The sequence below is a fragment of the Fistularia commersonii genome, chromosome 26 (assembly GCF_037954325.1).
Source record: "Fistularia commersonii isolate RoL2024-O1a breed Wild chromosome 26, RoL_Fcom_v1.0, whole genome shotgun sequence".
Lineage (NCBI taxonomy): Eukaryota > Metazoa > Chordata > Actinopteri > Syngnathiformes > Fistulariidae > Fistularia > Fistularia commersonii.
In genome coordinates, this window is record NC_141309.1 from 7,450,759 (window position 1) to 7,504,742 (window position 53,984).

The window sequence follows — 53,984 nt, forward strand, 5'->3', positions numbered from 1 at the left end:
AGTGGGTCCCCCACCCACTCCGAAGTGTACCGTCATAGTGGGCGGCGTTTGGTTGATTCTCTATTGATTTGGCGGAGGGGCGGCAGGGGGAGGAGGAGGAGGAGAAGGAGAAAGTGAAAGGGGAGGAGTGGAGGAGAAAACCCCGGCCGGGGGGAGAGAAAGAGAGAGAGAGAAAGAGAAGGAGAGACAGAAATGAGACCGAGCGTGTTTTGCGTGAGGAGAGGAGAGAGCGATCTACCCCGCACCGGAGTCCCACGCAGGAAAGGAAGAAGCGCGCCGTCCGCGTCACGTGGATTCGCACCGGCGAGAGAAAACAAGTGAAAGTGTCCCCCCCCCCCCCCTCCCTCCCTCTCGGTGTTTTTTTTTTTTCTTTTTTTTTTTTTTTTTGTTTTGTTTTCCTCCACCCACTCAACCACCCGACCCTCCTCCATCCCCATCCCCACACCCACTTCTTTCCCCGGCGCGTTCCCGCGGAGCGGCTGCGCCTTGACGCCCCGGCGCGCCCGCGGGAGGAGCGGACGGAGCGAGGCGGGAGAAGGAGCGCAGAGGCCGGGGCGCCGCCACCCCTCCGCGCCCTCCTCTCTCTCTCTCTCTCTCTATCTCCCTCTCACACTCCCACTCTCTCTCCTTCCTTCCCTCCCTCTCTTCCTTGGTCCTGCCTGCATGGACGGGGATGGGGAGAGCCGGATGCAGTTGCCGCGGGGCTGAGCGCCTCGCCTCCCCGTCTCCGGTGCGCCTCTCCCGGCCGCCGCCGCTGCTTCTGCTGGCCGTCGCTCTGATCCTCGGTGCCCGCACAGGTGAGTCCCCTTCCCCGCACCGCACCGCATTCACCCGATCGCAACTACCTCCCCACTTCACGCACATCTGTACCAAGTATATCAGCCAAAAAGTAGGAAGTCCCCCCCCCCGCACCCCCCTTCCCGATCAGTTATTTATCCCCCGGTTGCGGTGGGCCCGCCTGACAATGGCTCTCTTTTCCGCGGCAGTGCAGCAGTCTGAGCACGGATCGAGTTTCTCCTCCTCCTCCTCCTCCTCTTCCTCCTCCTCCTCCTCTTCTCTTGGACCGTCATTCTCCCGTCTGCCCCTTAATGGCTCACGGTGGAGGAAGAGGAGAAGGAGGAGGAGGAGGGAGAGGATAAATGTGAGGCTGATAGCGCTCTTCTTCCTCCCAGACGACAGATTTCAGCTTTTATTATCTTTCATGACTTGTAAAAAAAGTTGGAATATCCTGCCATAAAATAATAATAATAATAATAATTAATAATAATAATAAAATCAATCTCCTCTTGAAGATCCATTGAATCACAGTCATCCTCTGCAGGAAAGTCTACCATCTAGGTTGACTTTTAGAGAGTTTAATTAAAAAGAAAGCCTGTATAGGAGACACATGATTTAAAAAAAAAAAGTACAATTGTGATAAAACTATGGCATTCTAGTGCAGAGAGCACCGGACCCCCCATCCTGACCCCTTCTCTGCCCGTGGGTGTCACTGTGCACGGAGAGGAGGGGTCAGTGGCTGTCACACCTCGGGTAAATTAGTTTAACAACGGCTGCAGGGTCAGCCGGACCCCCCGCCTTCCCGGCAACTCTCTGCCAAATGTGTTCCCTGTGGGTCTTTTTTTTTTTTTTTTAACCAAACACAACATGGATTTTTTTAACATTCACCTCAGACATCCATAAGTCAGCAATGTCTATTGACACTTCCGGGTGTCCAGCTCCCTTTAATCGTGTTTATGCTTGTAGGTGTGTGTCTGTGTGTGTGTGTGTGTGTGTGTGTGACTGTAGCTCGGCATAAGAGTGCATGATGGCGTGATCGATTAGCACTTCACGAGCCCGTTCCCCGCTCTCTGCAGAGAGACGATCCCTGAAGATCTGTTTTCTGATCTCGGGAGATCAAGAGACGATGCGTGGGCTCGCCTGGACACGGAGACAAAAGAGCTCTCGAAAAGCTCAGCCCGGGAGAAATCCCACGGTTGATCTCTTGACCTCTCGCCTAAGATGAAAGTTAAATGATAAAAAAAGACCGATGAAGCAGAAAGGGGAAAAGAAATGATGTGGCGATTCGTCGATGGTACATGCTCAGCGGCTCGGGATGGGTTGAACAACCTTCACTCCTCGGTTCCTCTTCACCGTCTCCTTGCCCGATTGCTTATTTACATGCAAAGTTTACTTAAGAAAGAATGCCAGCGTATTATTATTAGCGAGCACTTCATGGGAAGCCTTAAAAATAATTCAAATTGGGGTTTTTCCACAGACGGGAGGAATTTGCCCTGCTTTTGTTTTCCAAGGTGGTCGAGGAACAGCCTTCTTACTGGACTTGTTTTGGATCTAAAAGTCTTGCCGGGTGAATCTTCAGGTGTCCCGGCCTTAGCGGTTTAGAGCCCCCTGCATTATTTCGGAGGGGGAGGGGGTGCCGAACCCCTCCCCCCACTTGTCTAGGAATAGACGGTGAATGGGCGCTTTTGTGCTTTTTTTTTTTTTTTTAAGAGCGGCTCATGATTCTGATGCCCTCTCGTAAGAGAATAAACCCACTTTGATTAGATTGGGAGTGGTATTTAGGTATGGCCTGCAGATAGAGGAAGAAGACTGGTGCACCGCTCAGAGAGACAATGTGTCCTCAGTGCTCCGACTGTCTGGACACTGGTGGCCGGCCAACGTGTATGGATGTGTGTGTGTGAGTGTGTGTGATGGTGTCGGTATTTGACGTGCAGGGGAGAAATTCTAAAGCACAGCGAAAGTGTCGGGGGCTCGTACCTGTGCCCCGATCTTTGAAACTCAGAGCGCTACTGCCCCCAAATGGCGACGCCCACCTCTCTTGCCCCATCCCAAAATCAAATGCCAGTGCGTGCACAAAGGGGAAATTTAGTCTCTACTTTTGTGTGTGTGTGTGTGTGTGTGTCACCCGCGTCTAATGTCTTTTAATGATGGTGTGACATCGAAGGCATCTGTTGATGTCAGTTAAAACCATTTCTGATTTCGTTCCGGACCATTAGGAGAACACACCGCCGTTTGAGGATCGCTCCGCGCACGGAGGGAAGAATATGCAACCAGTGTTCTTTCCACAATAGCTATTTATGTTTATTTGTGTGCAGCTGAGCCGCTCTCCGGCCTAATCTAATAGGGGAACGCTTTGACTGATGCATTACCCCCTTCCCCCCAGTCCTCTCCTCTACACACACTCATACACACTCACACACACACCCGTCTCTGTGATGATCTATGGTATAACATGTTGATGTGACCGATATTACATCCAGGAAGAAAAAATGAAAAATGCATAAAACGCTGGGTCACATTGCAGTCAGAAGATTGTAGAACACAAGATTTCTGCCTTTGAATGCATCCCCTCATTTCGGACTGTTGCAAAGTTGTCGTTGCCCATTGACGAACATTCACATAAGCCCAACCGCTTGTGTGTGAGTGTGTGTATGTGTGCGTGAGTGTGTGTCTACATACATACACATGTTATACACTCATATCTGAATAATACATTGTCTTGCTCCCTCTGTCTTTTATGCCGTTTTAAAGATTTGCAGACGAGATCTTTCCCCATCCCCTCCAGCTGTAAGAGCAGAAATGTCTGCTCTCCATGAGGAAAGAAATCTTTTTTATCTTGTTCCTCCGCTCCCCTCTGCTCTTCGGTTTATTACACCCGCGGTTTATTAAAACTCGCAGAGCGGCTCTGCTGATTGATCGAAATGTACAAACGGCAGCGGCCTCCTCCCCCAACAGCTTATTAGATCGCTCCAGCAGTTTGGCGGTTTTGTTTGTTTAACATCAAAATGTACTTCAAACTGTCCTCTCATTTCCCCCCTCCCCCAAAAAGGAAATTAACTTTACATTTCTGCTCCTATCCGGCTCTAAGTGGAGTACAATTACATTATCGTACTTTTTTAACAGTTCTCAAGTGCCTATGTTACTGTTCCCGCTGTAATTAGTTTATAATCTGTCTCTGCATCATCTTTAGGCCGTTGCCAGGTGGCTACCTCTCAGTGTCGCATCCATAAGTGCACCACCGACTTCGTGTCCCTCACCACCCACCGCACGCTGGATGGCTCGCAGGTTGAGTTCTGCAAGGCCCTGCGAGCGTACTCAGCCTGCACGCAGAGGACGGCCAAGTCCTGCAGGGGGAACCTGGCCTTCCACTCAGCTATGCTCGGCATCTCGGACCTCATGAGCCAGAGGAACTGCTCCAGCGACGGCCCCACCTCCTCCACGCACCCGGAGGTCCACCACGAACCCTGCGACTACCGCAGCCGCACCCAGCATGCGCACACCCACGCGCACGCCCACTCCCACTCCCACTCCCACCCCCACCCGCACCCCCACGGTCACCTGCAGCACGGCTACCTGTTCTGCGGCCTGTTCGGGGACCCCCACTTGAGGACGTTTAGGGACAGCTTCCAGACCTGCAAGGTGGAGGGCGCGTGGCCCCTCATCGACAACGAGTATCTGTCGGTGCAGGTCACCAACGTGCCGGTCGTGACGGGATCCAGTGCTACCGCAACCAATAAGGTGAGGCACCAGTTGCATTCCACATGCATTAGCGTGCTATTCAACGCAACCGCTGTTCGGGCATGTGTGTGTGTTCGACAACGAACCGGGTCCTGTCTTATTGTTTCGATCCTGTCAAGAACTTCCCGTCTCTTGTCCCGTTGGACCCGCAGGTGCGGGGCGAAGCCGCCCGATCTTGTGACCGTCTCTTGTGACTGCAGCAGTGTTGGGAATCAACTTGGTTAATGGCCGCGCAAAAGCCTGACGCTTAATGACATGGAATGAGACGTGTGAAAGGACCCACTGTTGACTTATGTGTGTGTTTGTATTCGTGCGCTCATAAGTGCACTCAGCAGTTACCAGCTTAAAGTACTGCGGAGCGTAGGTCCTTATCCTCGCACGACAAAAAAAAAAAAAAAAGAGACACGCATACACAAAACACCTCCAAATGGATCATGAGCAGCACAGGGTGATCTTTGTGGTGTTAAAGAAGCTATGTTGATGTTTCCCTTGATGATGTACCTTCTCTGGTTTAGTCGATCGCTTTAATTATTTAAAAGGCGTACGCAACTGAACACACACTTAGTCATCAACACGCGGGCAGACACACACACATTAAGCAAATAGTATGGTTGTTTCAATGTACAGCTGGAGGTTTGACCTTGTGTCAGAGGTGGGGCAAGTTATTAGTCACGATTATTAGGGACTCACACACACACACACCCACACACACACACACACATTAACAGCCCACCGGGCTTAATGGCCTGCCAGGCCTCATTCCTCATGGTTGTCATGTGAACAAAGCAGCCTTTCACCGGAACTGTGATGCTAGCGCTAAGCGTAATGCTCACGCCGCACCCTACATCCAGCGCGGCTTCCGCTCGCCATTGGAGTCATGTGTACATTTGCATGTGTGTGTGTGTGTGTGTGTGTGCGCGCGTGCATGCATGTTTGCATAGCTGTGTCAAATTACAACTTGTTAAAAACTCATTTGGTAATTTCTCACATTTTCTTCAGTGAAAGTCAATCAGTGGCGTCATCGGTGAGCTGATGTTTTCGCGAAGAACGAGAGCAAGAGGGAGCGATTTTTAGTTTATCTTTACAATTAAAATGTCACAGAAATAGCGAGGGGGCATCGGCAAATTGAGCTAGATCGTTTCCTTTGTCTGTTGTTAAACTGACTGTGATACAAAACAGAGAAAGTCAGCACATTTTCATACCAGAGAAGCCAAAGACAGAAGAAAAAAAAGCTCCCATGGTGCAGCAAATGGACACTGACAAGACAGGTCCGGATATTTACTTTAGGAGATGATAAAACTGTTTTTTTTTTTCTTACAGTAAAGGTCAAGTCTTCTTTATTGTTCCCCTTTGTAGATTACCATTATCTTCAAGCCCTACGAGGGTTGTACGGACCAGAGGGTCTACCAGGCTGTTACCGATAACCTCCCTGCCGCCTTCGATGACGGCACGGTCGGCAGCGGGGACCCCATCCACGCCTCCGCCGGCGCCGACGGGGAACCCGCGAAGGTCCGAGCCCTGTGGATCTCAGAGCCCAGCCCCGGCCACCACGTGGAGCTTCACGCCAGCTACATCGGTGTCACGGTCATCGTCCGGCAGCTGGGTCGCTACCTGACCCTTGCGCTGCAGATCCCCGAAGACCTGGCGCAGGCCTACGACGCCACCCAGGATTTGCAGCTCTGTCTGAACGGTTGCCCTAGAGGGGAGCGCATCGACCAGGGGGGCCACCTTCCCATGCCCGTCGCCCCGCCTGTGCTCGGCCTACAGCTTCAGCACATGCGTCGGCACAGCTTCCCCTCACAGACGCAATCGTCCCTTAACCTGGCCGCGCAGGTTTTCAGCATCGAGGGGGCGAGGGAACGCTGTCGGGAGCAGCTAGAGGTGCTGGACATTTACTTTCACTCCTGCGTGTTCGACCTCCTGACCACCGGGGACGCTAACTTCACGATAGCCGCGTACAGCGCCCAGAAGGACATGGAGACCCTTCATCCGGACAGCGGCAAGTGGAGGATCTACCCTCACGGCTCGGCCACCTCCGCCTTACGCCAAGCCCACGTCGCGCTCCTCCCCCTGCTCCTGGTGTATGCGCTAAGCATGGAGTTCATGTAAGAGCGGGAGTCTTGTTCGCCCTTCACGTCTGCGGGCTTTTATGTGCGTGCACTAGAAAGAGATTTTTTTTTTTTTGTTGAGCACTGAAATCGAGCGCCGGATCCTCCCTCATATATCGAGGAGACCGCGACTTGGACTTTTTTTTTTTTTTTTTTTTTTCGTTTCCAGGAGGAGCAGCACACCTCCTATAGTGGCAACACTGATAGCACCTACCCTGCAAGGGCCACCACACCAGAATCAGCTTACGCAAGCGATCTTTGTCTTCGGATAGGATGACGATGACAGTGACATTGGCATTCCTACGCGGCTGATATGAGTGTGTATCACACAAAATGGATGTACTTTCCAGACTGTAAATACTTTCTTTCTATCATTAAGTCATAGTTTTTTTTTTTTCTGATTTGTGTCATTTGATAAGGTTTTTCCTTTTTAATACCTCAAACAGAGGATGGTTGTCTCAAAAGAAGCACTTTATTATTATTTTTTTTTTTTTATGTTCAAAATCCGCATCAGTGTTTCTTTCCTTCTCAACAAAACTGTCCTCCACCTAAATTTCCATCGGCTCAAAATTTTTCAAAGACCATAAATATCAGATTCGGATCCTGACTGCGTCTGCCGAATACCTGGAACTGCCTTTTTTTTTTCTATTTTATTAAGCGCATCATTTTTCCAGTAGGTGATTTGACTGTTAATGTGAGTTGTCCTCGTTTGAATGTATTACAAAACCATTGCTACTTTTGTGCCGTATGAATCGGTTGTTTTCCTTTATTTTGTGTGCGTGTATACGTCAAGTGTTCTTCAAACTTGTTTGAATGTGTTTAATTCCACTTAGAGACTTTTTTCCTCTTTTTTTAATGCTGTGAGTGTGTGGCCTCATGTTTTGTCGCTCACTGTAATCGTTGTCTTCAGGTTAATTTGAGCCAAAGCCAGATTCAGAGGGGAACCCAACGCCAGGATCGTTTTTTTTTTTTTCCATGTAGGAAAAGGAATCACCGTTTTGACTCAATATGACTCTGCTGGCCTCTCACTACCGCAGTTGATACACTCCCCTTGACTGGAATGCATTTAAAATACCAGAGATTAGACGAGGCCTGCAAATTACAGAGAAAAGAAAAACATGTTCCACTGTGATACGTTACGTCAATTGTACGCCTTTTGATACCCGATGAAAACATGTCAATGCCCTCGAGACTATGAACCGGTTACATCATGTAATATTATGTATGATTATGCCGTTCGGTCGGTTGGTTGGTCATAAGCTTAATCTAAATTATGGTATTGTGATCTTTTACATTACGTGTGAATGTCATTTTTGGTGAAGAGTGCCTGGTTAATGTAGAAACACTTAACTTATTTATGAGCAGTAGTGTCCAGTAGAGAAAGTCGAGCTCCATATTCTTGCTGTTGGATAATAATTTAAATAGGTCAGCTGTGATTGTACTGCCACTTAGTGGTCCTCTGTTGCAAAGTCAGTGTGTTACTCAAGGCTTGTAAAGAAAAGAAAAGAAAAGAAAAGAAAAAAAGAATGGAGGAAAAAAAGACGTGCAAGTGTTTTTATTTATTTTTTATTTTTAACAAACAATAAAGCCAAAAAATGGTCTAAACATCATTTCAGGTTTTCAAATATACCATAAAGAGCATGACGGTTTAAACAGGTTTTGAAATCATTTTTTGTCTTTTTTTTTTTTATTGTTATTGTAATAGTATGTCGAGTACCCACTACTAGCCATCGGCGGCAATGCGACCAGGGATGGATTAAAACCAAACTTGATCTCGCCAGTGGATTATTTTCCATTTCGTCTGCAAGATTCCGCAGCGGCTCTTCATCCACCCATCCGTCTGGCCACCCTCAGACAGAGCAATTATCGTGCCTCGCATTTCAAGAGCTCAGAGAGGGAAGATTTGATCGCATCTTTTTGTTTTTCTCTCCAGTTATGTATTAAATGTCCAAAAATCTGAAAAGCAATGCGTGTTGGTTGTAAATTATCAACATGAGAAAAAGATTAATTCTTTTGTGAATGGTGAGAAGGCAGTACAAAAAAAGGATGTTTGCTTTTTTTTCCGACTGAAATCCCTGAAGGACATGGAGACGTACCACGTTACTACGGCGTAGATGGTCATCAGAGTGTCGAAGACAAGGATCTTGAAGAAGAGCTGCCTGATGGCCAGGATGACGGTCGCGTTCGTCCAGACAGCAACATCTACAAATGGCATGACGATGAGGCAATGTTTTAAAAAGAAATTTCAATTTTTACGTTTATTGTTTGACAATTTCTACCTCCTGTCCTGACATCTTCATGGCACGTTTTACCTCGATGATCTGAAATCACAAAGACCATGTTGGTGGAAAAGTTCATGCGAATCAGACCCGGCATCGTGATGTGGCTTCGCATAACCTGCCGAGGCGGCACGGGATTTCTCGAGAACGCGTCGCCGGTGAGTCACCGAACAGCTGTACGATGGCCAGTCGCTGGTCGCCACGGTGATCACGCTGATGGCGCCGTGTTCCCGGTGCTCCTTGTTCACGGTGAATGTGTGCAACAAGCCCTCTGACGGTGACCTCCAGCTGACCAGCAGGTGCCCCCTTCTGAAGTCGGCCACCACGCAGACCAGCAGAGTCCAGCCCACCGTGTCCCCTGACAGGTGGACCGGGGGCGCCAGCGATGCCAGCAAATCACCTTTTAAGCCTCCTAATCCAGGAGAGCACAGGAGGGGGTTTAACATTCTTTGCAGGAGGAGGTGTAGAATCTCCCTAAACTGCTGGTTGGTACTCAATAATGAATTGAAACACGAGTGCAAAAATGATGGATACCGACGTCTCAATGTCTCATCATCAATATTCAGAAATATTTTAGCGAAAGACATGAAACGTTTACACAGATGTTCTTTTATTGCAGGTGCATGAAAAAAATTGGAAAGGTTTGAAAAAAAAAAAAAAAAAATTGAAAAGCTATCACACATTTTCCATCTTTAATGTTATTTGTCTATAAGTGCGAAAAAAAAAAAACTGCCCTTACTTGGAGTGGAAAAATGGAAAGGCTTGAAAAAGGCAAAAAAAATTAGCAAAGCTATCATACGTTTTCCATCTTTAATATTATTAGTCTATAAGTGCGAAAAAAAACTGCCCTTACTTGGAGTGGAAAAATGGAAAGGCTTGAAAAAGGCAAAAATAATTAGCAAAGCTATCACACGTTTTCCATCTTTAATATTATTTTGTCTATAAGTGCAAAAAAAAAAATGCCCTTACCCGTCCATATGCAGATGATAGGAAGGTAAAATAGACCTTTAGACGACTCTTTCATGGCTCTGATCGCGCAATTGTTTCAGTAATTACTGTGGTAGCAATGTGTGTGTGTTTGTGTGTGTGTGTGTGTTTCTGTCTGTCTTCAGCCTAAGTGTGTGCTTGTGTAAAAGTGGGGTATGCGGTTTCATTTGGAGCTGAATACTGCATTCTGGGTAATGTTTTTGTCATGACCCTCGATACTGTCCCCCTCCCATCCACACATGCATGTACACACACACCGGGCACACACACACACGCAAGCACACACAGTGGTAGTGGTCGTAAAAAGGGTAAGATGTGGACCCCAGACACATCTGCCTTTGACTGTTAGATCTGAGGTGAGAAACTGATTATATCAACAAGACCAGACAACAGACCTTTGTGTGGCACCTGCGCACACACCACACACACACACACACACACACACACACACATACACATACACATACACATACACATACACATACATGCTCACACTAGACAGAGAGAAAGCTTTATACCAGAAGGGGTTTGGTGTTATCCACCGTGATCATACTTCTGCAACAGAAATAAATCAGCAGGAATGAAACAAACAAAGAATGACAAAATGAACATCGGCAGCCTTTTATTTCTAGTTTTTTTAATCATAGCACTGGCTAACAAATCGGTTATTGTCACGGCAACAGTTTTTGTTTATCTATTCGCATTAGGACTACAACCCATGATGTGTGTTGTTTTCTCTGCTTTTTTCTCACCCGACTGTGTCTCAGTGAAGGTGAAGAGTATTTTGGCGCCTCAGTTCATCTGATTTAACTCCGCCTTTTTAAAAAAAAAAAAAAACACCAAAAACAATAATTCATGTGAACAACTGACAGTTTGCTCCAGGTGTGCCCTGCCTGTCACCCTGTGTCAGCTGGTGCTCCATGATTCTGCAAGCGGGAAAAGCTGTAAAGAGAATATATATATAATGTATATATATAATAAGTGCACAAGTCTCCCTTTGCTTTTCACATTCAGAGCAAATGTGTTACATCAGCTACAGTGATACATCACTGAGGATGCGTCCCAGTGCGTCCTTGAGGTGTTTCTTGTATATCTAATGTCTGTCGCAGCCAGTGACCCCTTGGAACAGACTAGGTGACAACCAACAATAGTTTGGCCGACTATTGGAGGGACAGTAGACAGCACGGACAGACGGCAACCAGGATACCCCCAGGAGATCTCCCATCGGACAGACTAAAGGTTGACGACCCATGCAAACGGACAGACGACAAACGTGAAATGTATTTGCGAAAAGCTGTGCAAGAACCATCAAGGCCTGAAAATCCATCAGACCAGAATGGAATGTTTGGAATGGAAGAATGAGGTACGATGCACAGGTCCTGGACCCGGTGAGATGCAGGAGGCGTCCGGCCAGGAGGCAACCAACAGAGCCCAGTACCTCCACGTACCTGAGCCTCCCAATTTTAGCAGAGAAATTCTGCAGCAGTGGATTAAATGGCCCCGAAACAGACACCGGCTACATGAAACATGGGCAACCTAGCTGTCTTGTGGTTGGACCTGGCCAACACCTATGGTTCCATACCGCACAAACTGGTCTAACTAGCTTTGCATCTCCATCATGTTCCCAGTAAGATCAAGGACCTCATCCTGGATTACTACAAGAACTTCAGGATGAGGGTCACTTCATTGAAAAAGGAATGATAACACGCTGTACCATCTCGGTCATCCTTTTTGCGCTAGCCAGGAACATGGTGGTCAAGTCAGCTGAGGTGGAATGCAAAAGGCACCTGACCAAGTGAGGTATATGACAGCCCACAATAAGACCCTATATGGATGACCTCACCATTATTTTCACTGTTGAACCTGCAACTCAGTGGTAGAGTGCATGCATGACGTCCTAGGTTCAATCCCTGTCATCTGCATTGTAAGTTGCTTTGGATAAAGGCATCTGTCAGATTTCTGCATTCTCACTGTTACATCAGTCCCAGGGTGCAGGTGGATCCTACAAGGGCTTGAGAGACTCATGACCTGGGCAAGGATGAGTTTTGAGCCCTCCAGGTCAAGATCCATGTTGCTAAAGAAGGGTAAAGTGGAAATTTGCTTTTTGTTAAACAAATCACTTCCATTTACAATCATTATTCCAGAATGCATTTAATATTGAATGAGAGGATTGAGTTTTTTGTTACATTTACATTTACAATCTGTGAGTTAATACTTTCTCTATATGTTTATATACAATTAAACAAGTTGGCTTAATTGTCCAACTTGAGGTAAATGGATCTCTTATATATTTGTGTCCCTGTTAAATAAATGCCATCTCCATCTCAATGGAAATCATATCTGACGGACGGGGGGTGCTGGAGCTTCCTTTCAGGATGGTCAAATGATGATGATCCAGAGTGCAACTCGGGAGCAGGAGGGTTAATAAGTGAAATGATTTGTGTTTGTTCATTTGTGTGTTTTGATCCAGATGTATGATACATCCTACACATGCTTCTGAGACCCCGGCAGAAATGATATCCCGGGGTTATGGGCCCATGATGGGGGTCAGGGGTCAGGGGTCATCTCTGGTGTACCTGATAGTCTGAACCAGGCGCAAAAAGCAAATCAGTTCTAACGCCAACCAGCGGCAGAGACAAATCATCGAAGTAGATAGTTACTCCTGCCATTATTTCTCAAAGATAATGCTGCCACCATGTGGTAAATCAGTCTTTACAGTAAATTTGTTACTACACTGAGTGGTGGATCTTAGTCAGAAGAATCAAGGCCTTGTGATGAGACGGCTACGTTACACGTGTTTGTTATGCAGACTTATTGAGGTAGTTGCTACAAAGATAGGACATTTGATATGGTCCCATGTGTAGTCTATCTTTGTTTGTAAAATATTCCACCTGTCAGTGTCTCTATACATTTAAAAATAGCAGAGTGATCTTCAGAAACAAAACAAAACAAAACAAAACAAAACAAAACAAAACAAAACAAAACAATATAGATGGATGAATAACAAACAAACAAACAAACAAACAAACAAACAAACAAACAAATAAATAAATTTAAATAAATAGATAAATAAATAAATAAAACATCAACCTCTGACCAAAATAACTGTCAAGTTTTAAAATATATCAAATGTCAATTCATATTGACCTCATATCATTGGTATTGTGCAATTTTTTTTTTATTTTCAAATTCAATTTCTTATAAAGGGTGTATGGGGAAACACATTTTGCTGAAGCAGCTTGTTGAGAGTTGAAAGCGGAAAGTGGGGTTGTCACCTGGGTTTAACTGCATTTTTTTTTTTGGAGCTTCTAATGCATTCCAAAACAAGTGGAGCAGGTTTTCTTCATTTGGCAATAGTAAAGGCTTCCCGCTGCAGATATAATTGAGCTTTTTCTCAGCATTATCTGTGTTGCATCAGTTCTTCAGGTTCCAGTAAGGCTGGAAACCCCATTAACAGCTCCACTCCTGCATCTTTGAAATGACTGGAGTAAAGCAGCAAAAATCTCTCAATTCAAATGGCTCCAGCACTACTAAATCAATTACTGTTTGTAGGAGTTTTAATCTCTCTCTCGTGCATGTGAGCATCTTATCCGTCCCGAGTCTAATAGGCAAAACTCCACTGAGAAAATCTACTGTGTTACCTTGAAAGTGTTGTAAAAGGAAATATGTCAATATGTCTCCCACTCAAACATTACCTAAAACAAATAATCTTCTTGTGTGTAGCATTGTTTCTTTGGTCCAAAAATAACATTTATTATGAACAGAGAATGACCCCTTGAGTATTGTTGCAGATGAAAAATGGTGGCCAGCAATATTAATTACTGTAAATTGGAGCAGGGCAGACAGTTAAATCTGGATCGGAAATACACTCCGATAAGGCTGGGCTGAAAGTGTGTATACGGCACAAAAATTTTGAAGTATGGTAGAATATTCCGAATTGACCGAGATAAGGAGAAGTTCACATCTAACCTTGAGCAGTTAGATTGCTCAAGGGTGGTTTCAAATGACTGAATTGGCATCTATCCTTAATTTTCAAGCCTTAGGCTCAAGCAGTTATGATTCGTGGAGAACTAACCCTACTTTGCATCAGACCAGTTACGCTAAAGATGAAAATTTGGGGGACAACCACCCGATGCTGTGACATGTATCCAGAATTCACAGGCCATTTGCAGTGGAGAGCTTAGCCATTTATTCTGTTACGAATTAAAACTAAATCAGCTTGATTTAGCCATTAAGGGAGTCCCTTTAGTGCGAGTTCTATATACAGTACCTGTGTTTGGCTTATGTAAATAGCTCTGCAGGAGGAAATTTGTGGTTGAGTCTGACACGCTTATGCGCAAGGCTGTTTATTAATTTTTAAATAAATAAGGTGTATCTTTTCATACCTTTTAAATTCCCTCTATTCATTAGAACACAGGAAAAAACAGTGTATGTACATTCAGTGACCTCAGATAGCCTGTTTATATCACCATTACTGTTATTATCTATGTGAGGATTCAATTTTCAACTGAGAAAGGGAATCTTTTTCGCCAGATAATGAAAGTAAAAAATATATAGTGCCCATTAATTTGAAAGCCCATGTCATAAAAACTTGAGTTTAGGTTGACCTTGTTTATTTTCTTCAAATAAAAAAAGAATATCTTAGTAATATTTTGCAATGTAATGTCTATTATTTCTCCGTGCCACATGGAAGACTGATCATTTTCATATAGATTCTTTTCTTTTTTCACATATCTTACCTTGTCATTGTATTGTATTTTTATTTTGAAAACAAAGGAGTAATTTTTTTAGTGGCAAAAGAGCAAAAATATACTAAAGTAAAAGCAACCTGAAAAACATGCTAGTCAGTTATTGTTCACAGAAACAGCTAATTTTTCCATTGCTATGTATGACAATGAATTTGGAAAAAAATAGTTACATATTTTCATTGCAAATTTATTTTTATTTTTGTAAATTATCTTGTGAAATATCCCTTTTTTAGATGTATGAAAAATTGTTCTGTCTTGTATACTCTCTCTGACATTGACCTGTTTAAGCGCCGCCCCCTAAACTGTTGTCCAATCAAATGCCATTACACTAATTTGATGGGCGGGTTGTCAACAACTGGACGGAGAAGGAAAGTGTCATTACTGTTCGATACTCTGCCTAATAAAATGTTTATCGGGATAACAGAATGAAAACATGCTATATTGCTTCTGTCTCTGCTTTACCGCGAGGAATTTGTTAATGTCAGCAAATGGAATCTCGTTTTGGCTGTTGGATACAATTGTGAGAAGTTGGCTTGTCCTAAGCTAGCTTTTGCGTAGCTAACGGCAGTGTGTGCGGACGGACTGCGAGTCCCATCGTCTAGTATCCTGCGGTCTGTCTAACCAGCTCCAGAGCATCGGCGGCTGCTGTGTCGCTGCAAGCTGGTTGAGGGTCTCCTGTTTCGGATGTGAGGAGCTCGTCGGCATCAGCTTAAGATGGACCCTTTTGACAGCAACAGCGCAGGTAAGGGAGACGGCGGATAAGCTTTTCAACCGTGACGTTAACCGTGAGCTAACAGAAGCAGGCCAGCTAATTACTGACGTTAGCTCCCCAGGAGTGACATTCAGCCGAGGACACAAGTGGAAAGGGATATTTTTCTAACTTTTCAAAAGCCAAACACAAGTTACTTGCTCGTCTTCTGAAAGAATCACTCATTTAGAAGAAGAAATCTCAGACACTTACGCTAACCGAGCTGCTAGTGTCACTCTTTTCTGTGATGTTTATGTTCGATAATGACGGTCTTTCACGTTGAAGTTCAGAAGTATTTGAATTTGTTATCAAAAATTGTGTACTGTTTTCGGTAAACTCTATTAAACGTGAGAGTAAACAGATTCAACATGCTTTTAATGACATGAATCCCAAGTTAAACGAAGAAGAATAAATCAATGACCGACCAATTTGTTGTAACACAGCGGTATTGTTTTCCCAGTTTGCGGCCAGTCTTAAGCTAAACGTCTCCTCAGCCGTTCAGGGGCCTGCTGTTCAGGGTTTTTTTCTCAAAACAAACAAACAAACAAAAGTATAGCACAAAGATGGGTTTACTTATGAGGATGATCTTGTTTTCTTATCTTTGAAATTGCCATTCTCTAATCAGAGCAGATTCTGTTTTCTTTTGCAATATATATATATATATTATAAACCGCTGAGCCCACGTCCTTATTGCTGTCACAGCTGCAGTGGATACTTCCCCTTTCTATGTCACAATTGTTGCAGAAAGGCGGTATCAAAATGTTAAAAACCCCTTGACCAATACTATTTAACCCAACGATTGACCCTAAAAAATTATAACAAATTCTGATGGACTTACAATGCAAATATCAATACCACATTTATTGAAATAGGTATGTCGCTCTAAGTAAGGACTGATTTAAGTGAACCACAGGAGCACCGTCTTGGACTACTGTGCTTGGACACAGTATTTCCCAACAACCCGACTAAAAGGACCCATTTTACATGTGCCTTTCACGTCAGTGGCCTCAGATGACCCTGTGATCTGGCCTACTAAAATAGGCTCACGATGATGAGACATCACAGTATTGGAGGGTTAATTTTCATTAGTCCCATGTATTCATGAGGGCTGACTTGTGCTGTTAACTCCTCTGGACACGTAACACTGATTACAACTTACTCAACTTCATCAACAGCCGAATAAGGAAATGTGTCGCATATGTCTTAATGCAGATGTGAAACTTAATATTGTAAATAGGAGTTTGGCCCAATTGAATTAGGAATTTTACTATGCCCCCGATTGTCTTGAGAATGCCCAGAAAGAACACAAATCTGTCTGAAAGGAGAATTTCATGGATTCTTTAAGACAATGCATAGCTCTCGTCCCGGTGCTGAAGATGCATGTTGGTCAGTGACAGAGTACATTGTTATAACCCGTCTGTGCATGTGATGAGGCCTAATATCACTCTTCCTCTGGATTTTCTTTTTCAGATCTTTTAATTATATTACTGTAGTTAATTTGATTTAAAAAGGGAAGGAGGTTCTGAGATTTGGGTTTTAACAGATTTCAGCTGCCTACTGAGGAGTGCAAACCTGTTCTGTTTAGTATGTTTGATCAGGAAGTGCAGCAGGAGGTTAAGAAACAGGAAACTGAAGAGACTCAAGTCAGTGCTTTTTTTATTTTTAAGCAAGGCCTTCATTTCCCTGCCATCATTGTCTGCTAAATAACATCAACGTTCCATAGCACTTCATATATAATAATCCGCTCCATCAGTTAATTATCTTTAAGCTTCACTTATCTCAGGTTCACCTTTTTTACCTCTTCTGTTTTGTTTTCTTTTTTTTTTTTTTCTTTTTACAGAGCGTGCCAATCTACCAAGGAACATGATTGAAAATAGCATGTTTGAAGAAGAACCTGATGTTGTGGATTTGGCCAAAGACTCTACAGCTTTTCCAGTATGTTAATGCAATCTTATGCTCCATGTATTTAACATGATTGTGACTTTTGTTCTTTGCAATCACTATTGCCTATAACTATCTTTGAAGCACTGCATTTCCCCAGACACAGCAATATAATATTCTAGTATTGAAGGTTTCCAAAACAGCTGCCTGTGCCCGACAATATTATTGATGTACAATATTGTAGATGCATACAGTTATTACCCCCTCCTACTTATAAAAGAGGTGTTCGCAATAAATGATAATATTTTTAAATAACTCCATCTGTACTTTCAAAATGATATCACATTTAAAATATCAACACCAGTATTTTTTAAACATTCTTTCACCACTCACTGTTTGTAGTCTTAGCAATAAACTGATGCAAAAGGTTGCCTTACGATGGATAAATAAATATAGGCCACTCACTCCCCACACCCTTTTTAATTATCATCAGGCTTCCTCTGTTGTCCCCAAACAGAGTCTCTTCTTCTTTTTCACTTATGACGCATTGTAAAAATCCATCCTCACACCCATAGCTGCTGCTTTTAAAAATTTGTAAATCGATAGTGCAGTGTTGTTATTATCCAAGTTATTGCAGCATCTCAAAGAACAAGACTGCTAGGCATACAGTACATACGTTCTACCAACAGCTTACCTACAAGCAGTGTCCTGTGTATGCAGACATTTCCAGCCCTGGACCCAGACGAGGTCATGTACGAGCCCCGAAGCTCACGGCTGCTGGTGCGTGGTCTTGGGGAGAACGACATGGACGAGGATGAAGAGGACTACGAGTCATCTGCCCGTTTGCTGGGGATGTCTTTCATGAATCGCAGCTCGGCTCAGAGGTCCAGTGCTTCTCCCTACACCAGGCAGCCTCCACCCAGGTAGTGCAGTGAGCAGGTCATTCTCTTGTCTTTTTAAGATTCAGCTTGTGTTGTATTGTCTGATTATGTATTTGCCAAATAATCTCCCAATACCTAGATCATGCTGAAACCAAGTATTGATTTCCAATGCTATTTATTATTTGCAGAATTTAGGGTAATCCATTTTCATTCCTTGATGATAATGACATTAAAAGTTATATTAAATTTGTAAGAGTATAATCATTAATATTCACATGGTTATTATATGAAGGTCAGGGTTGCTTTCCATTAAAGTTGTGACTTGTTGGAATTTCCTTATTGCTATAGAATATCTGGAACATTTCTATACATTCATATTATTTTCACGAAGCACACGGATATACATGATTAATTAAACATGAAAAGGGGAAAACCTCTGAAAGCTCAGCTTTGCACTAAGAAAACCATCTTGATGAGTTCAAAGCTCAGCAAAGGAAAAGTGTGTTTTCTTTTTATTTTAAGGTTGTTTTAATTTTTCTTGCTCTCAGATCATGCTCACGACCCTCAGCCCGAACCACGATTGTGTGTGTGTTATTCCTGGTGATAGTGGCCTCAATGACTATGGTACTGTACTTCTTACCAGGCTGCACTTTCACCAAGGTAAGAGCCAAAATCCTGTCAATTTCATTTCTTTGAATGTGACCATATGCTGACTGATTAGAAATGTTTTTAGACCACTTCTCATAGATTTTAGAGAGGGAAAAAAAAAAAAAAAGATTAATTTTGGTATCACTTTGACAGTGACTTCCACTGCAGCGGCAGAAAAACGTTACAGTACAGTGATATATGCTTCCTCTGGATTACCCATGGGCATGATAGACAAATGATGTTTAAGCGGGAGGGGTGATTTATTTGAGCTGTACCCAAAATGGAAACCACTGAACACCGTGGTTGTATTTCACTAACTTGTCAGAAATGTACAGCACCATGTGCCGCAGGCAGTGCTGAAAGTGTATATATGGGCTCTGAGCACACTCTGCTGGTCAAACTTGGAGATGGAACCATTTCCAAATGCACCTAAGGATTTTTAACCATTTCTATGCTTTCTAAGCAGGTAGTTAAGTTTTCAAATTCGCAAGTATTCGCTCTTGGTGATCCGTGTTAAACTGACAATATCCAGTCTCTTTCTATACTCTGTCAGATTGTTTCTCAGACTCAAACGCTACATTCCTTTGCAGATGGGTTGCCGTAAGCCAAACAACACCATGCCTATAGAAACAATCAGCCCCGTGTCGACCAATGGCGAGCTCTTTCCCTGGGCGCAGTACCGGCTTCCTCGTAGTATACGCCCTCTCAGCTATGACCTCGCCTTAAAACCTGACTTCAATGACATGACCTTCACTGGCCACATTGTTATCAACATGTTTGTGCAGCATAGCACTAAAAACATCGTTCTGCACAGTGCTAATCTCAACATTACCAAAGCTAGCTTCAAGGTAAGGAGAAACACGAATTCAACGTTGACTATGCATGACAGAAAAGATGCACAGTAACAGAGATTTGACTTAATCTGCAGATTTATTCAATCTTATACAATCACGTTTCTAACTGTTAAGCCTTTCCCTATTCCAGCTTGGTGATGGGGAGGTCATTGGTATAACTGTACTGGAGTATAAGCCCAGAGAGCAGATAGCTGTCACGTTCCCCAAAGTGCTGAATGCAGGCCAGCACTGTGTATTGACCCTGGATTACTCCGCCAATCTGTCACACTCCTACCGTGGTTTCTACAACAGTTCCTACTCTGATAAACAAGGGAACAAAAGGTACACTCTATGAATAGTGTGGGGGGTTGGGGTGACATCTACTACAGCTGAGAGAAGCGTTGCGAAGCAAGGGGTTCAGATTGATGATGCTTAATGCCTCTCACCCCCTTGTCATTGCCAGGGTCCTAGCTGCAACTCAGTTTGAGCCGCTGTCAGCTCGAGAGGCCTTCCCCTGCTTCGACGAGCCAGCGTTCAAAGCTACTTTTTCAATCAAAATCACCAGAGAACCGGAGTACATGACTCTGTCCAACATGCCTAAGGTACTGCAAGATTAAGGATGCACTTTTCAGTTTTTTTGTATTATGGACTGAAAGAACTTGGTTTTGTTGATGTTGAGGAGACATTTGATTTAAGATAAATGTGTTATCAATCATGAATTAGATACGGTTTTAATGGCGTGACAGATTAAAGGTTCTTCAACATTGCAGACAGTGTGAATATAAAATTTTTTTATTCATTAGGTTTTCCCCATTAGTTAGTACATGGGCTTGTAATGCTCCATTTCAGTGTCAGGGGATCAATGAATAGCGTTTTTGTGAGTAAATATGAATGACCTCATTATGAATTCCATGAAATCTGTGGCAATAGTCATAATGGGATATAGGAGAAAACACATTTTGAAAGGAGCAAAACATGTTATGTTACATCAGACATGTTAAACTCCAACACGACAGATTCAATAAACTAGATTGTTTCCGCAGTGCACTGTTTTAGAGTTTATGGTTTACCTCTTCTTGGTGTGCTTGTGTCAGGCTTCCACCACATCCCTTCCCGAGGGCCTCCTGGAAGATGTATTTGAAAGGACCAGTGTCAACATGAGCACCTACCTGGTGGCCTTCATTGTTGGAAACTTCACCCCCGTCACCAATACTGTTTCGGACACTCTGGTAGATTTTGGCAGATCCGTTCTCTTTTGTTGATGTTTGCTTTTGTATGCTCTCGTGTCGGGATGAATTTAATGAACTTAGCCCGTATCTTTGTATCAGGTGTCCGTGTACTCTGTGCCAGAGAAGAAGGAGCACACCACATACGCTTTGGAAACCGTCTCCAAACTGCTGGAGTTTTACAATGATTTCTTTGAGATTACGTACCCGCTCAAAAAATTGGGTGAGCTTGCATACTCGTGCGCATTTCGCACAAGGTACAAACAAACACATGCTGTTTGTGCCTGACACAAAACCCTCCTTCCATCCTCTTTTGTTAGACCTGATAGCCATTCCGGACTTCCTGGCAGGAGCCATGGAAAACTGGGGTCTGATAACCTTCAGAGAGACCAGCCTGCTGGTGGGAAAGGAGTCCTCTTCTTTGGAGAAACAAACAGTTGCTTCCGTCATAGCGCATGAGCTTGCCCATCAGGTCGTTGCAATCGCCCGTGTGCGACAAATGGCGAGATGCCTAGAAGCCGAAAATCCTAACACTTGTGTGTTTTGCAGTGGTTCGGAAATTTAGTCACCATGAGCTGGTGGAACGACCTTTGGCTCAACGAGGGCTTTGCCACGTACATGCAGTACATGTCACTGCAGAGGGTTCTGCCCCAAATGGACATCGTAAGTTCAGAAATTAGTCCCGTACACATCACCTGCAGACATTCTTGAGCAGATAAAACTGTGCGCCTCCGCGTCTCGCCCCACCAACACATCTAGTGTTTTTGCAGGGTAATCTGTTCTTGGCAGTGCGTTTCAGAGCCCTCGACAAGGATGCCCTTAACTCCTCCCATGCTGTGTCGACAGAGGTCGACGCACCAGAGCAGGTGGAGGAGATGTTTGACTCCGTGTCATATGAAAAGGTGCAGTTCTACACATTATAGTAAACCGCTCCCACTTGGCAGCTGTAAAATAAACCTCTCTGGGTCTGACCTCATCTGATTTGTTTTGTCTTGAAGGGCGCATCAATTCTTCTCATGTTGAATGCCTCCCTGCCTGGGAACCAGCAGTTCAGAAAGGGTATCATTCATTACCTAAAACAATACAGCGAATTAAACACAGAAACGGAAGATCTCTGGAACTGCCTCACACAGGTAAGCGTTTTATTTTTTGTAGTTTTTTTATTTCAACTTGTTTTTTTTTTTTTTTTTTTTTTGGACTGTTTAGGGATTGGGATAAAAAATGGGTTTTTAGAGCCAGAATTCTTTTTACGCAAAATTAGAATTGATTATCTTTTTGGCTTGGTTCCATTGAGGGGAAAAAATGCCAAAATGCCAACATTCTGTTAATGTTATATTATTATTAACTTGAATGTTTTGACCAATTGTAATCAGTGCAATAACAGTCTCTACTCTATGCAGCCCCTGAGTTTTTAGTTAAAGTCCCAGTTTAAAACTTTTTATCAGAAATACAAAATGACAAAATGTCGGTGTTTGGTATATAAATAGTGAACAGGGCCATGTAGATTTAAAAAAAAAAAAAAAAAACAGTCCAAACTGCGATGGTCTTCCTTACCCCAGGTGGAGGTTTCAAGTCCTCGCATAAATGTGTCGGAGATGATGAACACGTGGACGTCACAGAAAGGCTTCCCCTTGGTTACTGTGAGCAGGACAGGAGATCAAGTGACTTTTACACAGGAGCCTTTCCTGCTCACATCAGACGGTGGCATGAAAACTAAAAGGTAAGCCACATTTAAAAACACACAACACTGCAAGTTCATACAAATGTGCTTAATATATGTTTTTTTTTTTTTTTAAGCCTGTGGAATATTCCCATTACGTACATCAATGACAGCTGCAGCACTGCCCCCGAGTGCCAGCAGGTGTTCACGCTGAAGACCAAATCAGGTAAAACACATAGAGAGAACCTTCAAAGCTGCGTTGTCAAAACATTAAGGGTTTTAAGAGTTTGTGTTTTGTGTCTTGTGTTTCAGCGACTATCAAGGTACCGGAAAGTGTGAAGTGGCTTAAAGTGAACTACAGAAACACAGGCTTCTACATTGTGCACTACAGCAACGACGGCTGGGCCGCTCTAACAGAGGCCTTGACCAACGATGTCCAGGCTCTGACACACGAGGACCGTGCTTCGCTCATTCACAACATCTTTGCTCTCTCCAGGCAGGTTAAAACGGTCTTTCACGGCAGCAACCTACACGCTTGATTTAGTTTTTCTCACCCAGTCAAATGACTTAGTGGTTATGAGTGTGGCCCCCATAGTTAGAACAGGGAGGATGTTGAACCTAAAGGAGGAAGTGCAGCAAGCACAGGCAGCCCTTAGTCATAGGGATATTATAGGCTAGGTGCAGCGTGGGCATGGAAGCTTGGGGTTCGGTGTAAAAAAACCAGTGTGGAGCATGGCATCAGACGCAGAAAAGAGGAAGTTGATAGTTGATGAAATACATAAGCAAGAGGAGGTAGAAAGGCAAGAAAGTGGGAAGGAGAACAGTGAAGTGGAAAGAGTTGTGGAGCATGGAAGCCAACAGAATTAGGTTTATCATAGAATCAGGCTACCATCTCCCCGGAACTTAAAGCATTGGTGGGGCGAGGATACTGCCTGCCCTTTGTGTTCTGGGGTTGGCACACTTAAACATATATTATCAGAGTGTATAGTTAGGACTGACTCGACAAAACACTGATGAAAGAAGGTGGCCACTTGAAAACCCCAATGATATACTTTAGGCTGCTGGTTGCTAATGTATGTAAGTGGTGTCTGTTTTGCAGGGTGTTAGCCTGTTGGTAGCTCGCTTGTTGTTGGTTTGTAGATAGGGCTTGTAGATGTGTTTCACTGAGGATCTTGGTACGAGGGACAGTAACACTTTTTCCTTTGTATTAAAAAAATCATCAATTTCAGATCTACATAATAACAGAAAGCCCCCCGACGGTGTGGAGAAATTTCTGCTTATTTTCCCCGTCCTGTGTTGTCAATAGACTGGGGCGGGTGCCATTTCGTCAAGTCCTCAACCTCCTGCACTACACGTCCAAAGAAACTGAGACCGCTCCTTTGACCGAGGCCTTGTTACAACTCAGAAGTATCTTCCGGCTCCTCAACAAAAGACATGAGCAAAGTCTTGTGGCTCGCATGAAGGTACGCCATGTGACAAACTATTTTTTCCTCCTGATTTAAAACGGTCTAACATTTTAAAATTGGATTAAGCACAACCTGTGCTTACGAATGCCCCCGAATCACGAACAAATCAACCAACAGACATTTTCGATTCAAATTTTGAATCGACCTGCGTTCAGGCCTCTGTGCACGAACACAAAACAGACAAACTTGTGGGCTTCCTGTATTGTGGTGTTGTAGCGTGGCGGCAGTCTAACATCATTTACATCAGTTACATTATTCATCGTTGTGTTCTGTTGTAATTTTGTTGTTATAAGTCAAATTCAACTTTATTGTCAATACTGCCATAAATTCACACATAAGGAGCATTGAAATAGCCTTACTCTACTCTAATGCTTTTTTTCAGTAAGTTAGCCCTGACTATGACTCCCACAAAGGTTGAATGTACTACTGTTAGTGGTGTTGGTCTTAGAAGAAGTAGAAAAGTTAATGTTAGTTTGGATTAATGAAGGACAGCATGCTGGAATTAGTGTTAGCGAGGGTCTCATGGGAGAAAGCTTTAGTTTAGCTTATTTAGTGAAATGCCAAGTGGGATTGCTGGCAAGAAGAGTGAGAACAGCAGAAGAAAGACAGCGATAATTTAGGTCATCTCTAATTCCTTTCTGTATTTTTGCCATAAATAAACCCATAATATTTCAAAAGAATACAGTCGGTTTTTTTGGGCAGCGGAACAGATCAATGGGATTTACATTGCTTTCGTCGGGAAAAATTGATTTGGTTTGCGAATGGAATCAAAAAACAATCTAAATGTGTAAGCTAAGATTCTACTCTACTAAAGTGTGTTTGAAATATATGATAGCCATCAGCCTGCTTAACTTTTTCTCCCTCTATTTGACAGCAATATATTCTACACCAGTTTGGTTCTCTCATGGACAACCAAACATGGGACAAAGAAGAGAGTGTGTCTAAACAGGAGCTGCGCTCAGCTCTGCTGGAGATGGCCTGCGAGCTGAACAGGGACAATTGCACGCACCAAGCCAAAGCCATGTTCCAGCAGTACATCAAAAGCAACGGGACCTTCCGGTATGTCACGAACACAAGAGACGTTTCATCGCGGAATTGTGGCTGCAGGCCAAACGTCCAATCCCCAAGTGGCAGAGATGAAAACCGCCTCTCGAGCGAGCGCGTAGCTCGGCCTGAATTAGGCCGCGCTTGTAACCTCAGACGTTGTCGTGTGTTTCGACAGCATCCCGGGCGATCTGCAGCGCGTTGTGTTTGCTGTGGCTGCTCAGTCCACTGAAGACTGGGTGACTCTGCTCAGCGCGTACGCCGGCGCTGCCTATGATTCTGAAAAACGGAAAATGCTACAAGGCCTTGCATCCACTCAGGACACACAGAGTATAGTGATGTAAGTGTGTGTGTGTGTGTGAATCCTTAATCAACCAAGTTTCTTTCTTGTGATTTCTTTAACCACTTAATAGTACAGATGCAATACCTTTTATAATTTTAATGAAAATTTTGTAATTTAAAACATCAAGTATTCTTAAATTAACTTAATGAAACCCAATTTTCCTATTACATTTTTAATTCATAAGTAATCATGATTTATTTATATAATCCTAAATCTGTCAAATAATGACCCATAATTGTTGTTTACCTTTGAGAAAATGTACAATCTAGTACGATCCATATTTAACATATGGCAGATTATATTTTATATATAAATATAAAAAGTATATATAATATATTTTATATGTGTATATATAAAAATACATAAAAAATTTTATATATATATATATATAGTGCAGACATGGAAAATTAAATAGGAATTAGTCAATTAGTGGATTTAAAACAGTATCACAAGGTAACAATTAACCTTTAATTGCATCTGAAATGTTAATATCATACAGTCATGCATGCAAAGGTGAAACTGAAATCTGTTCCTAGCAGTTTTTTTTTTTTTTTAACACCTTCATTTTTCTAATGTTAATTTAAGTCGGATGCCATTCAGTCATGCTTTTGACTACCTTGGAACGCTCCATCCCCTGTGCACTAAACTTCTCCTGGTCCTCGTAGGATCCTGAAGAAAGGACTGGAGGGGAACCTTATCCAGACGCAAGAGTTGCCCTTGGTCATCAAAACCATCTGCAATGGTTTTGCGGGGTATTTGTTTGCCTGGGACTTCATACAGGAGAACTGGGACAAGCTCATAGAGAAGTAAGTTTTCCCTGTAATTTTCATGTTATTTACCTTTTAAAGATATAACAGATCTCATAGACTTAACAAAATTATGGAAATGGTTAGCGGTATTTTGTTTACAAGAGCCTATTTACTACTGATTTCTCAGGTCACACATCTCACGTTATTGTCACTTTTATTCATTTCTTATTAATATATTGTGTAGAATATTATTGCATTTTTCCTTCTCTTTTTGTTTGTGTCCACCTCAATTTTGTTGTGCAATAATAAAAGCTATTCTAAGTTATGTTTAATGTTTTTTTTTTGTTGTGTTTTTTTTTTGCGCAGGTTCCCCGTCGGCTCCTTTGCCATCCAAAGCATCATCAAGTCAGCCACCTCCCAGTTCTCTACCCAGGCACACCTAAATCAAGTAAAGCTATAATAATATTATATATCATGATAATAATTTTTGTGAATTTCATTTGTTAAACCCGTGTCTCGGACAGGTGCAGAGTTTCTTCTCGGGTCTTGGGGAGCGAGGTTCTCAGATGAGGAGCGTGCAGGAAGCTTTGGAAACCATCCGGCTGAACTTGCGCTGGATGGAGATGAACCTCCCGTCACTTCAAATATGGCTCTAATTCAGGCAAACCGTCCAGTCCACACCCCACCCAAGTTGGTGTGGCATTTGGGGTGTGTCATCGAGACAGCAGCGAAGTTTGCACTATCGTAGGACCGCGTCGCCCGACTCCCTTCACCCAGGTCGAAGTACGAAGAGAAGACGAAGGCGCTGGGCGGGCCGGGTGTCTTCATTTTTTTTTTTTTTTTTTCCTCTTCGAGATCGCTCCCGCGAGATGTAGCTGTGTTAGCTCAGGGTGGATCCGCTCATACGTCTGGTGAGATGACGTTGAACTTAAAGACACAGCGCACTCTACGCTTTCGACCAAACCGTTGTCCATCCAGAAGTTCTGCCGTGGAGGACGATCACGTTTCTGAAGGAGCAGGCTTCACTCATTTGGCCATCCCTCAGGCACTTTGCTGTGCGTGCTTTTTAAATGCCACTTCTCAAAGAACAAGTATGGAAAACGCTAACAGTACAGCGTGTACTGTCAGTAATGCACTCTTTTATTTTTATTTTTATTTTTTTTTGTTTGAATCCCTGGGATATTGATGTCAGGGATCCCTCAGCTACGATATGTGATAAATGGTACTTGAGAGATATACTTGCTTCTAGAATTAACCTAGCCTTGCGTTGCCGTGTTCCCGCATCAGCTGCAGAAACATATTAGCCTCCCGTTATTAGCCTACACGAACAAATCTGGGGCATTTACTGTGTTGGACTTGGTGGCTTTAATACCAAACTCAAGTTGAATGTACCGGTTTTATTTTTTCGAGAGCGCGCATCGGCGCCAGTTGCTGGTTGAATTCTTTGGTTATTTTAACTGGCCAAGTTCACAGGTATAATTTCTTATCACTCCTTCACCTGACGAACCTCTGTTGTGCTTATTGACTCTGTAGAAATTCCAGTGCTTTGAAAACCCTTAAATACATTCAGCCCTGCTTTCTACTTGACAAGTTTTGGAACGTGCTATTTTTTATTTAATTTTTTTTAAAGCTTTATGTTAAAAATGTTAAGTTTTTTTTTTTATGTGTTTCGTGCGCGCGTGTGTGTGTGATTGTGTGTGTGTGTGTGTAAACATACAGTGTAAAGAAGAATTCTATACACAGAGCTGGTCAAAATTCTTGGGCAGATACTTTTTACTGTATTTCTTTATTGACCCCACTGCAGGGAGTTCATCAGCCGATGAATGTTTGTTAAAAGGGCTACTGTGCATTTTGAAGAGACACCGCTATCAAAAAAAAGAGATTTTTATTGAGTTGACTGATCTGTTGATGAAGCTGTTCCTTATCAGTCAAGTACAATTCTAGAAGGTTTTAGTTCCCCCAATGTTAACCTGTTTGCATTGCTCCTGAGAATGAAGTCGCTCTCTTTAAGATTGTCACTCTGTGTTTCTGCTAATTTTGAGGTCAGAAAGTATTACTTTAAGCCGGATCCCCGTGAGCTGTTGACTGTCAATGAACAGAGTAATGAATCACAGCACAGATTTCATTATTTACACATGCAACCGGAACCTTTAGTTTTTGGTTACTCCTACATCGTTGGGAAGCATCCAGCCTTCAGAGAAGTACTGCCAAAATCAGCTCAAAAAAAGAAAATCTAATTATCCACCGTGTTGCATTGAGTTGTGAAAAACAATCGATTTTCCTTGCATCGCAATTCTTGATTGAATCTCTTTAATGAATCATTACCCCCCAAAAAAGTTTAAAAGATCTAAATCATTGTGAATGGATTTTTTTTTTAATTTCGAGAAATGCTTTTAAAAACGGGATAAAATGTGTTTCATATGAATATAAATATAAGTTTGAAGAGCTTGAGATGATTGTGAGGTTACTTTTATATGTTACGCTCTGCGTTGCTCTTATGTTTTTGCTTGAAGACGACTCTTGACTTGCAGCAGATGATAATTGTTTTTGAACCTGAGTGTAGAACCCATCCAATTGTCCCCCCAAAAAAACAAAATAAAATAAAATAAAATGCTCAGTAAGAAGCATGTGCAAATCAGTGACGTGCTCTTGCTGAGGAGTCTATTCCAGTCGGACATTGGGGCCTTGTAGAGCTACCCCGTGATTTGCTTTTCAAGTGGACATTATCTCCACGGTAACTTTCCTCTGCTGTTTTTTTGAAATTGGTGAGGTAAAAACGTGAACTGCAATTCCATGTTATTTCATTCTCTCTTCAATTTAGATGCCTTGAATTTTGCTGTAGTTATGGGTTTCATGGACATCACCTTTTTCATAGACAATTTTATTCCTAAAATTAGTACTCAATGTGTTTTTCCTTTATTTCTGAGTAATCACAAATACCATTTTAAATTAGGGTTCCTGCTGTATATCCAATAAGTGTTTTTTTTTTTTTTTGTTTTTGCACTGGGATTAAATGCTGCCGAAAATTCTATTTTTTTTTTGCTTGTTTTGTTTTCGACAATGTTGCCCTTAGCGTGAGGAAATCCTGAATAAAAGTCATTTTCTTTTTATTAGCTTCAGTTTCGGATTATTTTTTTGCACACATTTTGCGTAATTTCAACAAATATTTAACACCAGGTGACACAAATATTGTTTTGTGTTGCCTGTAGAAAAATGTTCAATCGTTACAAATCTTCCAATGCTTAATGCTAAACAGACTAAAAGAAAAGTAGATAATTGAAGTTTAAACTTGGTTATATTAAGAGACTGCTCAAAACAAAGAAATCCATAAAAAGGCTTTTACTAAAATCTCCAAAAAAGTTTATTTCAAACAGAAAAGATAATCTGGTTTTATTTAACATCCGGATAATTAAATAAATAAAAGGTTTTTTCCTTTTACTAGTGACATTCTTCACTTGCACCACCAGAGGTCTTTCTAGCTCTTCTGAAAATGTCCCCGGTTTGATTCATTCTCTTATTAAAAGATGTAGATTTTAATGAAAATCATCATCGTTCTACCGAAGACATGTTGGTTTGTGATCCCTCCGGATCAGGCAAAATGGATCCGAAGCTTCTCTGCGTCATGAAGAGGGTTTCAGGCCACTGCGGATATTTGTGTTTTCACTGGCTGTGGTGAGAGATGCCTCCCGTGGGGTTGCATCAGAACATTTTCACGGAATGGTGATTTTTTCCCCAGAAAAAAACATCACCGTGCTTCATATACAGAATTTACCTTTTACACTGGTTATCGATTGGGGTGTTGTGGTGGTTGCAAGCCATGTATTGTAATTAAACTGAAATACAATTATGACCGTATGGTGTAAAGGGAAGGTTTTTTTCTATAGTTTCTGGTAGATTCTTCTTTACTCCAGCAGTGTTTTGGATGCAACAATAGAGATTAAAGAATAGATTAATACATTATGCGATGAAATATTTACCGTGCAGTGTGCACAGGAGCAGACCTGCAAATAAAAGAGATGCAAATGAGCGCCCCCTTAGCCTTTTTCGCTGCCGGAAGGAAGAAGCGGCTGAAAAAAAACATAATTTTACTTCATCGCCAGGGCTCATGTTCCTAAAGAGATTGACAACCTTCCATTAAGATTTAAACAAGAAATTGAACTGTAGTTTAACTCAGTGTCCCGCAGCAGCATGTTTAAATAGCAAAGGAGTTTAATATTAAGGTTGTGATGATGAATATCAATAAGTAGGTTGTGTAGAGGCTGGTCTGACTTGCAAGGACTTCTGTGTTTCTTTTGAGTCCTTCGTGACCCTGCAGGCATGATGGGATACAGAATATTAATTGGACTGAGCTGAGAGGTGCTCTCGTGTAGGTTTACCCTACTTGTCACAACCTGTTGTATACAGATGGGGGTGCTTTGGGCTACACACAATGTACAAGGTGCAAAAGGTCGGGTTGCTACAAAAGCATCCATAACTGTAAAACCCAGTATCAATAACCAATAGAAGCACAGCGGTTAGTGCTTTATCACATGTGAACATTTGTTTTTCTCTGCATGATGTACGCATGAGAGAGTGAGTGGTTGCATGTTTCTATGTGGAGTGTGAATGAGAGGATGAATGTTTATGTCTTTACATGATATGTGAATGCATGGGTAAATGTTTATGTCTCTGTATGGGTTGTGAATGAGGGTGAATGGTTATATACCTCTACAGGACCGTCTCAGAAAATTAGAATATTGTGATAAAAATTCTTTATCTTCTGTAATGCAATTACAAAAACAAAAATGTCATACATTCTGGATTCATTACAAATCAACTGAAATATTGCAAGCCCTTTATTGATGATTATGGCTTACATCTTAAGAAAACTCAAAAATCCTATCTCAAAATATTAGAATATCATGAAAAAGTAATTTTTGTTTTTTAATTGCATTACAGAAGATGAAGAACTTTATCACAATATTCAAATTTTCTGAGACAGTCCTCTACATGTAGCCCTATGATCGACTGGACCGGTCCAGGGTGAACGCTTGCTTTAGTGAGGGCCAAATGCAAAAAAATAAACAAAAGGGCCACACACGACATATTGACACATGAACACGGTGTGTATTTCTAACTCACCTATACCGTGAAGAATATTGTACTCAGTGGGAGCAGTGATGTTGTCCTTTGGATTGAAGGATGGCTGATGGGAGAAAGTTTGGTGGTTGAGGCACAAAGGACTTCACATAGATGGGTATCAGTCATTTTGGCTCTCAGTTTGCTTTTCTGATTTAACAGAGAAAATGTTTGTTCACATGTACGTCGAGCCAAACAGGCTCATCATTCTTTTTGCGTGGTGTCTTATCAGAGGAAACTTGGCATTATCCAAACTCTGATAGAAGTCAGGAAGGGAGAGAAACTGATATTGACTCATCAGAGAATCATCACATTGCATTTCAATAAGTTATAACTGCAAACCCTCCTCTACTTTTTCGAGTTTTTGTCGAGAACAGCTTGATTTGTTTTTCAATGACAGAATAATCTTGGAAAGGCTGGTTGAATTCTGTCACGAGAGATACAATCACAGACATATTTCTCCTTTTTAGCAGAAAAGTCGGCCTTTGCAAAAGCAGACTTGATTTTAGACAGCGCAGGGAAATGTGCAGCATTACAGCTTCATAGTTGTATCTCAACCAGGTGGTTGAGATACAACAGGCTGGTGCCTTCTTTACACAGAAGGCACCAGCTATTCTTTGCCTTGTAGGTTCTTGTTCAGTGTATTCGGATGATGAGTAAGATCAACTAAAAATGCGAGCCGCAGAGGGTCGCTCAGTTCGTGAAGAGGTCGGCCCTTCTCTTTCAAAAACTGGTCGATTTCTGATCTCAGCGAATAAAACCTCTGTAGCATAGAGCCGAGCCAGCGCACATCAGAGTGGTAGAGTACATCCTCGTATTCAGCATCCACATCAGATAAGAAAGCTTGAAATTCTCTGTGGTACAGTCCTCTCGCTCAAATTATGCTGACAGTTTTTACAACAGTGTTCATCACATCGCTAAGCTGGACATTCTTGGCACGCAGTGCTCCTTGGTGGATTATAAAGTTCATCACATCAACCTCACCTCCGCTCTCTTACCTTGGCGCACAACATAGATGCCATGTCTTTGCGCTCGGCCATCATGTTACATCCTTTGTTACTCCACAGAGCTTGTCCCATTTAAGCCCCATCTTTTAAACTGCCTCTGACACAGCTTCAAAAATGTCTCTACCTCTTATTGTGTCTTTTTAAGCTTATCATATCAAGAAGCTCCTCCATACAGCAAAAATTATCATCTACTCCCCGCACAAAAATTAACAGCTGCGCGGTGTCTGTGGCATCTCATTACATGCTATCGAGTAAAAATCAAAAGCACTAGCTTTTTCTCTGAGCTGAAGTTTCAAGTTAGCTGACAAGTCCTTGATTCTGTGCGTCGCTGTATATCTGAATAGGCTCACCTTGTTGAAATCCTGCACTTTTTCCGGGCACATCATTTCTGTGACTTTGAGGCCTCGCTTTATGAAATCAGCATCTGAGAACGGCAAACCGTTCTCAGATGCTGATTTCATAAAGCGAGGCATTGTGTCATTTTATTTTTGTATGCATGAAAAAAAAAGAACTGTTGTTAAGCTTGCAGGCTAGCTGCCATTTGCTTGAATTTCTGTGTTTTTTCATCACCGGTATACGATGTGTAGCTCTGATGTTTGGTCTCATAGTGCCGACGGACATTATACTCTTTCATCACAGCAACGTCTTCATTGCAAATCAAACAGACACACTTTCTGTTGATTTCTTTGAAGAAATATTCATTTTCCCAGCGTGTTTGAAATCTAAACTCACTTGCTATTTTGCGTTTTTCTTCAGTGCTGCCTTTTATGGTGATTCGCAGTAAGTTTTTCTTTTCTTCTCCGTGATAAGCTTCATCTCGTGATGAAACTGAGAAGCGCAATAGAATTGAATCTCCAGCTTCTTGTGCAGGCCATATTCAATTATATTTTCAGAATTTGCTGGGGGCCAATAAAAATTGGACCGCGGGCTGCAGTTGGCCCGCAAGCTGTAGGTTGGACATTCCTGGTGTATGTCTCTAGGTGATGTGTAAATTGCGTATGCCTCCATATGACGTGTGAATGAGAGGGTGAATGTTTATGTATCTGCATGATATTTGAATGCAAGGGTAAATGTTTATGTCTCTATATGGGGTGTGAATGACAGGTTGAATAGTTGCATGCGATCCAGGGTGAACCCCGCCTTGCTCCAAACCCAAATCATACCAGTAAGGGCAAAAGGCTGTGCTTAGTCTTTATTCTTCTGGGCAATTTTGAATTTCACACTATTCACAATGGATTTTTTTTTACCACCAGCATCAGGGTACCCTGGCGATTGTTCTCTCTGAGAATTTTTTACAACCGTGTCCGTCACAGACATTTGGAGGACTCAGTTGCCGCCATAGCCGTGAGAGGGTCCTTTGGGGGTTTCATGTCTCAAAAATCAGCTCCTAAATATCTGTAATTTAAATTTAAATTCATTCTGATTGAAATAAATAAAAATCTGATAATGGCCCGGTGGTGTATTTTGAAATACCTTTTTTATTGTAATAATAAAACTGTAAAGTAGTTATCTGCTGTGTAGTTTGGTACTTTGAGGGCAGGGGGAAAAAAGACTTGCTGAAGTGGGAGATAAAAATGTTTTGCTTCCTGTCTGTGGGGGTGTGAGCCTCAGAGATCAGGCCTTCAGGCTTCAAGTCCAAATCATTTATCTGCAAATCCTCCTGATAGACTAGATTCTATTCTTCATTGAAATTCATGATCATCCACCTTTGGCCTGAACAATGCCAGACTTTTATGGCTCCAGGTGGCGGAGGGAGTCACCGGAGCTTCTACAGCAGGGGTGTCAAACTCATTTTGGTCCAGGGGCCACATACGACCTAATTTGATGTCAAGGGGGCAGGACCAGTAAAATCATTACCTAGAAGTTACACGAAGTCCAAATTTTTCCTTTGTTTTAGTGTAAAGGAGGTAAACCGATATATTATAAAAATCTTTATATGTAATAAACCATTCCTCTAAAATGTACATAACGAATTAATATTAAAAATGAATATTGATTAAATTACACCCTGAAAATATTATTGAGTTTAAATGAGAGAATCTTGAAACTGGGAAAATTTGCCACTAGAATTTATTAGAATATTGATCATCAAGAGGAGGTATAATGTTTACAAGGTGACTATTCTTGTAATTAAATCAATCTTTAATTTTGCCTGTTGTTTTTTATTTTTGCTACCGTTTTTGTGTTTTTTATAGAAATTAGAAAATACAAAGTCACTAGATGTTTTTTCTTCAAAAAAATCATTTTGTTTTCAAATTTTGAAGCAAAAAATACATTACAAAGTTACTTTTTCATTTTTTCCTTGCCCTTTGTTTTGGAAACCCACTGTATAGGCACTGTATAGGCCGCACTAACACAAAGATTTGATTTCAGGCAGGGGGCCACAAATATTGTTCCGAGGGCCGCAATTGGCGAGTCTTAGACGCCTGTTCTACGGGCTTTAAATAATCTTATCATTGTGAAATGAAAAAGCATATTTAAATATTAGCCATTAAAAATGAGGAAATACACACATTGATGTCACAGATGTGATCAAATGAGGGGTTTTGTCCTGTTTGCTGAGAATAGACCCCAGGAGACAGAGTAAACAGAATAAAATACATCAGGCCCAGAATGGAAGCCTGAGGTACTCCGAATGATATAGAGACGTCAATACGTCAATCGCAAAGGTAATGCTGGTTGATCACATGACATAAAAAAAAAAATAGACGTCAGCCAATCAGCCGTCCCGTCACTTGAATTATTTACGGGGCAGCCAGTCAGATGACATCTTATTAATTTGTTTTCCCGACACTGAGGTCACTTGCTATGCCAAAAGGTGAGTTAGCAAGCTAGTCAGCAAGTAACCTCCAATTTATTGCCCGTTTTTTCTCTTAAACTTTAAAACGGTTATAAAATGAGTGGGGGAGTTGGACCAAGTAAGATGATAAAAACTTAGCACTTTCATACAAAATGGGAGGAAGACTTTTTTTTTTTCCCCACACGATGACATTTTCAAAGTGCGTTTGCCTCATCTGCCGGTGTAACATCGCAATACCAAAGAAGGGTAATGTGGAGCGGCATTTTCGGACTGTTCGTGGAAAATAAAACGCTGACAAGTGAGCTGAGAAAGAGAAAGGTGGAGGAATTAAATTCCCAGTTGTCCGGACAGCAGGCACTTTTCACACAACATTCTTCAAAAGCGAAAGCAGCGACCGGAGCATCGTTCCGGGTGAGTCACGTCATCGTTCATAAGGCTGGCTGGAAGCGGCTACTGATTCAATTCAGTGTCATCACTTTGAACTTGGGTAATGACAAAAAATGTACATAGTTATTTTTTGTTGTGCAATACTGGCTCATGCGGTTATGCAAGGTACATCAACATACATTGTACATACATGTTTTGCATTTTTGTAGTGGGTAGATAAGTTTGACCTCTATAGGTTGCTTGCATGTTGCAAAAGTGTGATCAGAGAATACTTCCTTGTCAAACTTATTTTAGCTCAGGGGCTACATGGAGGAAAATTTATTTTCATGTGGGTCAGACGGGTCATGACATTTTAAATACTCTTAATATACCTGTTATTCAATTCACCCCTGAAACCTTGTATCTTTTAGCTTTGCAAGCCGGATTAAACTCGTTTGTTGACCTGATCTGGCCCGCGGGCCTTGAGTTTGACACCTCTTTATCCTTAGAAATTTTAAAGGATAACGGGACCGAAACACACTCCCGATCACAGGAGGTGGCAGGCCAGTTGAATAATTGATACCCCCCAATCATAAAAGTTATTACTCTCATAATTATTATTGATATATAATTATTAAAGTTATTCAAAATGCATACAAATTTCACAGATACACACACTTGGATGCAAAGTATCTGTTGCATGCATGCATTATATTACTGTGAGGTGGCCGTTCTGGCAGGTGGGAGGCGTAAAGCAGAAGTTATTACCTGCATGCTTTTATTTTCTAATTCCTATGAATGTTATAGGAACAGGGCTTGGCAAAGAAAAGAGGAAACCAAGCAATTTCACACTTTGTGTCAGATTTAGTTGACTTATTCTGGAGCAGGAAAATCGCACAAAGTATTTCTAGCTTAAACTGGTAACACTCAACACCGCTTGAAATGATTCAATTCCGGGTTATCTTTATTGCTGGACCTAATTTCTCCTTCTGCTGTCAAAAAAATAAGCTCTTGGAAGTTTGTGTCTGAATTTCAAAACTTGATCTTTCTTTATTTGCATAATTTTTACATTTTTTTTCTCTTTCAAAGAAAAAAATCACAAAGAAATTTGAAAGGTCCCGGCGCTTTAAAGACCGTGATCTTGTCAAAAAAGAATAAGTAAAGGACTTTGTCACACCATGTTATGAAGACATATCAGGACACAGAGATTGAAAGTCATATGTGTCAAACCTGTTGAGTGAGAGCATCTGATAAGATGCTTCTCATGTCTGGCATGTGGGTCAATCTGATTTATTCTAACCCGTGACATCATTTGACGACGTGCCATTATGCCCTTGTGATTTCGCTGTTTTTTTTTTTTCCTGTTCTGGATTCTGTCCAAGTGCTTCCTGTTTGTGGTTAGTCATTATATATCGATATATATTCATGATCTGACTGCTTGTTGGTTCCTCTTCTCAGGGCCTTTTTCTTTCTTTGTTAAATATATCGTGAACTTAAGTAAGAGGTAAAGTAACTACCTCTCGACGGCATTGCTTAGTCACTGAATGTGACTTTTTCATTGTCACAAATCTGAACGCGCAAAAGGCCATCACAGAAGAACGAGCTTGTTTCTTGCATATAGTGAATGAATTCAATCATGGCTGGATTTTCGATTTTAACATCGATATTTTAACGAAGCGACTGGAAACACTTTGCGGTGACTCTACTGAATGTACCTGCACCATATACCGAATAAATAGTCTTCTTGCTTTTGTATAAAATTGTCGTAGGCTTCCTCTTTGCAGCCCACGTGATGGAGTGCAATGCATCAGGATTTTTCTCATAGCTGTTCCTACAGTTTGCCTCTTTTAATTAAAATGGCACTGGCATCAAAAGACCTGACAGAAAACCTCCTTATATCCCTTCGGCTGCTCTCTTCAGGGGTTGCCACAGCGACTGTGTCCTCCATCCAACCGTATATTTTATCCTCTTTACATACCAACTAACTTCATGTCCTCTTTCACTACATCTATAAATCTTCTCTTTGGTCTTCCACAACTTCTCCTGCCTGGCAGTTCCAACCTCAGCATCCTTCTACCAATATATTCACTATCCCTCCTCTATATATGTCCAAGTCATCTCTGTCTGGCCTCTCTGACCTTATCCTTGATACATCTAACATGTGCTGTCCCTCTGATAGACTCATTCCTGATCCTTGTGATGGGCTGGGTGAGTGGACACCGCTAGGCAATGGAGGATCAGGCCAAAATTGCAGAAGCAGAGGAGAGATTCCTGTAAAATCTTTTATTACCAGAAACCCAGGTCAAACTGTCACCACATCCCAAAAATAAAACTTTCATGTAAACACAGAATAACTATGCAGCTAGGGTAGGTACAACAAATGCATAAAAGCAGAATCCCCTCCAGACATGGGACTAGACTGTCATGCACCATTATCACCATTATGAAAGGGGGAATCAACTAAATACAAACATTGACAAAACAGGCAGTGGTGCATCATAAGGACATTTCATGACGTTTTAACAAGAAGATTGACAAAGGATATTATAATGTAACTCAATACAACAGTGCATTCAGATATAGAAATAGAGGCGGCTTGATTGGTACCGTCTGTCATCCCAATGACACTGCCAAGTTAGATCAAAGCAATTTTGGCAGGAACCCAATTTATATTCCCTTGTTTCCTGACGTCATTCTTTTTGCCACAGGAGGGGTTCAATCCACAAGGGACACCACTCCGACAAGCTCCGTTGCTCTTCTTATGTACGCAAGGTCACGGTTATTTAAAGCACAAGAAAGAATTTAAGCCTTTTCACTTTCTGTCCAGTTCACTCATTTCACTTCCTTGTCCATCGCAGTTGCAAGTAATACCCAAGCAGCAAAGTTTATTGGCAGCGGCCCGCTCTGCAGTCTTGCACGTAAAACTGATTGTCTGTGTCGGCGGGCGTGTGCATGTACTCGAGAAGGGCTGACTTGCAGCCACCAAGGCAGGGACATGAGCGGTCTGTCAGTGACCGTCAAAATCGTATCCATCCTCATCTGTCCCAAAGTGAACCGCAACATTTCATTCATTCTACCTCTGGCTTTGCTTTCTGTCTTTTCTGAAATGTCACTGTCTCTAAACCATACAGTATTGCAGATCTCACCATTATATTATATACCAATCCTTTCACGCTGGCTAATATTTTTCACATAGTACCCCTGACATATTCCCACCTGATTGAAAGTGTTTTATCACCTCTCTTCCACACTCGTCCTTGCTCTGGACTGTTGACCCTAAGCACTTAAAATCCTCCACTTTCTTTATCATCACTCCCTGTAGCCTCACCATTCTGCTGGGGGTCCCTCTCATCCATACACAAGTATCCTTTCCAGAGCATACCTCTACCTCTCTAATCGGTTTTCCTCCTCCTGTTCTCTGCTCTCACTTCAATCACAATGTCATCTGCAAACATCATGATCCAAGGAAATTCCTGTCTAACCTCATCTGTCAGCCTGTCCATCACCAATACAAACAAGAAGGGAGTCAGAGCTGACCCTTGATGTAGTTGCTTCCACCTTGAACATCTCTGTCACATCTACGGCACACCTCACCACTGTCTCACAGCTGGCATACATGTCCTGAACCAGTGTAACCTACAGTCACCAGTCCTCATACAATACCAAAGCTCCTCTCTTTGCACCCTGTCGTATGCTTTTTATAGATTTACAAACGCACAGTGCAGCTCCCTCTAACCTTCTCTTAACTTCTCTTCTAGCATTCCCAAGCAAATACTGCATCTGTATAATTGACATATAGCAAAAATGTAAAACATGCTGCACGTTTTGCACGAGACCAAAAACTGATCTGAGGATAAGGTGTGTGTTTATTAGCATGGGCCAATAGGGCAAAAGACCATTGTTTTCATGGTAAGGGATTTAACAGGAGGTGAAATAGTATATTGTCATTCTTTCAGACAAGCCCTTCCAGGCACAGTCCATGTGCTGATGATACATATCGTGTCATATGACTCTGTATCCTATGTATCTGAGTGAACAGATGCGTGTTTCTAGCATATTCTCTGTACAGGAGTGCTAAAAGATAGTGACAGACTACTTGAGTCTTGTACTCAAACTCGAAATGGAATAATACTTCATTTGAAAGTAAGTCAAGTGTTACCCATTTTACTGACCTGAAAATATTGAGTTTGTAAAAGTATCCAAAGTACAAATGTGGTTTTGAAAACCTGTTGATTTTACTGGCTCTGCTTTGTTTTCCGTACATTTTGTTGCGTATACACAAAAAGTACTCCCCCCGCTGAGCCCTACATTTGAGGTATATTTACCAGTAATACGAATATAGTTGGGCCAGAAGGCTTTTCATTTCTTAAACTAATATGCACCATGAAAGTCACAGTATGTGACGAGGATTAAATGGCACACTTTGATATTTCCATCTGCGGAAAGCTGTGGCTACTTGTGGCGACACCAGTGTTTTTCACATCCTTCAAATGTTTTGCGCATAAAATTGAACGTATCTAGTAGATGTCAAACAAGTATTTTGGATGAATATCAACATTTGTATGACAGCCGAAAAAGATTCCCCCTCCAAAAGAAACAAAGGTGCTGATTTGAAACCAGATGTTGAGGATAAAAACATGAAATACACGAAATGAAGCACTTTGCACATCTCCAGAGTGTTGTGGTAGTCATTATTAAAGGCCATTTCATGAATTCTTTTTTTTTTTAATGGGACACTAGTTAAAAAAATAGATGGAAAAGTTTCTTATGCAATCACAGGTGCTTATCGAGCCACTGGATCAAAAGATGCACTTGGTCAGAATTCCTCAGTTGCAACATGTCTGTGTATTATCAGCCATAGAGCTGGTGCATTAATCATTCGTCGATGGCCCGATTTTGTCACAAGCGCCACGAGAAGCGCAACAACTATCCGAATAATGCTGTTCTGCTTGCCAGGGGGCCGTCCTTTTTTTCATTGCTTTATCAGCAGATACCTCCAATCGCCTACTTCGGCGGTTTAGCTTCGGTCATCAGCTTGATCTCTGGCATCTTTGTTTGGTCAGAGTCATGGAGGTCTGACGACTGATACACAAAGAGCTTTACCGACTGTTTTGAATAAGGAAATATTACTAGAATTCGAACAGGCCTGCTGCGGCAATCCAATCAGCAGTGCACAGGTGCTGGATCTGCGAACCGCTGCACGTATAACTCTTTTCTACCTTCCCCCACCTGAAACAGAAGATATCAACAGAAAACGTTGCGACATTTTCCGCAGGCCTGCATGTTAAAACCAGTGCCAGTGTCGCCGTACTGTAAACGAATAAAAGACGTCTGTGTCAGATAGGGACTCGGGATTTATTCAATATCCTTTTAATCAAACAAACGCATTGTGATTGCACAACAACCTCCAACAACCTACATTTTTATTGAGTAAGTTCCCCCACAATTACAATTTAGTGTCAACAACATGATGCACCACAGTAACACCTTGACTTGTGAGTTTTAATTCGTTCTGTGACCAAGCTCATAACTCTATTGGCTGATACAGTAAAACGTTGGCTTTGGAAATTACAAACGGATCGGCCCATGACCAGAGTTTTTGATCAAAAATTGAATCAGACTGCAAAATTAACTCTCCTTGCACTAACGCAAACAAACTTTCCGCATTGATTACATCGTTCATTGTTTTTGCTGTGCAAAGAGAGTGAACGAACAATTTCATTTCATAAACTGAGGTTCTAATCATTAGAACCTTCTGGATCTTAGTAGTTTAGAATGTGGATGAGCTGCCCATCATCTGCTCGGCCTTTCTATCATTGCCGGTGATTTACTGGGAGTCTTCTGGCTATATTGAATCTTATATGCATTAGATTCTAATGTATATAAAATTAAATTTTCCGATTAAAAAGAACTGAAATGCTATTAAACCCTCCCAGCCGCCCAAACACCCAACCAATTTTTTTCATTTTATTTTTTTAGATAAGAAAAGAGTACATCATAAGTAAGAATTTATCTATATAAAATTATTACGTAGGATAAAAGAGAATTTAAAGAAATACATTAGTTAAGTTTGGCGGATCGGTACACTTCATTTATTCGCCACACACTTAATGCCACAATTTATTGCTTAATTTAACACTATACAACACTTTATCACTAAACTTATTTGTAACTTGTAAAAAAATGCTATTTTCAATTACTCATTTTCCCCATTACTTAATCATCAAATTTGTCACTAATTTTCTTTTCAATAATCTTGAATAATCGAGAAATTTTTCTGCAAAATTTTATTAATTTCAATTGTAATGCTAACCTCCTCCACATTAATTTCCTGCAAAAACTCTGTATGCTGATGCTGCTGCTGTAGCTCTTCATACAGAGAATTGAGATTTTTCTGCACAATTGAAGTCTCAACAGCCTTGCAAGCAGAAAATCTACAAAGATGCTCCACTGAGGCTAACTTTGCCTGCAAATAGGAGTCATCATCGCCCAAAAGGGGGAAACCCAGCTGTAATCCGGCTGCAAGAAAGTCCAACTCTCTATGAATTGTCCATGAACCTGGAGAATTGTTAGAAGACAGCATGCGGGCATTCAATACATTCTTGACCAGGTGCACATGTCTTGATAAACCCATTATGATACAGGAGTGGGTTTTTCAGCCTGCATGATCTGTTCTTCACCTCTTATCTAATGTGTTTGGGGGGGAAAAAAGAAAAAACACATCTCCCTGCAACATGTCATGCGCCACGGGATTGCGGAAGAGGGAACTGCAAACTGTTGGGGAAAGGAGCTGAGTATGACATATTTTGTCTTCACCAAAACTTTTAGACGACATAAGCGTTTGAGTAAGTTTGGACTTATTTCAATGCAAACACGCACACACACACACACACACACACACACACAAACTGATATCTAAAGCCATAGTGTTATTTTTAATGATTGCACTGAGTAATTACATCAGTGATAATGGAGTATGGGCCTTCAGGGATAAAAATAAAACCCAATTTAAATTGTGAGAGAAACAAAAGAGCAGTTAAATATAGAGCCATCATTCTGTTTTTTTTTTTTTTTTTTTTTTCATATTTTTGGTCATCCCCTACATCTAACTTCCAACTCCTTATTTTTGAATATCACTAATATTGGCCCCCTTCCTCCCCGCCGTCCAGTAATCAAACACTGAAATGCTTCTAAACGTGTTAAGCTTGAAGATCATGGCACGTCATCTGGGTTAATAGCGTCAGCTCTCAAACCAGAAAGTGCACGCTTCACTAGGTGTCGGAATTCGGTAGGCACATCGTGCTACACAAATAGCGTCACCGGACCAGAGAGACTAATGAATGCACCCACATTCCTAGGATTAGTGGAACTTGCCAGCCTGATTTTTCAAGGTCACATTTAATGGAATATTTTTTTGTGAAACGACTGGATGTAACACACCTAATCAAAGTCAGAAAGACGATCTTTTCTTTTGCTCTCTTTTCACCAGATGACAATCTTGAGAGCTCAGACAAGCAGCCTTTTGTTCGTATCACATCAAATTTCCCTCGGATTACAAGTGTCGACATATTACGGGATCAAAATGTAATAACAGCATTTTTTAATGGTTCTTAGTTGAAATTGTTTTTTATGTGGCAGGCCGGGATGCACTTGGGAAATGGAGAAATACAGTATGAAAAAACCCCAAAACAAACAAGTGACACTTTCAAAGGGAGATTTTTTTTGGGGGAAAATAATAATTATGCGATCTCCTCACAAAATGGAGTGATAGCCGGAAGACTCCCTGTAAATCACCTGCAACGATAGAAAGGCCGAGCAGATGATTGGCAGATCATCCAGATTCCAAACAACTGAGATAAGAATTGGACCGAATTCTGCCAATGTAGGCACGACCAAAGGCAACAGTCAGTCAGACGAGGCGGGAGGCCAGGACAGACTCAGGTGATGAATGAACATCGCAGATTATTCTTTCAGTCATTTTTGAGGCAATGTGGAATACTTTAAATTAATGCCATGATTGGAACAACTGCGCAGAATAACTTGCACATGCATGACTCAGCATTTTTTAACAGTGTAATAAATACAAGAATGGCCTATTCCACTGATGCCAACTGCTCTTTCACTTTTCTGATGTTTTTTTACCTCTTTGTCACTTTTATTGTCTTAATTCTTATTGTTTCTATGTCCCTTTTTCAATCTGTATTTTGTTTGTATATGCCTGTACAGTGTCCTTGAGTGTCAAGTAAGGCTCCCTCAATAAAATATACTATTATTATTGTAAATATTATCAATACTAGTAAGTGTCTATCCACAACTGTGAAAACATTTTATTTACAGTATAATGAATACAAGTGTGTCACTGCAACAGTGAAAATTCATTTTCCTGTAGCAGCGCATTGGAGTTCAGTGCACTCAGAGATAATCCTTCATTGATGTTGATTATGTTGACGGGCCAGCTGGGGGGAGCAGACACAGCAAGGTTTTTTAATTTTATATTTTCTTACTTCGTTATTATGAGACAAGCCAGAATGCAGAATCTCAAACTGCTGCATCACAGGTTGATTCATGCTAAAACATAGGACATCCGTGAACACTCCTAAGACCATCCATAAAACATTTATTCACATTATAAACTATACTGCTCAAAAAAATAAAGGGAACACTTGAACAGCACAATGTAACTCCAAGTCAATCACACTTCTGTGAAATCATATCGTCCACTCAGGAAGCAACACAGATTCATTTTGACTTGTTTTAAGGACATTACATCAAAGTTGGATCAGCCTGGAGTTTGTTTTTACACTTTAATTTTGAGTGTGATTCCTAATCCAGACCTCCATGAGTTGATACAATTGATTTCCATTGATCATTTTTGTGTGATTTTGTTGTCAGCACATTCAACTGTGTAAAGAGCAAAGTATTTCATAAGAATATTTCATTCATTTAGATCTAGGATGTGTTTTTTAAGTGTTCCCTTTATTTTTTTGAGCAGTGTATATAGAACAGGCATGGGCAAACTATAGTCCGTGTGCCATATGCAGCTCGTTGGGCTTTTTAATCCTTGAAATTGTATACAATTAATATGATTTACCTTTTCTCTGAAATACCTGCATTCCTCATACACATTGACATTTTTTGGAGTGTGGTGTGTTACTCTTTTTTTCGCTTTGACCTTTGAATCCTTATGTAAAAATGAGTGGATCACAGAAGCGGAAAGTGGACAGTGAGTGCCGAGTATATATGGACAACAAAATATTTTTCTACTGAAGTCCGATCATAAGCAATATGCCTGATATGGCAAGAAACTCCTGCGGTTTTCAAAGAACACAATATCAGAATCAGTCACTTTGCCATGAAGCATGCTAACTATGCTAGTGAGCAGTCAAAACAAGAATGGGCGGCCGTGGCTCAGATATTGACGGCTAATTTACAGACTGCAAAATTTTGTCACAGATAAATCGTGATTAAAGAGTCGAGGACCAAGGTAAGTTTTATGCTTGCCTTCAAATTTGCAATTACCCATTCTTGTAAATCTCCGAAGGATGGCACATAAGATGCTCACGGTGTTTGGCTAACTCTACAAACACCAACAAAGCCTGTCACAGATCCAATTCAACTGACCAACATCCTCGGATCCATCCTGAGAATAGCCACAACAAAGCTAACTCCAGACTCTTGATGCAGAGGAAAAAAAAAAAGTCCAAATCTTTTTACTCTTTAGATTCTACATGTACTTCTCAAATACCCAATCCATCTGCCCCTGGCCCGGCCCTTGTCAAATCTTAGAACCCATTTCGGCCCACGAGTCGAAACATTTGCCTGCCTCTGCTCTAGAACTTAAGACGGAACTGTTAGACTGACGTCTTGGAAGGCAGTCTGCAAGAGTCTGCGTTGGCATGGTGAATATTTAATCCTTTCTTTAAACATTCAATAAGCGGCTTGGATTAATTCAGTAATACAGTAGAACGTTGGCTTATGAATTCAATTTGTTCTCTGATTCCAATTCAATTTTTCCCATTCAAATCAATGTACATCCCATTGATCTGTTCTCTAGCCCCAAAATTCACCCTTTTGAAACCTTTTTATGCATTTATTTGTGGCAAAAATGTAGACAGGAATAAAAGATAACCTTAATTATTACTGTTCCTATTGTTCTCTCTTCTTGCCAGAACTTGATAGTACTCTGCATTTCCTTTTACTAAATCAGCAAAAGTAAAGCTCTCTTGCATATGAGGCCCTCACTAACGCTATCTCCAGCAAGCTGTCTTTCATTTACCCAAACTAACACTAACATTTCTACTTCTTCTAAGACTTGACACCTTTGCTTCAATAACATAGCCACCCTTCCAGTCACATCAGCCGCCTTTAGCGCATCTTTGTTCTTCAGAAGTTCATAGATGGTTAACTCAGCCATTTCTTAATGCATGGAGAGATCTGTAACATGAACACCACGATCACATTTCGCTATTATTTCCTTCTTCAGAGGACTTTAATTCTTAACATCTTCTTAACACCACTAGTACTAGCATTTTTTATTTTTATTGGAACCATAATGAGGGCTAACTTATGAAAAAAAGCATAAAAAAAATTACAGGAGAACAATGATGAACGATGTAAATGTGGAGTACCATGCACAACTGCAGCAACGCTGTAATGCCACAACGCGGAAAGCCAATGAGTTTGTTTGTTTGCGTGTTCTTGCACCGAGGCTTGATCGCAGCTTGATTCAAAATTTGATTGACAACTATTCGTTGGCTGATTTGATTCGTGATGAAGCAAGCCGAGGTTGTACTGTACTTCATTTCTCACATAAATACGAGTTTGCAAAAATGCCCTGAGGGCTCTTCTGTGATCACAAAGCCAAAAGTGACATTCTGGATCCCCAGTGTACACCTGTTCTCTTTGCCAAAGTCAACACGGTCTGTCTACTCATTCATCAGCATAGATATTACCTAGTGATGACGGAAAGATTAGTTGTCCGACTCAAAATGCCACCTTGCGAAATTCACATGAAAGATCAATGAATGATGAATGATGCGCCTCCTGAGAATGCAGGTTTTTCCTGGAGTGGTTTGTTCGAACTTTCATGATGGCGCAGTGGCATCCGCCAGCTTTAAGTAGCGACACATAAACCGCGGACAGGAAATTTCCTACCAGAGCAGTCAACAAGGGCCAGTTCTGTCCTCGTGCCTCCCCTCGGAGAAGGGTCATGGGAGGATAATGAACAAGTTGTCCGTGATGGAGGGAGTCTCCTTGGCACATGCAAGCACTGGAGAACTCTGCACACTTGCACACCCACTCAAGCATGTGGTCTTGAACACCTTAAGACTGCGGGACTATCCATCCATTTTCCGCCACCTATCAGCGTATCCACGGTCGGGTTCATTGATCGACTGCAAAATTAGCTAATTAAGTTAAAGGATTGCTCTATACTGGCTCTGTAATAGAGAAGGACCCTTCACGAACTAAACAAGACTGGAAGCACAGAATTGTCCCAAGCATCTAGTAATATTGAAATATGTTGACCTTACTTATGATAAGTGCCACGGTGACCCCATGAGAAATAAGCCTTATCGTCCCCCCACTTAACGTTACTATCGTGCAGGTAACATTTCCCGCCCCGCTTCCACCAAAAGTACTTTGTAAGGATTCCATCTGGTAACTCAGATGTGGAGTACCCCCCCCCCCCCCCCCCCTACAAAATCTCAAGGCGTAAGTAGTCTCTTTTCCAAAGTTAATATCAGTGGAAGCTTGTAACCCTGCGGTTTAAATGTCTGCACGGCTTCCCTCTCTGCTTTATTGGTTCATTTGTTGTGGATCTGAATGCACTTGAATCATTTTATTAATGATTTAAGGGTTTACCAGTTCCCGAGATTTTATCGTCCTTTTTGATCAATATTTGTACCGGCTACATAAAACAATAATAAAATCGCTCAGCATATCTTAGTTTCTACAAAATTGCAAAAAAGACATGAGCAAGGTGGATGGTGCTGAATACAGAAGTAAAATTGATATTCATAAAGGAAGAAGAGGAAAGACAGGAAGATGCGAGAATCAGCCAAAAGTGCTGGCCTGAATGCGGCAACTGTGTTGCTATGCTAACATAGAGAGAGCGTCTGTTGTATGTTGCTCCACTTTTAGTTATCAGTTGTCCACTGCAGACTTACAGACCGCTGTGCTGACTCACCGGTTGACGTGTCATCAGTCGATTCCCGGTCTTTTGTCATCAGATGCTACTTCTGCATAGCGCGTTGTTGACATTCTCGCAGGAAAACATCCAGTGTTTCCTGCTTGTGGCGTTTCTTCTAGCGGGCTTCACTTGTTTCCCGAAGACCTTTTGTCTGCTTGTGAAAGAAAACCGTGGACATGACGTTTGGCTTTAGGGTCCATTTCAAACTAGCAGTTTCCATGAGCTCTTTCAGTAGCTTAGTTTCGCTAAATACATTAAATACATTCGGCGAGAAGCAACGAGAACGTGGTTGTGGATCCTGAAGAAGTTGTGTACGTCCACAAGCAATTTTCCACTCCCTTTTCTAGTCCTTTGAAAGGCTATGTAGACTAGCGTCAGTCCCTTCGCTTCCCTTGGACTGGAAAAGCATTACAATGTGGCATTATTACTGTTTATACTGAACCTTACTAAGTTAAAGCTAGCATAAAGTTAACATAGGCAACCCTCACAAGTCATTAATCTAGCATGTATTGCACTAGTAAAACAATGGCTGGGCCTGTGGGTTTTATAAAGAAATAATTCTGCGTGAATTACTAACAACACATTCTTGTGTGAGACAAACCGGTAAAACTTATTTATGACTCCTCCCTGGGGTTCCCTTCAAGAAGTGTGTTTAAATGGTGTTTGCATATTGTGAGTTTCGAAAGGATGTATTCCTGCTTTTACCTTTTTTTTAAATAAATCCAAGAAACAACAATGGGATTATGTTAAAATAATTTATTAGAAAAATATACATTTAACACATATACAAGGACTATTACTACAAACACGCGCTATATGCTCTCTGATTAATTCTATCTGATCCCCTGGAACAAAAATAATACCCAGCTCACCATAAATGCAATAATACTTTTCAGTGCTGCAAACTTTCAAGGTGGCATTCGTGTATTACATGAGTCAATCAGTAAGATAGAGAGATAGTACTAAACGTAATCTGTGAGAACAAGCTCAGGGTTGACATTCGGTCTGGATTCTTCCTCAGCGCCCTCTTGCTCCGCCTTTGGCGAGTCATCCTCGCCATGAACTTCGCCAGGTCCTCTCCCTTCCTCCATCCTCTGCAGCTCCAGCCTCAGTTGTTCCTTCTCATTCAGCATTATTTCCTTATCGATCGCCTCCTGCCGCTCCTCCGCCTCCTTCCTTTCCGCTTCTGCTCGCTCTTGCTTCTTCATCTTCCAGAAGAAGCACAGGTTTTTCTCAGGGTAGGTGACTTTGGCCAGCGGCAGCTTGAAGATCCTGTCAGTCCCAGTGGTGATCAGTAGGAAAGTCAGGGCGGAGAGACAGAAGGGCCACGTGCAGGCAGGGAGTCCAAACTGCAGGGGTGGGAAAACCAAAACAAACAAAAAAAAGTCATTATCTTGCAAGTTTAATTCACCATGTTCAAGTTTTGCAAGATGATGTAAGCCTACCGTGCTCATGATGTTGGCGATGGCGGAGCCGAGGTATGCACAGAAAAAAGCTGTAAAAGAAACAACATTTTCAGTTGTTGTTTCCTGAATAACAATCGCAAAATAATCCTTTCATAATCATATTACGCACCGCATGTGATGGCGAGCAGGTGCACCTGCCAGGTGAGCGCGTAAAACATCCCTCCGATGGCGATACAGGCCAGCACGCAGTTGTATCCCCAGAGACCGAAGTAAATGTCTCCGAACGGGGCCGCTAGAGCCAGGCCTGCGGGGGCAAACACGCAGAGGGTGAATCGCCGAGACCGCCGAGGGGTTTCGTAAATTTTTCATTATCTTTAAAAAAAAAAAAAAAAAAAATTCTCCCTGCCTATTTTGCTCCTTTAAGTGTATTTTGAGGGTTCACCTTGGGGACGATACATACTGACTGTGCCTTGAATTCACTCACAAGAAGCAAACGTAATTTTCTGTTTAAGGAGAGACACAGTCACTTGACATTCTGTTGCTTTGAAGCACACACACACACACACACACACACACCATTACCTGCATTGGCCACCCGCTAAACAAACGGAGGGGGATTCTCACCGGAAACCATGCCGACGGCTGATCCCAGTACGGCATGAGCGCACGTGATGGGAGAGGAGATGAAGAGCGAGATGATGAAGATTCCTCCCGTCCAGGGATTGTCGCAGCCGTACACCTGGCCTACTCCCACGGGCACCGACCTGAACAGCTGGAAACAGTCCAGGAGAAACAGTATTGTAAATAGCTTTCAGACGCGCCCCATAATATGCATCGTGATGGACCCGCTCTCCCCGACGCAACTGACCTTGGCGACGTCGATCTCGGCCCAGGTGATGTTCGGCAGCTCCGAGCGAGGTTGAATCAGGACTTGCGGGAAGTGGTGGTTGTAGTGGCCGGTGGCCACCATATGAAGGCACACCAGGATATTGAAGGGCAGCGTGAAAACAGGCAGGTCCCAGCGGCTGTTTATGGACGCAAGGGCGCTGGACACAATCGGGCTGGGAAAAAAAACACACAAATACGGCTCGGTTTACCCACGTGATATTTGAAATGCAATGCTTCTCAGATACGGCCCTCATGGCTGAGATGTTGAAACATCAGGACATGAAGACAGAAAATATACATGGGACGATGCATCGCACGGTCTTCTTCTTCTAGCAAATTGGATTAACAAGTCAGAAGCCGCTGTTTTATTTATGTTTTGAGCTGCTTACCACATCATGGACATGAATACATTGGGTAGCAGGAGCCACCAGTACCAGTTGCCTTCATTGGAAAACACGGCCATCAATAGGCCAACCAGGATGCCATTGTATCCATACAACCCCGCGGCTATCGCACCCCTAAAAAAGAGAGCGTTTGGCTTATGGATAATCGCTCTGTCTTTGGCACGGGTAAATTTGGACAATACTTATTTGCAAACCTGTTCTGCTGCAGAAGGAGGGCGGAAATTGTGGCAAATAGCGTGCCGACAAAGCCGTTCAGAGCCCACCAGTAGTTCTGCAGTATGAGGCCGGCGAAAATGATCAGGCCGCTAAGAGGGTTGTTGACGAACATGACCTGGGCAGCTCCGCGCAGAACCCAGTCCAGCAACTGCAGCAAGAAAAACTGCTCTGGAGATAGAGAGAAACAGCAGCGTATTGATATTTTCCCCCAAATATGAACTCTTATCGAAATAACACCAACTCAGAAAAACTTTGTTTTGGAGAATTTGGAGCTTAAACACTTTTAGCAAGAATCAGGAACAAACACACGTTTAACTCATATTCTACTTTGGACTGATTTTTAAGCCATCACAAGTAACTCCAAATTTAAAATGCCCAGTTTAAAATGTCCACTTACTCTCCATCCACTTCCCGAACACCTCCATGTCACCAGAAAAATAGGACACCCCTTTCAGAAAGCGGGCCCAAGCCCGTCGCAGCGGCGTCTGCTGGGCGGGGCCTTTCTCCTTGGTGGGATCTTTTTCCTTCTCATGCTCGGACTGCAGTTCGGGCTGCGCCATCAGGGGCTGATGTTCCTGAAGCAGTAAACACAGCGAGAGGCTCAAGCAGGACAAAACACACAAGCAGGACAAAAATTTAATATCTGAACTTTGTCGATATTGACATACGGCGAGGGTGGTGACGGGTGAACTGGTTGGCAGAGCAACAAATGCGGTACAGCTGATGATCTGGGAGTGGAGGAAAACATACATGCATTTAATTCATATTTAATCAATATGAAAATAAAGTCACAAACCCAAATGCACAAATTATATTGATCACATATCCCAGAGAACTTGATATAAATGCAACAACCTTATGGGACTTTGCTACGTGGTTAATAATTGAGTTAAGGTGCAGTCTGTTGGAAATTTCACAATGAATGTTCTCAGTTAAATAAAGTAATGAGTTACCCATAATATTGTACCATTCGTTTTTAAAACCAAAAAAAAAATATATATATGGATGTTAACTTGATTGACAGAGGGCTCCTACCTTCATGCAGTGCGTTCCAGGCATATGTCCCCTGAGTGGCCCCTAGTTGCGTGGGTGCCCAGCCTCTCCAAAGCAGTGCTCTGGGGACGTTCACCAGCGTTTTTTATAGCGCCGGAGAGGAGTAAGAAAATTCTCCACCCCCACATCCCCCACCCCTCCCCTCCAACCCACCTCCACCTCCTCGTTTTCTCCGCTTCTCTTCTCTTTGAGGCACCTAGGTCAGACACTCCCACCGTTTCTGCTGCCGTGAAGATATGCAGATGCCACGGGAATGGTGTGTGTCACATGTGTGTTGCTCATAGTAAGACTTAAATTCTACTTTTCTTTTTAACCAGATTTTCTTGAAATGTCTGATGATTTCAGGCATATTCTATTCTAATTTATATGCTTTTGTGTGAATGTAAAAAAAGTGGAGCGGACCAATGGAGAATGATATTAATCGGTAAAAAACATTTTTGATTTTGTAGAATCTATATAAAAACATAATAAAATAGCAGCGGTGAGGCTGCCCGCGCAGTTATCGTACCAACACGAGCTTCAATCTGCAACGCCTCCATGTGGCGTTACAAGATAAGGGTGCACGCTATGAGATTTCTTTGGAAGCTTCCAGATGTCGCAGCCGCGTCCTCATCTCTGTACATCTCCATCGGGAATGTTTTAACATTTTTTGCAAATGGACAGAGCAGACCGTCATCGTTGATGGCTACTTTTATGAAATAATATGAGCGAAGGCGAAGAGGATGGTTTTTTCTTTGTTTGCGGCCGTCAACAATACATTTAATCGACCGAGATGGCTAGGAATTAATAGCGCACGTAAAACATACGTAATGTTTAGCAACACATTGTACTTGCAGGAGTTGAGTTGCGATTTGCGCTGAATATAAAGATAACAGCATGCGTTACCCAGTCGCTTTTAATTGCTCGAACATTTTAACCATTATTTGTCCATTATGACACTTCCCATGTCGTAAAACCTTCTTCAGTGTCACTGTGAAATGTTGCGGATAAACAGGCTCACAACAGATGTTCTCAGGTCATGCTGCATATCTTTTCATCTTGGCCTCTGGCCCATCTGCCCAAGCTTCTAAATAACAGCCAGACACCTTGCTGGCCACCGGACATGAAGGGAAGAGCCGTGTAAGCTCAGCAATAATATTTCCTTAATGATTTGGAATGAGTTGGCACCCGGCTCGGAGCTCCTGCCTCCCGGCAAGAAGGTTTTTGGTCGGATTCCAGCGGACAGTGGGGGGATGGTTGTCTGGTTTCTTCCCAGTGTGCAAAAACATGGCAGCAGGTTGAACGACAACAGAGAACTGTACGTTGGTATGAGGAGTAGCACTTTATGTCCCTGTATCGGCCCCTTTGATTGGCCGGTCAGGGACGAACCCCACCACTTGACGGCAATAAACAAATGATTTGCAGTATCCACTGTACGTGTATACTCAAAGTATTTTTAAAGATAGCCTTGATTGCTCTTAAATTCTTTTAGGATTGAAGAACCAAGTTGCACTATTCATTCCGTAGTGATTTTAATATGTATATATAGAGAGAGATATCTATATATATATATATAAATATAGGAGTGAAAGGTTGAGTGAAATCAGCCATCAAGTGAGGAGATGGACCCATGTCTAGTCAAGTCCTATTGTATTGTATTGAATATTAGAAATAATGCTTTAATATAATAGGTCATTAAAGCTATTTGGTTCAAATAATAATAATATTATTATATAGTTATATCCATCCATCCATCTTCTATCGCTTATCCCTCACTCAGGGTGCCGGGGGGATGCTGAAGCCTTTCCCAGCTGTCATCAGGCGAGAGGCGTGGTACACCATGGACTGGTCGCCAGTCAATATCAGGGCCATATTATATTATATTGTATACATTGTTACACAGCCTACTCCAGTGTCATGAAGACATTATTACATCATAAGTTGTTGTGTTAGTGGGACTAAGCTGTCCACATATAAGGTGGAGTAAAAGATTCATCAGAAACCTATCAATATACGTCAACGAATGAGGCATCTAGATGTACCGGTCTTTTTGAAATAGATTGTTTGGAGAAGGCTTTTACACATGGCTTCCCAGAGCTGGTCATGTTTGAAGGGGTTTTCTCCACCTAGAAAGTCTGACATAACTGTAGACTTGCAGAAAAATTCACTGGTTCACAATGAAAACAAACGCTTTGTCATCCACGTTGCGGTCTATCAGTTAAAGTCACCCGACTGAAACAAAGATAAAAAGTCAAAAGCATCAATCAACCCATTCTCTCTGAGAGCATCTTAGCTGAGACATTTCTTGTATTTGTTGCAAAAGGACAAGCTTTTCTTTATGCTTTGGCTTAACCATGACTAGTCTCTTGTTGATTGGTGCTTCTGAGAAAAAAAGGCAAGGTGAAGAAGACGGCTATTTTTCTCGCTGCAGTAAAACCAAG

General features: G+C 42.0%; 3 protein-coding genes across 3 annotated transcripts; 2 read left to right on the top strand and 1 right to left on the bottom strand.

Annotated features, from left to right (window-relative positions):
- The first annotated feature begins 213 nt into the window (after window positions 1–213).
- rgmb (repulsive guidance molecule BMP co-receptor b) lies at window positions 214–8,228 on the top strand. Its single transcript, XM_086174366.1, has 3 exons — window positions 214–797; window positions 3,968–4,515; window positions 5,872–8,228. The coding sequence occupies exons 1-3, from the start codon at window positions 674–676 to the stop codon at window positions 6,622–6,624; spliced, it is 1,425 nt and encodes a 474-aa protein (XP_086030492.1). The 5' UTR covers window positions 214–673; the 3' UTR covers window positions 6,625–8,228.
- Window positions 8,229–14,890: 6,662 nt separating this feature from the next.
- Window positions 14,891–29,227, top strand: lnpep (leucyl/cystinyl aminopeptidase). Its single transcript, XM_086173711.1, has 22 exons — window positions 14,891–15,379; window positions 17,226–17,320; window positions 17,987–18,189; window positions 18,696–18,807; window positions 19,386–19,643; window positions 19,780–19,970; window positions 20,092–20,230; window positions 20,723–20,857; window positions 20,957–21,077; window positions 21,175–21,326; window positions 21,404–21,517; window positions 21,625–21,756; window positions 21,853–21,987; window positions 22,414–22,574; window positions 22,652–22,740; window positions 22,827–23,010; window positions 23,821–23,977; window positions 24,855–25,039; window positions 25,203–25,364; window positions 26,033–26,173; window positions 26,483–26,564; window positions 26,641–29,227. Exons 1-22 carry the CDS (start codon window positions 15,352–15,354, stop codon window positions 26,770–26,772), a joined length of 3,108 nt encoding a protein of 1,035 aa, XP_086029837.1. The 5' UTR covers window positions 14,891–15,351; the 3' UTR covers window positions 26,773–29,227.
- Window positions 29,228–48,338: 19,111 nt separating this feature from the next.
- slc14a2 (solute carrier family 14 member 2) lies at window positions 48,339–51,625 on the bottom strand. Its single transcript, XM_086174145.1, has 10 exons — window positions 51,547–51,625; window positions 51,180–51,239; window positions 50,909–51,086; window positions 50,490–50,679; window positions 50,281–50,409; window positions 49,872–50,064; window positions 49,628–49,775; window positions 49,173–49,307; window positions 49,043–49,092; window positions 48,339–48,946 (listed from the first exon to the last, which is right to left on the bottom strand). The coding sequence occupies exons 1-10, from the start codon at window positions 51,568–51,570 to the stop codon at window positions 48,560–48,562; spliced, it is 1,494 nt and encodes a 497-aa protein (XP_086030271.1). The 5' UTR covers window positions 51,571–51,625; the 3' UTR covers window positions 48,339–48,559.
- Window positions 51,626–53,984: the final 2,359 nt, after the last annotated feature.

Coding starts and splice junctions, on each gene's coding strand:
- rgmb (XM_086174366.1), top strand. CDS start 674: ATGGGGAGAGCCGGATGCAGTTGCCGCGGGGCTGAGCGCCTCGCCTCC. Junction 798..3,967: donor GATCCTCGGTGCCCGCACAG/GTGAGTCCCCTT, acceptor CATCATCTTTAG/GCCGTTGCCAGGTGGCTACC. Junction 4,516..5,871: donor GTGCTACCGCAACCAATAAG/GTGAGGCACCAG, acceptor TCCCCTTTGTAG/ATTACCATTATCTTCAAGCC.
- lnpep (XM_086173711.1), top strand. CDS start 15,352: ATGGACCCTTTTGACAGCAACAGCGCAG. Junction 20,858..20,956: donor ATACTGTTTCGGACACTCTG/GTAGATTTTGGC, acceptor TCTTTGTATCAG/GTGTCCGTGTACTCTGTGCC. Junction 26,174..26,482: donor TGGGACAAGCTCATAGAGAA/GTAAGTTTTCCC, acceptor TTTTTTGCGCAG/GTTCCCCGTCGGCTCCTTTG.
- slc14a2 (XM_086174145.1), bottom strand. CDS start 51,570: ATGCCTGGAACGCACTGCATGAAG. Junction 51,240..51,546: donor CTGGAACGCACTGCATGAAG/GTAGGAGCCCTC, acceptor CTCCACTCCCAG/ATCATCAGCTGTACCGCATT. Junction 50,410..50,489: donor CTCCTTCTGCAGCAGAACAG/GTTTGCAAATAA, acceptor TCTCTTTTTTAG/GGGTGCGATAGCCGCGGGGT.